Here is a 60,948-nt window from a genome sequence, read left to right on the forward strand (position 1 = left end):
CCAGGCCTGTAAGTGGCGCTGTAGTCTGCCACAAAAGCAGCGAAGATTTCCCTTGCATGGTTGCCATGGTTGCCCTTCTGTTTATTCTGCGCTGTGGCTCTTTTTCTCCCTCCCAGAGGCATGCTTTTGCGCCTCCTGTATGAATAATGACTCTATATAATCATATGTAATGTGCAGCGACGCGGTCATTATGGGGAAAAGAACACCGACAGGCTGATCAGGAGCCCGACGTGAAGCGAAGGGATCTAGATCGGCATGATCTGAATGTGCAATGTGCACATTATCCCGCTTATTACATGGTCACGACATGACTCCCAATATTAATTGAACTGCTTTTATGGATTTAGAAAATGATTTTATTGATTAAAAAAATTGTTGTATGTATTGATTTAAATGTACATGCATCCGCTAAGAAAAATAGTCCGTTGTTACTGTTTGAACCATGGTTTGAACTAACGTAGCAACGGCAGGAACTGCTTCGATAGTGTTTTTGAGGAGCTTTTTTGATTACAGATTTGAAAACATCGTTGCTTGCTTTAAAAGTAGCACAATTCATTATGTCAAACCTTGGAAAGTATCTAGATATCCCTGCCCTAATGCTTTTCTAGAACAGATTACAAATCGCCTGAAAATGGTACAAACAGGTGGCAACATGTGTGAAACTTAAGCTCGCGTCATTGCGGACATATTCCTGCGAGAGTGCGGAAAACTTAAATGTATTTATTTATTTCAAATGTGAAATGTTACCAATATACTCATGGACCACTAGGGGGCGCTCAAGGGCCAACAGTGGTCCGCGGACCACACTTTGAGAAGCACTGCTTTAGGATAACTGTGGCTCAGCTATATGTAGACTCAGTTAATCCTTAAAGACGTCAATGCTGCTCTTCAGTGAAAGTCCTGCTCTGAGACACAGAGGAGACATGCAGATTAACCTGAACAGACATCAACACAGGACACCTCCACTGTGTGAGTAAAACAAATAATTCACAATATATTTATGATACAGTAATGTTTTTGTGTCATTATTAGTATTATTAGATTAGATTCAGGTGAGTTTAAGGCTGTCGTTGACTAGAGTAGCTCTTGTATTTTCATATTTAATTAAATGTTTTGTAGCTTAACATGTTGCAAAGGCATATATTTCTTCAAAGAATATATGTTTGGATGTTACAACAGTTTTGTTTATTGTGCAAGTATCATAAATTGTACTTCCCTGTTAAAGCTTCCTTGTTACATAAGAAGCTTTTCAGTACTCCATGCTGTATTTTAGGCCACCGTGAGCTGTGCTGTGTGAGTCTCCTACACTGGTGTCACAGCATGATATTTCTTATTTTCTCTCTTCATATTATGAATGTTACCTTAATTCTTATCTGAGGTTTTCATCTTTTATACACAATTCATGACAAGAATACAACCGAGCTTTAAAGCTTTGAGCTGTCCTTTGGAGCTAAGAGGCTCAAACACTGAAGGAATACACTGAATAACGCATTTTATTATTATGAATATTAATCATGGTAATACAATATAGCCAAACCTACATTATACAGCAAATATTGTTATTTGGCAAAGCAACAAAAACACAGGCTTTATAATACATCCATTATATAGGTTTCTACCACGTGTTGTTGGTATATACTGTAAGACAAGAGTATATATGTAGTTTGCTGACCATTTCTGAGGTTAGTTTGGTATTTCTCCTTTTTTGGCGAAAGATTTATGCCCTTAAATACACGTGTCTCCACTTATGTTGCCTGATTACACCTGTTAACAGTAAGGTGTGTGTGCATTTGAGTCCTAATTACAGTCATTAAAAGCACCTGTTTCGTTATAAAGAAATTGATGTAATTCTTGTGTAAGACAAATATGAATGGACTTTAGAACATCTGATTGATCCATTTAAATGTTGTGACCCATTAACTAAAGAAGTTTAACCTTTTTGTTTCTGCCAAGCTACTTTCTTAAAAGAGTACTCCATCCGTTTAGCGTTGTACTGTTCTAACTAAAGATTATATCTCATTTATCCGCAGAGTAAAGTGGTTGGTTCTTCTGTTTTCAATTGAACAAAGTCTGTTTTTGTGCTAGCAACTTCACAAAACGTATAATAGTATATGGGTTATTTGAAATATCTAACATAGCCACTTTCATTTGAAATCTTAGGAAGAGTAAGGAATATTTTAGTCCAATAGTTAGCACTATTTTGGCAGTTCCAAAATCTGTGACACATTATGAGATTGTTGGGTGCTTTAAATGGGAGAGATGTTGATAACTTTCAGGTTCATACTTGTAGTATGTGTTTCTTTTTGGACTAGTTTACATGCTTTAATGTTCAAAATGCCTGTCTCTTTAAGACTCCAAAAGGCCCAATCTGCTGTGATTGACTTGCTTGGGAAAGGTGGTGCACCTTGGCAAAGGTTGTTTAAAGCTGTTGGTAGATAGATCAAATGGAAAGTGGTATAGTGAGCCTTAATGTGACATAGTTACAGGTTTTTTAATCGTATTTGACCCTAGGCAGCCAACACAAAATGTACTGTGTTATTTGTGTTGTTTGATGGTAGATAACCAATGAATATTATTTTTGAGTGCAATGAATGCACTCAAAAATCAACATTGATGCAGCAGAACGGGAGATATCTTCTTTTTATACAACATTTTTTTCTTCCTTGCCAAAACCTGACGCCTCATGTGCCTCCATTTTTGTTTCCACCAATTTCAGTGCAGAGATGCTCTCTCTGGTGATTTCAACACGCCGGCTCTGGGTGGTTCATCTGTGAGGGAACAAGGCCATAGCCACCATGAGTACTGAAATTGAGGGCAGGGCAGAGCACGACTCGGAGCACAATGGTGAGTTGGCTGACATGGTGGCAGACATGAACGTGGCCGGCCAGCGCATAACCCTGCCCAGTGGCTGCAGGCCCGGGCCCCCGAGGACCACCAGGGTCTCAGACAGGAAGATGTCCCTGCAGGAGAGAGGGAGCCGCATGCCCAGACAGCCCACCATCGAGACCAAACGTGTGTCCATCACAGATGCTGAAGTGAGGAAACTTGGACTACAGAAATGAACTATATGAACTATTGGATTTCTTTTAAGAGAATTTAAAATGTTGGATCATTTATTGATCGTTTATCTTTTTTATTTCCTGTAGGATTGTGTCCAGCTGAATCAGTATAAGTTGAAGAAAGAGATTGGGAAGGTGATTATCATATTCATCCAATGAGCAAACAAAAGTGATGACAATTATTTACAAATCTGCTTTCCTTTGTTTATTTTCACACCATATAGGGTTCATATGGAGTGGTCAAATTGGCTTATAATGAGGATTGTGAGAAGTACTATGTAAGTTGAACCTTATGAATTGAGCACTCATGGTCCCTGTGTTTACATGTCCGTTTTACAATAACGTCACTTGCTTTGTGTTCTTTATTCAGGCAATGAAAGTTGTTTCAAAGAAGAGGCTGATGAAGCAGTGTGGATTTTTTCGTGAGTGTCTAAAAATAACAATTAAATGCATTTAGTTTGTTCCTGATGAGTGGGTGTTGATGGTTTTTGTGTATAATTTCAGGCCGAATGCCTTCTAAAGGACCAAAGCCTGCGTTTCCTCTGGAGAAAATCTACAAGGAGATCGCCATCCTGAAAAAACTGGACCATCATAATGTTGTTAAGCTAGTGGAGGTGACGCTATACTGGGAATGACTTGATGTCACCAGACTATGTTAACTAATAAGAATTAAACACATATTGGTGTATCAAGATGTAGGGCATTTAAAACACATAAAGTACTATAATGAATTATGCCTTTAGTAGAAATTACTAACTAGACTTCATATATCTGTGTAAACCAGTGCAGAGAGACTTCAGAATTGACTGTGTCTTGCAGGTGCTTGATGATCCTGATGAAGATGGACTTCACATGGGTAGGGCACATTCATCTGTTTTACAGTAGCTGGGTTTAGTATAGGTGTCAACATAAAGTGGGGGACTCATTCAATTCTGATTATTTGTATTCAAGCCTTCGATTTGATGACAAAAGGGTATGTTTGTGCATTTCTTTTACTAAGATAGTTTGGGAATTGAAGTTGAACAATTATGATGTATAATATACATTGACTTCTTCCTTCTCCACCTCTTATGTTGGTCAGCCAGGTGATGGAGGTGCCCACAGACAACCCTTTCGCAGAGGAGCAGGCTCACTTTTATTTCAGAGACATCGTCCTGGGAATTGAGTACTGTAAGTTAACAGGATTTCATTATTAAGTAAACAGAGAGTAATCTTTGCTTTAAGAAACATTGCGTTGTATTTAAAAACAATGACACTTTCTAGGCCTACTTGTATTCTCTATGTCTTTGGATTCAAGACTAATTGTTCAAAGAAAGATAATTTCATTATGGCCGGCATAATGATCTATGACTACACTTACATTAAGTAAGATTCCCCACAGTTTTATGTACCTGTCCTAAAATGATGGCAGAGCTGAAATTTCTCCTCAGCAGATAATCAACATGTTCACTTATTTGCCTGCTTTACATACTGTCTATCACAGTGCACTACAACAAGATCATCCACCGGGACATCAAACCTTCCAACCTGCTGCTGGGGGACGACGGTCACGTCAAGATCGCAGACTTTGGTGTGAGCAACGAGTTCGAGGGGACGGACGCCAACCTGTCATGCACAGCGGGGACGCCGGCCTTCATGGCCCCTGAGATGGTGACTGAACACGAGCTGAGCTACAGGGGGAAGGTGAGACAAAACTTCTTCTGTTGGCCAACTGGAAAGACGCAATGGCAATTACTGAAAAATATTATGTTTTTGAGGTTACTCATTATATCAGACTGTGTTTCATTGTGAGAAAATATAAAGAAATTACGTCCAAACGCCTACGGAGAGCTTTCCAGTAATGACACAGCCCTGATAAATACTGTGTCTGTTTAACAGGCATTAGACGTGTGGGCGATGGGAGTCACACTCTACTGTTTTGTCTTTGGAAAGGTAAGAAAAATCACAGCATGTAGAATAAAGAGCACGTTGATGATTTCAATTTTACATTTTAAGAATGTCCTTTTGTGTGTCCCGTTCCAGTGCCCTTTTTATGATGTAAACATCATCTCTCTGCACAACAAGATCAAGCACAAAGCTGTGGCGTTTCCAGATACGTAAGACAACTTTCAACACATTAAGATAGCACTATGGCTATATGGCTTGTTATCTAATATTATTCATGAGCCAAAATATTATATCAGAATATGTTCAAAACTTATAGTGTAAGTATGTTGTCAGGTCTGGCAACAACTGCCTCTTCTTTTGATACAAAACTGTCATCAGATATTATATTGTACTGACAAGCAGCATTTGATATTCTCTTTCGTCCGTTCACCGATTTTCTGTCTCTGCTCGATGTCTTATGATAATAGAAACTGTAATATATTATGTGGTTTAATGTCACACCTATTGAAGTTAGCATCGGAGCAGTTATTTTCCTTTATTATTCCCAACTGATGATATTTTGGCTTGTTAAGCACAGGTGGAATTAATACAATTTACAATAGCTCTATTTCAGAAATGAAACACCGGTGTTTGACAAGAAAGATGTCCGCTGTGACAAAGGTCCATTCATATTCACTTCATTCCACTTTGTACATCTTGGTTATTGTTAGGAGGTAAAGTGTGCCCAGTTTGGGAATGTTATGACCTTTGTACAGTTCCTGGCCTCCCCTTCTTGATCAGGAAGCTCCCAATTAACTCTCCCTATCCAATCAGTGGCACCTGATCCATGTACAGAAGGCCCTCCTTCACCCGCTCAAACAGCGTAATCTCTCTACGACACATTGTTATTTTACTTTCATTTAAAATAAAAATGTGGTTTATCCAGCCTATTTTCTCCCTTCTTATTGTTTCCCCTTTAGCTGGGGTTGTAACAGGAACCTTCTAAAATAGTTTTATTTGCTAAAGCATCAAATCATGTTGATCTTGTTTTATTTTTTACAGGCCATCGATAAGTGATGCTTTAAAAGAGCTCATTGAAAGGATGCTGGACAAAAACCCTGAATCAAGAATTACCATCCCTGAAATTAAAGTGACTGGAAAAGAACATCTGAATAATATTGTTTAATAATATAAGACCAACAATTCTCTAACAATTTCACATTTTCATAACGATGCTATTAAAGCTGGATGCGTGGGTGACGGAGAACGGCTCTGATCCTCTCCCTCTGGAGGAGGAGCACTGCACGGCGGTGGAGGTCACTGAGGAGGAGGTGGAGCAAGGCGTCACACTCATCCCCAAACTCTCCACGGTGGTGAGTCGCACAGGGATCCTTCTCTGGTCAATATTCAAAACTTTAATGAACAAACATTGCTGCTAGTTTGAGTATTTTAATTAGAAGACTTGCAGTTGCAATATTTGCATTTATTTGAGCTTGTTGCTTGAAAGCCTTTCCTCAAAAATATATTCTGTGGTTTGAAAAAACATAAAGGAAAAGGCATTTAAATGATACAAAGTCTGAACCACATTAAGGGACAAATTGCCTTTTAAGTTGTAGAATTTAAATATGTATATGAAACAATAGTTGAAAGGTAGAAATTAAACAATTTGGGATGGTATTTAAGTAGAACCCTATGAAAAGTAACCCCATGACGGTTAGCTAGAAAGTGAAATTAGGATTTCATGTTAAAATCATACAGATTTGACCTTAAAATATCTGTATGTATTTTGGTGTGGAGACTTTACTGGCACACCCAGTGTGTTTTCTTTCCATTGACTCTCTCTCTGATGTCCACTGTAGATTCTGATTAAGACTATGCTGAGAAAGCGCTCTTTCAGTAATCCCTTTGAGTGTCTGGGCGTTCGGACACAGAGGTCCATGTCTCTCCCTGGAGGTCTTCTTACGTAAGTGGCCTACTCTGCAAATCCTTCCTGCTCCACTCTGCCAAACTATGATTAGGTCTCTTACAATACAAAGCAGCCGGCAGATGCTTGGATGAAATCAGAACCATCAGTAACCTTCTTTGTGTGTGAGGTATTTGTCTCACATATTATATTAATATTATATTCACCATTATATCTAGGATATTCGTCCTTGAACACTGACTACCGTGTTCACTGTTTTGTGCTGGTCCTGAAATGAGCAGCACATTGAGGGAGATAAAAGCATTTATTTCCCATTAACGAGGCAGTCTGTGGGGGGGCCGCTGGCATAGTTAATTAAACCTCCACGTGAAGAGATGTGCAGCTGCATCCTCCTCCACACTCACCCAGCCCCCAGCAGCACTGCTGCACTGCAGTCTCCCACGTATAATATGTGGAAATCATGTATTATATATATTTTTTTAATTTCTTAGACAACAGCAAGAAACTTGAAACTATATTTGAAAAGCTGAACAAATGCGTAGTTTTGCTTAAAGATGGAGATTAACGTGTTTTATTTTGATCTTCTTGGATGTATTGTATTACACTTTTCTGCATTTCGTCACACTTTGGGTCCACCTCTGTTTAACAATTGATTTAGTTATCATCTGTACAAATATTTTTGTCATAAAAACTACTGATGGATGCAACATTATTTAAGTCACTTTCATACTGAGGGTTTAATGAACAGAATGATACAAGTCATTTAAACAATGAGCTTTGAAGTAGGTGGCCTTGGAGTGAAGCTAGCGATCTTGATGCTAAGCTAACAGCCTGTAGCTTCATACTTCACACTTACTAGAGACACGAGTGATATCAATCTTCTTATCTAACTCTTGGCTAAAAAGATTATTTATTTATTCTTCAAAAGTTCTGATTATGCCTTCAAACAGCATAGACCTCATTAACAGAACTAACACTAACAAATAACTGTCGGCCTCTTGCATTACATCTCCTTCTTGCAGTGGCTCTTGGAGTTTACCGAAGGCCTCGCCTCAGCTTCCTCCAACCTTGAGGTAACATTTGAAAAAGGTTTAGCCTCATACACACCTCAGTCTATCAGTTGTTTGTTCAACCTTTAAGAGGATTAAAAGGCAAACAAAGCTCTCAACAACAAGCAGTATTTAAAGTAAATGGAGAAACAGGGCTGTTGTCAGCGGCTTTGTGTTGGCTTTGCTGTCTATCTTGTTTTATCTTGGTGTGGATAAGCATGATGAGCTGAGTTTTGAAGAATATGTACTCCATGACTTTTGTAGTCAAGTGTTACCTCCCCCCCCCCCCCCCCCCCCACTAATATATAGTATCATCTGCTATCTCACTTAGCGCCTTCAAAAACATGACAGTGTTTTTTATGCCCCACAGGAAAGTCTCCAGGGAGGCGAGCAGAGAAGGCGAGTTAGAGAACTTGCATGAAGATGATCCATTAAAAGAGGGTGAAGATGAAAAAGAAACATTAACACAGATTAAAAAAGAAGAGAGCTTCAATGGTTAATGCATAATACTGATGACATACTCTATGTTATAATATGCATAGTTAAATACATACAAACCGTTCAAAAATCTGATTTGATTGTATTTTTACATTTTCTACAGTTATTGAGAATATTATTTGTCTCAATCAAGATAAATAAAGTTCTCATTATAAACTATGACTGAACAATTACAGATTTTTTTTGTTTAAATGCACCATGACAGTATTGAATGAGAGACACTAGAGGGCAACATTGTGACAACTCACATTATTATGTCTTTGTGGTGTTACTGCTGCCTCTTTGTTAGTTCTCTGTGTCAAGGAGGACATTAAAGGTCCCATGTCATGGCCATTTCTTCTGATCATAATTCCATTGAATAGATAAATATATTTATATTGTGCAATTTTCCAAACTCACATTGGTTTCTCATACAGCATCTCTTTATAGTATGCGTATTCACTCTCTGTCCTACATGGCTTGTTGGAGCTCCTGCCTCCCCCTCCCTGTGAGCCCACTGTGCTCTGATTGGTCAGCTCGCCCACTCTGTTCTGATGAGTCCACCACCGTTACAGCGGAACATCAGTGATTATGTGTGACAATGGCGTTAGCAACCAGAAAATGACACCAGTAATGACAAACAGATGAGAATGCTGCGTGGGGTCTGGGTGCCGTGTTGGCGTAACGTTGCGCGGCTCGCTGCTGTGAGGAGGGGACAGTGTGAGCTAGCTTACTGGTGTCGTTTCCTGGTTGCTGCGTGGGGTCTGCGAGACAGCGAGACATCGCAAAACTCAGCCTGAACTCAGCCTGAGCACTATGGACGCGGGAAGGGTGGGTGCTGAGGGGGCTGCAGCACCCCCATCTGCGAGGCTCCACTAGCACCCACATCCCCAAACGTGGCGCACCTACAGTGTAAGCGCGTCACAGTTTCGCCGCTGAGAGAGTGTGTGTGTGTGTGTGTGTGTGTGTGTGTGTGTGTGTGTGTGTGTGTGTGTGTGTGTGTGTGTGTGTGTGTGTGTGTGTGTGTGTGTGTGTGTGTGTGTGTGTGTGTGTGTGTGTGTGTGTGTGTGTGTGTGTGTGTGTGTGTGTGTGTGTGTGTGTGTGTGTGTGTGTGTGTGTGTGTGTGTGTGTGTGTGTGTGTGTGTGTGTGTGTGAGTAGCTCCATGGATTGGTCCATTTGGACCAATGGGTCCATTCGGGTATGGTCACGTCACTGTACCCAGGAAGAAAAAGAGAAATCTCTTGCATTCTGGGGCAGCATAGACAGGTGTTTTCTGTGTTAGAGTTGTACTCGCTGCAGGGTGTACTTTGAGGGTTTGTGACTTTGCAGACCGTTGACATGCATAAAACGCTACATAACACACAAGGGGACGGGTAATAACCAGAAAAGCATGTCATGGGACCTTTAACATGTTGGCCATAATAACCATTACATTTCTTAAATAAATGTTGATTGTTGCATGAATAGAGACGAATACTAACATGTATTCTAGTCAATGATTTAAAGATGCTCTGCAGCGACACAAAGGAACACTTTTATACCAGAAAACGGTAGCAAGGTTTGATTTTTACAGTCTTAACTCACTCAAATGCACGTCAGACTCCAGACCAGTAGAGGGCGGCATTGTGTTAAAGATATTCACTACAAACTACAGTAGGAGGGCCTTAGTATTATTCCCCCATAAAACAAAAAACCACCCTGACACTGGGGAACTTCCAACTTCAGCTACACTGCTCAAATGTTGATCTTACAACACAAAAAAGCATAACAAATATAGTTTTTGGTATATTTTAAGCTTTCAAATAATTGTCCGAGATTCATAACTGATTAACCAATATAAATAAATATATTGATATGATGACCAATATAAATGGAACTTGAAAATACTTCAACATAAAGATTTTCAAATGTGGATAAGTTAGAGGTATGATGATGCAAAATATAAAAGTGCCACGGACAGTCCACATCACAAAGTCCATGATGTGGCCTTATGATGAAGGTTTGACGAGGCAGGTTTTAATATGCTGGAGAAAAGAGTGGGTTTCTCTGGAGGTGTGCAGCTGTAGGTGGAGCATCTCTGACAGGACAATGTGGAAAAGAGACAATGTGGAAAAGAGACAATGGCAAAAAGCACTGAGCAGAGATTAGAGGAGTATATTCTGTGTGACTATGCTGCTGCTGGGACATTTCGCCAATACCTTTATATTGTCTACTCTTCACTTACTTACTAAGCATAGGTCGGCATTGATGTACAGAGCCGACAGAAAACCTTGTTTATATCGGCATCATATTGAGAGGTGCAGCCAGTGACACGTCCTAAAACCAGGAAGTAAGCTGCTGGTTCCCTCGACAAAAAGCAATGGGATTTCTCCACAGGGTTTTGGAAAATAGCTGGAAATAAGGTATGTGGAAAACAAACCTGTTTGATAAATGCACGTTTTGTTCAGCCGGATAATCTCCACATGTCTACCCTACTTTTATAATTTTCGAATAATAAATCTAATCGATAGATTATACAAGGGTTTTAGGACCCGTCACTGCACCACTAGAAGCCACCATTCTTTTTACAGCAATATTTTTAGTGGCCCGAGCGGGCAAGTGGAAAGTACGTTATGCTGTCCCGGGGTGTCTATAGTGCTTCCGGGCCAGCGGGCCATTTAATGTCGAGCCCTGCCGGTTACCGGCTGGCCCACATCGTCCGACCGGCCCACTTCAGTACCGGCCCATCGGGATTCGTCCCAAACGTCCCGATGGCCAGTCCGCCCCTGGCTTCCACAGATGACGTTTTTGTATGTATTTATTGTCAAAGCATTTAATGTATTCATTGCTATCGGGATGTTAAGAGCATTCCATGGAATATAACAAAAAGCGTTTCTTAAGTGAATTACCATACCCCACCTTTAAAGTACACAAAATCATGTTGCATTTTCTGCTCTGGAAATCTGTAATATATAACTCTTTAGCTTGTACAAGTTGAATTGCTTTATTAGATCATTTGTATTCCTGCAGTCAGCCCATTTTTCTCTCGTTGCAGTTATGTGAAGACCAACGAGGAGTGTTTCTGAGCAAAGATTTCTGTGGAGACTGTTGCCATGCAACAGCACAATACTGCTCTCATACTCATACAAAGTAGTAACTTCCCTGTATGACTGCTCTTTTTCTTGAGCTCACCGCCTGAGTGGTAAAGCAACATCATATTCTATTCTATACAACATACGTCATGTCCTTTTAAATACAAATTAAGGCTTTTATATTCTGGTATACTCCTATGCTGTAACTGGTGGGATTTTTTTCGTGGATGGGTATAGGGGAAACTTTGATTCCGCCTCTTGTTCGGCACATACACTGTCATCAGGGTGTAGTTCAGCCTCAGATTAGTTAACATTGACCCTTGGCTCCCACTGTTAACCCTGTATTCCTGTCACCACACCACGCATCATGCCTTCTGATTCACCCCACCCTGCTCTCTACTTCGCTCACTGCCTGTTACTCACCTCGGCCAACCCTACTGGCCCGCTGTCAACTGAGCTGTACGTCCCCTCCAGGCTGCAGAGTGGAAGGCTTTTCATCATTCTCCTTGCACTGTTGGGAATCCCTTGAGCTAGTATTCATAATGAGTCACCAGCTCACACATCAGGCAGACCTGCAAACACTGGAAGGTATAATTTGTCAACGCGTTGGCACCTGAGGAGCTGATTGCAAAGCATGACTGTCTAGATCCCGGTAAGGTAAAATAACACACAGAGGCAAGACATTCAAAACTGCCACATGTAATAATAATCATTATTATATAATATAATAATTATGTGTTGCAAACGAGTGCATGTCTTTTGTCAAACCTGCACTATCAGCAGATGTGTCATTATTTAATCATTAACAGTTGAATGTATCCCATTGTGATCCTGTCTGTAGTGAAGAGGATTTAGACTTCACACCACAGCCTGCCAGACAACTAATGTCATTTTTTTCACACTTTCAAGAATATGAACAAAAGAAAAACATGTCAGCCACAACAATTTAAATCCCTGTCTACATATGCAGCTAAAATTAGCCTGACGTCAGGCGTTAACTGTTTCACTATGTGTGGCCTCCTCGCTGCAGACGCCCCCTGGTCAGTGTCTGTCAGAGGAGGTCACACTGATAGGTCACCTCCTCTGAGAGTGACTGCAGAGGATCCTCCTGCTGTACGACTGTGAGGGAGGCTTTGAATGCGCTCCAAGAAAAAACACAGGACCCTTAAATACTCAATTGTTGTTAATAAGCTTGACGCATCTCCACAACAATAAAAGCAGTTTTAGGACACATCAGAATGACACTTTTTGGAATGTTTGTTCTTTAGGAGAAAAGTTGTGATCTTATCTCGGTATGTCAAACTTCACAGACTTTAAGAAAGTACAGGAAAAAAGGGGGAATTACTTATAATACACTTTCTTAAAGGAACTTCATGACACGTCGAGATGTGTTTCACACATACAGCATACTTTAAGGTCACAGAACTATCTTTATCCTATGATAAAATATTTTCCACACTTTAACGTATACTTATATACTTTACACAGGGGAAAGTATTGCTATACATGTGCAGGATATTATTTTGTATATTGTAAAGAAGTATTGTTGGAGAAAAGTAATGATCTGAAGCTGCATTTCAGAAGAAATTGATAAAACGTAAGTAAATAATCCTCATATTTCTAAGATATTCAATCAACACATCAAATGAGAGTCTTAATAAATAATTATCTGCATACTTTTGTTATATTGATGGTAATGATGATTGTGTTTCACAGAACATGGTGTGACTGTGATTCTCCTGCAATGGAAGGCCTTGAAAGAAGAACATGCAGAATTACGTAACTGTGAGACAGGGGTGGGGATGGGAGGACTTAAATTTAGACTCACCTTTCAACAAACTTCTGTTCATCAAACAAGCCACTGTAGTTATGAATAATCCCCTCCAGTATTATTAGATGATTTGATCATCACATTTGGCAAACCATCTAAGTGACAGCAGCGTGGTTATATGCTGCAACCAGATGGAGTGCTTTTATTTGGGGGATGGGGGGTAAAGCTCTCTCAGAAATCATGTGATGAAATTTTTTCACTGCCTATCAGATACAATGTATATTGCAATGTTTTGGGACATGTGCCCCCTTAAAATAGTCTCTAAAACCTCCAGCTAAAGCACTTTTGATAAATAATAGAAAGTCTAAATGTTGGCTTGAATAATTCATTTTGCAGCAGTCATGCATAACAGCTGTCTTTGTGCCTGAAGAGTCAGCAGCAGTGCTCTTTGTCCCATCAAAACTTAAAAAATATATATATAACACAGTGTAATGAACTTTTCACAAACACAGTAGATATTGGAACTGATTATTTGTGTTTTTGTATTATTTGATGTCATGTTGTGTATTTGCTCAGCTGGAGATAAAACTGATAGATCAGCCTCCCTTAAGTGAAGATATCAACTCTCACCATCCACGCACAGGCGGATAGTCTCTTTAGTGCAGTTGCTGTCACATTGATGTCTCTGGTCTACTCACTGTCTACACACAGGCTGCAGGGAGGCCTATTTATAGATCTGTCTCTGTTCTCTGCTTCTACATCGGTCCCCTCTTCCTCCTCCATCTCTCTCTTCTCCCCTTCTAATGGGTTGGTATTTCTGTAGCTGTACAACGATCTTCTTCTTTGCATCTTTGAGGTGCAGATCACGTTGAGGCAGATCATAAACTTTTTTAAATGCACCGTGCCTGTCTGTTTTATCAGTATCTGTGTGACTCAGAAAAGTATAATCTCCTCGTGTTCTCAGTGCTGAAGAATAGGCCTAGTGATTTAATTAATTGTTGGACCAATATAATGTTTCTATTGCATGGTCACAAGCTGTCATGTGTCATCTCCATGAATCCAAACTAACGAAGCCATCCATTTTTGTTCATCCTGTTCTGAAATTAGACAAAATATTTTAATGATTTGTGAGTCAAACTTCGTGTTCCTGTTTGTTGTGGAAGCAGTCCTCAGAGCTGCCACTTCAGCCCAGAAAGTACCCATGACAGCCATGCGGTTTGCTCGGTGATTAATGGCTGAACAACGGCAGTGAGACGCCCAAGCCACAGGAGGTTAAATGCCTTTCAGTGCAGGAATTTGTAGATAGCAAGAAAAGCTGCATTCAGCATGGAGGCAAAGGAAATCAATACACAACAACAAAGTGCAGACCTTGTAATGACCTCTTGACAGAAATTACTGACCTCTCTGCCTAATGAAGAAAAGCAAACAAGCACTTTAAAAAACAGGTAATCTGTATTTACAAGTAAAATGTGTTTTGTTAAGGCCTGTATTGGATTGACTTGTAGTTTACAGCCTTGTAGTTTACAGACTTGTAGTTTACAGACTTGTAGTTTACAGACTTGTAGTTTACAGCCTTGCTAGCAGCTGCTAGTAGTGGTGCTTTGAGCTTAATGCTAACGTAAGCATGCTACATGCTTACAGTGACAATGTTAACATGCTGATCTTTAGCGGGTAGGCTATAATGTTATCAGCATCTTATGGCGCATTTCCACTGCAGCGGGGTAGCCCCGTTTAAGCGTCCCTAAGCGTCCTCGCTCAGGCCTCGTGCTGCCTCGCTGGCCGTGGCGCATTTTCCATTACAGTTTAGGACCTGGGGTAGCAACGCAGTGTAGGCGGGGCGATCGGCTTTTTGGGCAGAGCGACGCTGGGTAAAACTGCAGTGGCGTCATCTTCAATGTGACACAACTCACAAAACACACACAACAATGGAGGATGTGGAAGCGATCGTTTACTTGTTTCTTGTGAAATCCATGGTGCTGACATGCTGTGCTCTGCATAACCTCTGCGAGAGTCATGGAGAGGACTATGATGATGGGTGGAATGCACCAGCAGCAGCAGAGCCTGGGGTAGCAGTGGCTCAAGGTGCAGAGGAGGAGGGCACTGACATCAGAGAGGGTTTGATGCGCTACGTGAATACCTAAATATGCATTGTATTGCATTCATTGTATTGAACATAAATAAATCCTTTTTTTTCATATACATGTGTTTATCAAATGTTTTAAACAAATGTTATCTGAATTGAATATTTAGTAAATATTTGAATTTCAAGCACCAGTAAGTACTGCCCCATAATTAGTTAAATAGTTATATCTTCTCTAAATCAAGATTATGTGAATCTGATTTTTTTTCTGTTGGGTGCAATTCATTATCAACAAGAGATAAGATAAGTCAAAGAAGTACTTTATTGATGGTAGTAATATAATACAATTTGTATCAAAATGGCATGCCATTAAACAATACAAATAAAAAATGTAAAACTGTATTGCAGCCAGCATAAATATACATGGCATTGTAAAAATAAATATAAAATGAACATTTTAAAGAAAATAAATAAACAAGGAAGTACAAATGTTGCATTTAAAAATGAACTAGATAAAAAATATATAATATGTACAATAACTATTAAGGTTATTTTAAGTATCACGGAGGAGACGGGCCACGTCGGCTGCCCAGTCATGGTGCCGTTCCTGCTGGGCCCGATCCTCACCTCCTCGTTTCCTCTTGCCTGGGTGACAATAAGATAATAATTAGCAATAAGGAAAAAACACTGGACAGGTACAGGTCACACAAGGATATAAGAATAACATGTATAAACAGAACAACAGTAAGGTGAACTAAAGAAAGTTCTGGCCCTAGATGTTTACAATGATTGTGAAAGTGAATTACATTATGTCCAGCCTGTTGATAATGAATATAAATATATGTATATGATAGGATGTCACACACAACTGTACTAGCTGCTTACTAGCTAAGACTTTACTTGTAACAGAGCATTTCCACACAGTGGCATAGCTTATTTTAATTACTGACGATGGATGATCCAAGGTTTAAAAAAACAATGACGATGTGGACGGAACACTGCCATCAACCGTTGTTCGGGAATGTTCCTCCTCACGAGTCCCAATGTAATCATCTAGAACAGCAAAATGACTAGCTATGTAGCTCTTCGGGGCTCCATAAAAGCATGGGTTGTCGAACATTAATGTAAGGATAAAATAGACTTCTTTGTTAGAAGTGAGCGTACCTTGCAGGGACTCCAGTAAAGCCGTTGCAGGGTCCAGGCCTCCCTCCCTCCCTCCCTCCCAACGTTGGCCGGTCTATGGCCGTAAATCTGGTCCAACAAGTCGAACCACTTCCATTGTTTGCGACCCGCACCACTCGTGTTGTTGTTATCCTTTATTATGCGATATTCACTCTTCATCTTTTTCCCTACACTGCTGGAAAGTCCTCGAAAATCCGCGTTCGGACATCTGTGCAGAGACATCCTGGAACACTTTTACATTTCGCGTTGTTCCGTCGAGCTCCCGCTGGATTTTATCATCCCCAATGAGATGAAGGAACGTCGTCACCTCCTCGGTCGACCACGGTGTGCTTTTCTTAAAAAACGTAGCCATTTTTGTAGCTCCTCCGTTTACAAAATGCTGTTTATAAAAATGCTGCAAGCTTGCTTCTAAATATATATGCGACGCTAGGGATGAACTCGCGCGCGATCTTGTGACGATTCTCTCTGACCAATCAGCAGTCGAGAGTGTTGACGTTACAGCCCTGGCCTGGTCTGATAAATAGAACCACGATTTTATGGGGAGGGAAAAAATACACGCTAGCCGGTACTAGGCTATATGGAAAGGCCACCAAAAACTGGCCTGGCCGCTTGAGGACGGTTAAGGATGCTTAAACGGGGCTACCCGCTGCAGTTAAGGGTGCTGGCATGCTAACAGTATGATGATTAGCATTAGCAAAGTGCATCCAATAATTTCTATGATATGTGTAAGAAATTAAAATCAATGTTGATATGACGTAATTTAAATTAAATACAGGGTTTTAATTTAAAGCAGTTTTATTCTGAAAAAACCGGAAGTTCACACTAACTATTAATTTAACACTTTTATTCTGAAAATTCTTCATTTCCGGTTAGCATTAGCATGTGGCTAACGTTTTGAAACCATGAATTGAAGGTGAAATGACATGTGATGTTGTACACTAAACACACTGGGATTAACACTCATTTATTTACGCTGAAATAATCACAGACATCAAAATGATGTAATTTAGCAACAGAAAAAGGCAGGAATTGCATTGGACCCGCCCCTGTCGACGCCGGCCAATAGGAGAAGACCACAGATGACAACAGGAAGAGCAAGCCAAGAATCTATCTCTTTTTCCTGACCTCGGCTGACCGAACACATGGGGAGAGCGCCTCCAGCTTGCAATTTCATTGTACATCACCGCATCTTTTGTGTAATTAAATGCTGTTAACTTTTATAAGCTTCCCTTGACTCTTTTCAGTCTGTCCTGCTCTCAGGGTTCAAGAATTACAAACATATGTCACTCAAAACCAAAAATGTCTGGAACAGGAAAAGATAAGGTTTAATAGTCATGACTATGGTTACTTCTAACATTGCCAACCCTAGCTCCACATTGTTAGCATGACTAAAAACATGGTTTTGCCATTTAATAAAGTCTAAAATAACCAAGAAAAAAAGCCTGTCTCACCCGAGGCAATTATGCAAGTTGGAAAGTTAGGTATCTGCAGTCTGGATTTTAAGCTATACCAAACTTATTTTGGACTGATAGTTTTGACTCCTCATCAGACCGATGGCAAAGTTGAATCATTTCCTTTTTTCAGTCCAATATATATTTGGGAAGCCTCAAGGAATAGCTTGGAGTTTTCAGGAATATTGAATTTATTAATCTCTGCATAGAGTGGTAGTCTATCGATTATATCCTCTTAGTATAACTAATCGTTTCCCAAAAGGTCTAGCTATTTCTTTAAATCTAGCTCATTTTAAGCCCACTCCCCATTTTTCCTTCATTTAATCCATCATCCTCCACCTGAGCCAAAAAGAGAAGGACGTGTACACTATACCTTTCTAGAAGCTTGAAAGAGCTCATGTAATTCAGGGAGGATGAAAATAACCTACCAGTTTCATCTATACACATGGCTTCCTCATTTTATTTTGAATCATCAAGGATTCTTTCATATCAAGACATTTTTTTATTAAACACTGCTGATAGTGGCGTCATAGTGGCCGTATCAAATGCTGACAATAAATTCGGTGTAGTGATTTAAGGCATTCGCCTTTGTGTGACATAATGTATGAGCTCTATGATCTCGCTGTCATCCAGGCCTCCCCTCAGGGAAAGAGTGCTTCAAGTGATCAGGCAGAGCAAGTGGAAGTGAAGCATGCTTGAACCATTTTCTGTTGTCTGCATCCTGTAGATGTAACCTTTAAAGCGCTATCTTCTCCAGGGATGTAATTCAACCAATGAAAATTAATGTAACATTCTGTGTGGTCTGTTTTATGCAAAGAGTCGTATTTATACTATGTCTTTAGTTTGCTCTAATTTGACATGATGTGTCATTAAGCATGCTCAATGTATTTGAGATTCCATCACATGTCTATCAGTAGGAAACCATTTGTTTTATTATGTATGAAGTGATCAACATTTGACACCAGTAATGACACCTATGTCCCTGATAGTGTAGCAGTGCATTAAAACACAGGCTGGATCTAGGTTGGTGCGGAATCCTAATGCCTCCTGTGTGCTTTGAGCTTTCTTCTTTTTTTTTCTTACAGGATGCAATAGGTGTCTGAGCAGTGCAGCAAGGAGCTGGGCTAATAGTGGGATACTTATTATAGCCCTAGCAACAGAGAGAGGATTGGAGGATGCAGAGAGAGAGCCTGTCAGCGATTGGCTGGCGAGGAGGACCTTTCAAAGCACAGAATTTCATCTCATGAAAGGTTCAGTGCAGCAAGCTGCAGCAGGAGGCTGCAGTTTGAGGGTGGGCGATCCAGCAGCTTGCCATACAGCTTCAGTTGGAAACACAGATATGTATATTTACGCAGTTTAAACTATCGTTCATGTGTAAAAATGCCACTTGCATGTTATTCAAAAATCCTAAGAAATGCAAATTCTGCTATTGTCCATTATGAGATGCGGGATTTAGTTTTATTGTAGCACCTGCTGTCTTTTTAAAGCAACGTTCTTTGATCCATGTCTAATTGAGTTAATGATCAGTAAGACAGACTTAAAAAAGAGCCTCATTTAAGTGTTGTTCTTGTGTGTGCTGGTGTGTCTGCATTGCAGCTAATACAGACTCCATCTCATAAATGCACCCACTCACACTCATCACATGCAATGGTGCAGGCTTAAGCTGAACACACACACACATCCAGATAAGGATGCACACACACCTGGTATGTGGGGTTACATGAGGTCATGTTGACCTTGGACAGTAAAACTCAACGGAAATCTGTTGAAGGAATCTCAGAGTGAAAATAAATGAATGTATGACTGCAAATGGCTATGTGACAGGGAGAAATGGAAATAAAGAATAATACCGATAAACAAATAACTTTAATGGGCAACAGATGGCAACCAACAATTCTTCAGAGCATACAGTTTGTATCCCTAAACACCCCTCGCTAGTATTCAGCAGACCGGATACTCTAAAATCAAATTTGTGATTCAATTTGAATTATTTTCTTCTGATTCCTTTGTATGCTTTCATGTCACAGCAGAAAGAAAAGGAACCAACATTAAAAATAATAACAACTTTAAAATAAAACGCAAACCACAGGGGAAAGAAAACAAACTAATTCAAAAGGAACACAATGCATGTATTATTGGCAATGGGTGATAGTTTAAAAAATATTCTAACAAAGAAATGAGAAAGATTAATTTTAAACATATTAATGAATGAATTGACTCCATTACAATAATCATAGGCTGTGTGTTGCATCAGGTTTTCATGCTATCTGTGTGGGGAGCCTTGGAGAACATCAACTTTATACTATGTTAAAAATAAATCAAAGCAGCTGTGACATACAGTTTGAGCTCATGGAGGCTGACTCATGATAGTGACATAATTGGCATACATGAACGAGATTGTGTGACGGACCTTAAGGCTTTTGGTTTCTCTCTTAAGACAACACACCTCAGATTAAAAATATAAATCTGATAAAACTGCTATCTATTCGCAAAAATAAAGTCCCACAAACTGCCATCTGTATGAATATATTAATGTAATAATCTATAGAAGTAGCAGCATTATGAAGATAAATCTGTTCAGCAGCTTTCTGTGCTCTTGAGCAGCTTCTTCATACATTAATTATAACATTTGCTAATCAACAACCAATTCTATCGAATTGCCTATGCTTTCCCTGTGACTGTTTTAGTGCATTTGTGTTTTAATATTCATATATCTATGTGCTGTACACAGAGCAGTACCGTCAGACACATGTATTAGTGAGAAAAATACTACATCTTGCAGACATGCTTGCAGGAACTTACTGGCATAAATATTTTTTTTCTTTTCCTGAACTTGCTAATGAGGCATATTAAATAATGAAACAGGCACAAAAAGAAAGCACATACTGTACTCAGGGAACAAAATAAATAGTTAAAACATTCTCCTCTATGAAACAGATGTTTTCTCATGGGTGACAATACAACAATACACTAGACCACCACGGACATGGTGCAGGTATAATTTAGTCATATTATTTTTTATTATCATAGCTATTATTTCGGTTCTTGTGCAACTGCTACATAATGACTCACATTCAAGATATTGTGTCACTCAGGAACAGCTAAAAGGTATAAAAACAAACTGACAAACAAAAACCTAAACTGGCAGAACTCAAATATGGTCCATGTTTGTGAATTCAAAACAGAAACATTGAGCCTGAATACTTCAACATCATAAAACTGGATAGCATGACAGAGAAAATTACTTAATTACTGTTCAAAGAACAAAATATATCATAATCATACTTCAATGTGACAAACACCAGTTGGTAAGATTAAGTGATCACTGGTGAGATTTTATCTTCCTATTTTTTTTCTTTCAGTAACAAATTAAATACACATATTGCATGTCACTATAGCAACACCCATTACAGGTACATTTTTACGATCACCATTTTGGTATAGCAAATAAAAAAACCATAACAAAACGATATAAATTAAAAATCAACATCAGACAAAGCCTGTTTTTCTTAATCATATGAATACTTAACACCCACAGTATAAGTTAATAAAGTCAAGCTACTGTATATAAATACATCACCAGCATGCACAATATTGAATAATCGATATTATTGTCATCATCATGTTACACTGAAGAAACAGTATAGTAGGCAAGTGCATTTAATAAAACAAACACAGAAGTAAACCACAAACTCTGAAGCTGCTTTTAATTGTATTTTTTCTTCATTTTTTTATATTGTTAAGTCTCTGCCCTTTGTAATCTTCACCTCCAAAATATTCTATGGTTCCAGTGACATAACAGACTGATCTGCACTCAAAATAATGGAATGAATGTTTACTATTAAATCTTAATTTTCACTCCCATCTTATTAAATAATTCAAATCTAGGGGGATTTATTTGGTTTAAAACGTTCTGTTTTCCTGTAGTGTGTGTGAGTGTGAACATCAATAGCTTTTAGGGCCCTTTCTGAAATTAGACTTACTACTGGAACCATTGCAAACTAGTTTTGTGAGACATTCCCATTCAAGCATTTTCTCTCTCAAGTGACTCATCTCTATCACGCAAAAACCTAAGCAGCTTGTCTCGACAGAACAAGATCAGTTCTTATGCCAGTGTGAGGCTGCCATTTCAATCCAACAACAACCACTTCAGGCTGATTGACTGACATATCAGTGGTTTTGGCAAATGTCAAAGAGAAAACCAAGAAGAAGGAGGCCCCTTTCAACTGTATATATATTTCTATATATATTTAAACTAAGATTTAACCTACACTCTCACCTCTCTTTTGATTCTTTTCTTTTAACACATGGAAAAATAAAGAACTGCTGCTGCGGTAGTATCATCGGCAAAAGCGGCTGCCAAAGTCCACCGGCCCTTCATATATATTTTTTGTCGAAGTGTGGTTTCTCTTTAATTGTTGCCCTCACCGCCCTCGTCATCCTGCTGGTCACTTGTCCACAGTGTCAAGTTGTCTCGGAGCAGCTGCATGATGAGAGTGGAGTCTTTGTAGGAGTCCTCGTTGAGGGTGTCCAGCTCGGCGATGGCGTCATCGAAGGCGGTCTTGGCCAGGTGGCAGGCCTGCTCGGGGGCGTTCTGGATCTCGTAGTAAAACACTGAGTAGTTGAGAGCTAAGCCCAGGCGGATGGGGTGGGTGGGCTGCATGTGCTCCTTGCTGATCTCATGAGCCTCGTTGTAGGCCTTCTCCGACGACTCGACCACGGTGGCCCTCTTCTCTCCCGTGGCCACCTCGGCCAGGTACCGGTAGTAGTCGCCCTTCATCTTCAGGTAGAACACCTTGCTCTCATGCTGAGTCTCGTTGCAGTTCTTGATCAGGAAGTTGCCCAGAAGGTTGAGCACGTCTTGGCACACGGCCTCCAGCTCTTTCTCGATCTTCTCCCTGTAGGCCCTCACCATCTCAATCTTCTTCTCATTGCCGTCTGCCGAGGTCTTCTGCTCGATGCTGGAGATCACCCTCCAGGAGGAGCGCCGGGCCCCGACCACATTCTTGTAGGCCACAGACAAGAGGTTCCTCTCCTCGTTGGACAGGGCCTCGTTCAGCTCTGTCACCTGGAAGAAGGAGCAAATAAAGCATTAAACCAGCTGCAGGGCACAAGCCTTTATTAGCACCCCGCTGCATGAACATTGTACAAAAAGGACGTGAGAACATATAATCCATGAAAATCTATGGTTATTACTTGAGTTTACAGCATTTCTATTTTAAAAAGTGCTTTCTTTTCATAGTAATAGTTTCTTTAAAATCATTGTAAAACGAATTACTTTTGGTTTCAGATTGTAGATCGGGAAAGAATTGGGCAATTTTATTATGCCACATTGAGGGTTGCCTCTGTATTGTGGTTTGGGTTGAACATGCGGACCATGAACTACAATGTCTCCTGATCAAGCCTGGACATTTGTTACATTTCCTTTCATTCATGTATGTTTGTCAGAATCAAAGGCATACAAATGGAGAGAAAGTATACTCTCTAAAAAAAAACCTTTTAGGTGAATGACTGGACTAACAGAGCAGTTCACAGCACATAAGGTGAACAATATTATGATGTGCAACTTCCAATCTCCATACTAATCCACTCATTCAGTGCAGCAGTAGCTCCAGTTGCCTCATGCACAGCTACTGCTTCTTAGGGAGAAACAATATTCAAGATAGTCGACGGCAGTGGGGGGTTGGGAAAGGAAAGGGGAGGAAGGAGTTTTGGAGATGGCCAAAATGTTCCCACGAGCACTCCGGGCAGCTGCACTGTAAGTGAAAACCATCACTGCACAGGCGGTTCACGTATCCCAGTGACCTTATCTCCGACTCAAACTGACCTTTTTACCTGTCTCAAGCACAACACTGTGACATCACTCTGAGTTTGACTGTCAAATTTAGATTTTGAGAGATGGTTCTGATAGTTAGGTGGTTCTAAAGAGATGATGCTTTAAAGAGGCCACATGACTCAGGGTTATTTAATTGGAGAAGAAACCTTTGAATGGCCTAAATCAGATTAATAATTAAAATCCAGCATACGGAGAGAGACATTTGTAGTTTAGGTTGAACAAAAGACTACATTTTCTTTTCCCTGAAAAACTCTTCCTTGACATATTCATATAATTTTTTTATTTTTTATTTAAAGGAAACAATACTGAGAAAATAAATCTGAAAACTGCATAAAAGGCTGTTATGGTGAGAACAATGCATGTATATGTCAAATTGTATTTTCTGGCTGTTAACAAGGGATTCCCTTTGATTAGAGAAGGAGAGTACACACCCAAACGGGCCTAGTTTGGACCGCACTGACATGGCAGATTGTTTAAAGGGAAAGGAATCCCTTCCTGCACACACACTTATTCCCACCTCCCGAAACCAGAAACCCCTGATGATAAATGATCCGTAGGGGCTCACTCCATCCCGCCCGAGAGACAGGAAAATGTTTCCTCCTTTAAATCCCCTATGATAATTTGAATCGGCATGTGAGCTCATAAGGGCTCCCGGCTAAGACTCCCGGGATGCTAGGTTTGATTATGAGCTGGTGTGACACAGCAGTTTTTTTTTTTTAACCCACTGGGAAATCTGTTTCTTTCAGAAAAAAAGAAGAGCGGACCAAAGGTTCTGTCCTCAACACTGGCCAAAAAGAGCTGAGCAAGATCTTGTCAGGATCCTCTTTTCATCAAATATTACACCTGAGCAGTTATTTACCCCAAATTCCTTCAAACTGCTGCTCAAGAGTAGGCGGACACAGAGAGAGAGAATGCACATTAATGGGAAATAAAGTGAGAGGAGAAAACAAAGCCCACAATCAAATCTGACGAGAGAGATTCTGCTGCCTCCTACGTTTGTGTAGAGGAAAGAGCAGTTCAAACGCTCTTTCTGCCTCTAAACCTTGGATGCTGGTATGACAGATGAGCAGATTTTGATAATACATATTATTTTTAATGAATGTGTCAAAGAGAGGAGGAAAATTAGGAGGAGGAGGAGGAGGAGGAGGAGGAGGAGGAGGAGGAGGAGGAGGCAGTAAAAAAAAATTCCGAGCAACCTCACATGGCTCCCAGCAGCAGAAGCTTTTATAAATTAGGCATAATGGAGGAAGGGGAGGTGGGGTGGTAAAAGCAAGAGGGGAAGCAGAAAATGCAATAGAGCACAGCCATTATATGATACGAGGCTCGAATAAACCGAGAGATCAAACTCAGGCCTGTGTGCATGTCATTGGAGCCCTATAGCCCTTCATTGAACGGCCCGACAGACAGGCACCGCCCAAGGAGCAGACGATTTGGACTAGACTCAGGAAAAAAAGGCTGATCTGTCAATCAATTAACAAGACAATAAAACAATAAGATATTTATTTTTCCTCTGAATTGGAGCGCAGGTAATATCAAGGAAGCAGTGCAATCCCCCAGACAGTCAATATTGCGGGATCACAGAAATAAAGCAACACACTATTCGCACAAATAATAATCATTATGTTTTAATTTTTGAATTAACTTACCGATTTCATTGCAGCTGCCATATCATCATATCTCTCAGCCTGTTCAGCCAGCCTGGCTTTCTGCACCAGCTGCTCGCGATCAACCATGTTTAAATGATGTTTGGTTGCTTAGTCGAGCTGCTCTACTTGAGTTTTGGGTATGAAATGATTGATATTTGAAATCGCAATGCAGTGAAATCCTACGCTAACCTAATGCTGCAGCTGTTCCCTGCTGTCTGTCTGTGCTCCGTGCAGACGGGACACCCTCTCCTCTCTCCCTCCCTCACCCCTCCTCACTCTCCCTCGGCTGCGTCATCAGTCAGGAAGGTGGGTGTCTGTGCCAATGATGTAACACTCCATACAAGGGAAGTACAGGCATATAGGGATGGATGGGAGCAGCTGGGGTAAAGGCCTTGTGGGAAATGAAGTCCTCTTGTGCCTGTGAAAACTGATTGACTAAGGTGTGGTCTGGGTATAATACAGGGTCTCACTGTGGGGGTCCGCTGATTGGGCAGCATGAGCCGTTGGGCCCATGTTGAGCTACATGAGCGTGCTGCATGTGAAAACTGGTAAAAACACATTTGTCTGAATCCTCGACTGGACATCCATCCGACCTTATCCTGCCAGCTATACCAAGTCCATGTAATATCCAATTGTGATAAAAGAGCGGTCCATTGTCCAGAGCATTCATAGAGATGAGTTTGAGATGTCATGATGTTGATGACTTTATTATCGCAATAGAAAGCGGACGACAACAAACTTCTGAGGGTAAAGAAGGTTCTGTTACACAAAGACACCCCACAAAGATTTAACTAAAGGGACCAAGATAGGGGAAACTAAAGACCTGATAATACAGATATTGTTTGAGTTCATATGAGATAATGGCTCAAACGCCTCTTTCTGCTTTTGTGTGTGTGTGTGTGTGTGTGTGTGTGTGTGTGTGTGTGTGTGTGTGTGTGTGTGTGTGTGTGTGTGTGTGTGTGTGTGTGTGTGTGTGTGTGTGTGTGTGTGTGTGTGTGTGTGTGTGTGTGTGTGTGTGTGTGTGTGTGTGTGTGTGTGTGTGTGTGTGTGTGTGTGATGAAGGGCAGTTCAGGGGCTATAATATTACTTGTTTAATACCTTCCAGGACCCATGACAAAGGGCAAGATTCATACAATGGATTATTGTATAGTCTATTATGTAGAAACAAGTTATACACCCTTTCAAGTCATTCTGTATGTTCCTTTAGTGGACTTCTCAGATCTGCTCTTATCATGAGAGTGGCAGCTGGACAGTAAGAGGCTGATATTGTATGAAAATAGGACATTCTACATTTCAATAACCATCTAGTCCCAAGTGGTAATGAAACTCGTACACAAGGAGTTATTGACTACGTTTGTGTAGTCAATAACTCCTAAAAGATCGTAATTTTATAGGAAATAACTGTACATTTGTATAGTAATTATCATGTTTTTTTAAATAACTTGCAAAATCCTGTAAAATGACAGATATTAACTATAAATTAACAACCCAAAACATTATTTTAAGTATTTTGACAATAACAACAAATAATGTTTATTTCCTTTTTTTTTACTGTAAATTTACTATATAATATTTACAGTATTTTTGCACTTTCAGAAAATACATGCAGATGTATGTAAAATAAAATGTTTTTATCTGTAATTAAATATGTAACTCGTAATATAAAGATGTATTACTATTAAGACTTTAAGATTTTCTTTGTAATTTTAAGGTAAACATAAAACTGTAAAAAAAAAGCGTAAAAATAAAAAAACGTAAAATGTAAGTAAAACATTTTTACATAAATCATTTTCTCAATATTCGATTGAATCCACCACAAACACAAAATATCCAATGTTGAAACAAAAGTAAATAAATATGTTTTCATGAAATTCCTAACTTACTATATTGTAAACATCTACAGTTGACAATATCATTAAAAAAAATAAAATCATAGAAAGTGGAGAAATCTCTGCAGGGAGGACCAAGGTTTAAAACACACACTGTTATTTACTCAACAATAAGTCACAGTTATCCTTGTTTTATTTATGTTGCTGTGTTTTTTGTCCATTGGTTAATTTACAGTAATAAACCTTAGTTTTACAGTATAATGTATGGTTTTCGGATTCTGGCCGACAGCCAGAGCTACGGCACTTGAAATAGAATTCAGCCAAAACACTGCAGACCAGTCAGGCATGTTTGGAATGAGTCCACAACACTCCTGATTGGTTAATATAAACGTCATCGAAGAAACCTGCCAATGAGAACTGTCCGCGCCTGTCGTTCACATTTGAAACATCCAAGTCAGTTTGAGCGGGTCTCCTCCTGCTGGAGCTACAGCTGTCTGTATGTCTGCTACAGGAGTTTATGGATTAATATCGGGATCATTTTACATCTACACGTTAAATATGAGCATCGGGACGTCAACAAAGAACAGAAGACTTGAGATCTGGTGAGTCCTGCAACTGTAATGGAGTTAAACATGTATTTAGATAATCCTTACTTAGTTTGTGAATGTTTTATTTTGTATTTAAGGTTACGTTTCTTCTTCAAGTTAGCTGAGTTTCTTCCCGTTAAGTTGGTATGCATCATTAATAGGTTGTTAAATCATAATGTTAAGAAGCCCTGAGATGCTGTTTCTTGCAAGATGTTGCGCCCGGGAAACCCGGTTTAACATGCGGCTGCTAACGTTAGCTTACAGCTTATTGCAGTGCTGCCCCCCCACCCTCTCGTCTCCAACACGGGAGAATTACACATACACATGCAGCGGGGTATCACAGTGTTGTCGCCAAGTTTAATGTAAAGTTTCACAGCTTTCTTACAGCGGAATCTAGTTTGTTAATGTTCAGTAGCCAACAGCTAGCATAGCATAAACAGCTAACCGCTAACGTTCTGCTAACTTGCTAGTTAGCTCTGCTCTATATATTACACGCTAACATGACTAGCTAATGTCACACAGTGAACTAAAATACTTTTTGTATTACTACATCATACATGCTTGGTCCAAATCACTGCTAAAATTAATTATTTTTGAAAATGTATAGTAAAGAAACACACAGCCATGCATGAAATAACATAGCAAAAGAATACGGGTAATGTTTGACCCATATAGAGAACCGCAGTGACGCGTCCTAAAACCCGGATGTAAACTTCTTCCGGTTCCTTCGTCAAAAACGCAATGCAATTTCTCCATAGGATTTTGGAAAATAGCTCGAAATAAGGTCTGTGGTTGACACACATTTAAGAGAGGGATCACGTTTTGTTCAGCCGGATAATCTCCACATTTCTCCCCTACTTTTATAATTTTTGAATCATAAATCTAGTCACCAAAAGCGAAATGCTAACGTTATGCTATAAACAAACTACAAGCCAGTACAGCAGCAGGGTCGCACGACTTCAACGTCACGCCAACTTAAGATCGTTTCAACTGACTTGCACTGAAACTGCACTTTGAACACTTTAAATATATTAACATTTTAAACTGTATAGCCTATCCCGTTTATCTAGGCCCTTTTTGTTTTGTTTTATGTATACCACGTTTATCTAGGCCAGGGGTGCCCGACCGGTCGATCGCAGGGAGATTCCCAGTCGATCGCGAGATGTGTCTAAAAATAGAACAACAATATTCTGTTTTATCGTTAATGTCCTGTAACATAACTTTCCTGTGCCAGAATAATGCACTTGAACGCATCAAAGCTTTGTGATTGGCCGGCGTGACCCCATGTGTCGGGGCGTGGCTGGTGAGCAGTGGGCAGTGCACTAGTTCGCTAACGTTGTCCGTGTCAACAGGAGTGACAGTCCGCACAGACACACAAGACCGCAATTATGGCAGAAGCAAAACATATATAATTTTCACTCCGAGTGGGAGGATGATTATTTTTGTATCTATTCCAATTCAAAGTCCATCTGTCTCATCTGCAATGCGAGCGTGGCTTTATCGAAGAAGGGTAATTTAGGAGCGGCATTTCAAAACAGTGCACAAACGCTACGAGACGGAATTCCCTCCTGATTCTGCCCTACGCTCCAAAAGGGGAGGGGCCTGAAAGGACAGCTAAATGCACAGCAGTCCATTTTCACCAGGCCCAACAACAAGAGCAAGGCTGCTACCATAGCATCTTAACGTGTCAGTCACGTTCTTGCGAAACACATGAAGTCTTTCAAAGACGGTGAAGTTGTGAAAGAAGCATTCCTGGAGGCTGTCGATGCGTAATAAAAATAACAGTAGCATTTCAACAGGTTTTTGATATGATAAAAACTCAAGTTAGATACCGTTATTAATCAGCTTTGAGTTTGTTTGAACTCATTCATTATAATTATTGTACAAAATGGTATAAGAATGCAAACTTAAATTGATTATAGTCTATTATCAATTCAGGTTAAGAAACTAGTGTTGCTTGCATCCTATTTTAAAGGCATTTCTTTTTATAATCTACTAAAATGCAACAAAAAAAGGGTTTGATTCTATTAATTTTGTCTTTTTTATTTCACTGTTGCAGCAGATTCCTGTGTAGCTTCAGATCTGAGTTGTCTTATTAGTAAGCCTAATTTATACTTTTGTAGCAACACTATTTGTATATAATGGCAAAGAAAGGGTTCACAGTCTTTTCTTTTTCCCTGTGTCATATGTGGCAGCACTGTTCAATGTTTCTTGAAGACATTACCCACTGTAGTTTGTGACGTGTGAATAAACTCCAACTCTGTATCAACAACACTGTTGTGTAACTTCAGTTAAATACTTGTATGTGTGTAGATTAGAAAGAGGTAAGATAAAGGATCTGCAGCATTTTATGAAGTATTAATCGTACAAAGGTCAGTTTTATACAAGTAGAAGTGTGCATTTACCTGGTAATAGGCTGTCAGTAATGGCTACGCCTCTCTATTTGGACTAGTAGATCTCGGCAGACTGGCAACTTCAAAAGTAGCTCTCGGTTCAAAAAAGGTTGGGCACCCCTGATCTAGGCCAAGGGTGGCCAACCAGTCAGAGGTTAAGAGCCACATTTTTTCTATGTTACTGCAAAGAGCCACATCAAAGACACAGTCACTGATACCGCTTGTTTCAGTTTTTTGTTTTCTGGAGACAAGATTTCAACCACATTTTTGTGGCATTGGGATATATATTTTTTAAATCCTCTGGAGCAGAGAGAGGAGCTGTGGATTATTGTTGTTGATTAATGCATCAGTGTTTCTTAGGGTCAAAAACACTAAACTCACAACTTAAAATGAAAGGGTTTAGTTTATTTAATCAAAGAGCACATGTTCAATGTGAAAAGTGACAGTAGTTATAGATTATTTGCAATTTGGTGCTATATAAACATTAAAAAAAAAAAATTATATATATTTTTTAAACACCTTGAATTTCAGGGGGGGGCGCAGGGCTCCGTTAGCGGGGCGCAGCGCCCCTCCAAGATAATGGTAGGGGAAACACTGGATAGTGTTTAATCAACGATAGGTTTCCCCCCCCCTTCAAAGGTTCACTGCATCGCAGGTATTATTGTGATTGGCTCTTGGGCCACATCAAAATTAGACGCGCTGTCATCCTGAACGTAGGGAGAGCCGGGACGAAAGTAACACGGGACGAAAGTAACGGAGCGATTTTATCCGAGCCCAAACAACTTTGACCGGCCAAATTACGTCAAAAATTATCAGCATTCAATACTTAACAGACCTACTAAATATCAGGTTTAACTGTCAGGAGTAGCTAGTGTTGTCACGATACCAACATTTTGGTTTCGATACCAAGTCAAGAATTGCGATTCCGATTACTTTTCGATACTTTTCTTAAAAAAAGGGAAACAGTCTTAAATGTAATTATTGTGCTTCATTTCACACCAGAACCATAACACAAACTTTTAAACAATGAGAACAATAAATAAAATAAATGACAAGAATTCGTATTAAATAAAATTAATACATTTCTTACAGACAGGCCTCGTGGTGTCCGTAGGCTTGCCCTCACTGTCAGAGATATAGCTAAAATACTTCAAAATTCTTCTGACGTCTTTTTTGTCAACAAGCCGAGGCGCAGCGGCAGTTGCACTCCCACTTGCAGCCATGCTTCTCTTTTTCTTACATGCTCTGGCAGCTAGCGCGTGCACGAGAGAGGGGAGGCACTTGAGCGTGCTTGAGAGGGGCGGGACTGCAGGCACGGCTGCAGTGCAGGGAGTGGAAGCAGAGCGCTGAACACACACGAAATAGAACGCACACGCTATTTGTTGTTTGTTTATATCACGGTCTGTTCTTCTTCTCTGTCTTCCGGTTGTTGCCTCTTTTGAATGACGAATACACACTACCGCCGCCTGCTGGTAAGGGGAGTTATTGCCACTCACGCACTGAAGTCTTTGCGGTGTGTTCCCGTGCGACACATGGCCAAGGCGCAGGAGAACACGGCGACGCAACAGTCGGCGTCGGCGAGTCCTCTGGTGACTGCTTGGTGTGTCAGGGCCTTTAGGCAAACCGGCACAAATACAGCTTTATGAGTTGGGCTTTGGTGGGCTAATCCTCCTGGTGACAGGTGGAGGTCCTGAAAGCAAGCCTGGAAGAAATGTTGATGATTTGAGAAATTGTGTTATTAGCTTTTCTGTGTATTATTTCATTATTTCTTAAATCTTGCCATACTTGGCAAGGATTTTCCTCATAGCATGGTTGCTAATGTCTACATTTGTTTTTTTTTCAGTGGCCAGCAAAGAGCTCTGCTAAACAAATTGTTATTGGAATGTGATTCTAACATAAAAACATTGTGGTCATCAAATTCAGTGGCCATTATTCAGAGTAGTCAAATTAGATTTAGTAGAGGAAAAAGTCCTTTTGGCTCCCAGTTTGATAAAAAAAATACTTCTTATTTTATCCCCTTCCTTTCCCAGAAATATTTTTAATGTAAAGATTTGAATCGAATGAAATGGCTAATGACACACCTCTTCACCCATTGTATTAGCCTATTTAAAATTGTATAGGTTACATTTCACATATTCTGGCTAGATACCCCATGTTTTCTGATTTTTTAAATGTATATATTTTTTTTTAAATCATGACATCATCATGTTTGCAGGACAGCTCACAGGGCGTACCTGAGCTGTAATCTGAGACAGTACTTCCTGTCCTCCATGCCATATGAGCGATGCAAAGGGAAAACTCTGCTGAAGAGGCTGGATTTGTGCAGCTATTTTCCAAGCATGCATACTGAGAGCAGACAGTGCTTATCAAAGGCAGAGGCTTCATATAACTGCATCTTGAACGTCAGTCATTGCAGTGTGAAACAGTACTTTCAATTATTTCACCCTGGTTTATGCGAGGAGTCTTAAGCTATGTGTTAAAGGGATAGACATTAGCATTAGCAAAGGGATAAACATTAGTTCACAGCCGTTCACAGCCCCATCTTCTGGTTAAACATTGAAGGGAAAGTGTGTGAGAGTGTGATATCATGTCTGTTGTATTTCATAACAGACATAATATAAAATAAGGCCATTCCTGACACAAACCTGAGTGGCCAGCCTTTGTCTGGTGTTTGATTTGGAAGACTACTTTCTAAAATGTGTTCAAAGCCTGATTTTAAAAGTGGAACTGTAGAAGTATGAAATATTTATTTTAGCTCATAATTGTAAAAGATGTGTTATTTGTATTTTTGGTGAGGCAGTAAAACTTGGATTGATGGCTTAGCGACACTAGCAAGGAAACAAGCCATGTTCAAGCGGAACAGAAACGTCTTCTTTACGTTTGCCGTTAGCCTTGTTTCATGGGGCTTTCTGCTTTAGGAAAGGGGGTTGTGGTGGTGTGTAGCCATATGGCACGTCTTTAAATGTGTTAATGTAGCGACATTTTAATTATTTTGGCAAAAATAATTTTAAAACATCGCACATCACTATTCGTTTCGCCCTGGTAAAATGTTAAAATATTAGGGCTGAGGGTGTGTGTAATTTTGTTAAAATATGAATGAAACCGACATCCTTTTTAAGGGTGTCTAATCACAAAACTCTGGTGACAAAATAGAGCATGTTCTTGTTGTCAGTGTTCTCCCTCTATTTCCATTACCATCCACTGGCCTGCAGGATAAGATTATCACCTACTGACCTGACCAGAGGTCAAGGGAGCAAGCGTGACTAGTGAAGTGTAAACTGGGTCAAGTAGGAGGAGTTAGATACTGACTCTGTACACTTTATCATTTCATTTGGTTTAAAGTAATATGGATAATATACTGACATGGCTACAACCAGAGCAATTGTTTATTGATTTATTGTATTGAGTGGTATTCTGTTTTGACCACTACAGAGATGCAAAAGTCAGGTCTGTAAGACCAGTTTTTTTAAGCAAAAAACAGTCCAACATACCTGAGCCTAATAACATAATAGTTTATTTTGCAAACAATTACTTCCATTATGTATGTTGTACAGTCTTATAATGCAACAAACAGCGCTAAGCTAAGGGATCTCTCCACTTCTCCAAAGAGGATTACTGTTCGTCCTAATTAGCTTAGTTACATTAAATTAGCATAAGTGAAGGAGAGGTCTGCTGTCCACAGCGGTCACCTGCCTGCCAAGTGGACAGTCGAGTGCTCTCGCTGCTGTCAATGGAGACCAGGCGAGAGTTGGATGTTTTGATATTCCCAGATAAAGTGAGGATTCTTACTCCGGAAGAAGTCACACAATGGGAGCTTGCGACTGCGAGCCAGGTGCCAATGTCCTCCGTCAGACTCTTTGTGGCACTTTACCCATACAACCCTGCTGCAATGTCCCCCAACTATGAGATGGCTGCAGAGGAGCTGCCTTTTGTGCCAGGCCAGTTAATCAAGGTAAGAACCAAGTGATCTCTTTACTTTTGGAACTGGATGTTGATCTTGAGAAGAAGAGCAGGTGAAAAGGTGTATAAATATTATTTGCTGCTCAGCAAGTGTGCTGGTATGTTTAGCTTGTATGTATTTCCTCATTAGTTGAAAGGCTGTGTGATGGTGTTTCCTGTTTGTGCTACATTCAGCTGAGGCTGCACAGAGATCTCAGCATTTTTCTAATATCCTGTCACCTTTTGATTTAATTCGCTGATTGATTAGAATTTTCACTCAATCCACTGACTGCTGCAACATGCAGATATCCCTTAAATCCCCCATATAACTAAAATAAAGTAATACATCTCTTGCATGTATTAGGTGTTTGGAGACATAGACTCTGATGGTTTCTATCGGGGTGAGTCCGGGGGTCTCTCCGGTTATGTGCCAAGCAACATGGTGGCTGAAGTCCCAGTGGATGATGAGTACCTGAAGCATCTACTCATGCAGCAGGGATTCCTCCCCATGGACCACTCAGGTATAAACCCTCTGTTCCTGCAGAACACTATCACAGAGGTAGTATAACAAAACATAGTTGTGTTTACACTGAGCTGTATGTGTGTACCTGGAGGAAGTTACAAAAAATACAAACATACTGCAACAGACAAGATATCATCGGTGTATATTATAACATTATGAATGAAACACCGCACTAATCATTTCTTCTGCCCTTACTTCAAAGAGTGTCAGCTTTTTAGCTGTTATTTTTTGGAGATTTGATGATCTCTAGAAACGTGCAATTTAAAAAAAAAAGCGCATTAAAGTTGTGTAATTTCATACGAGTTTTTTGTGTATTTTGCCTCTCAGGTATGTGTTTTAACCCGGATATGAGCGAAGTAGCCACTATCTCTGATGATGTGGTCGTTCGACGAATGCTGGCCCTGTTTGACTACGATCCGTGGGAAAGTTCCCCTAACATAGACAGTGAAGTAAGCGTTACAATGACACATGAGCTACGTTGTGTTTCTGCTAATTCTGGTCATCTGTTGTTTCAAGTAACAGCGTGGTTTGTGGTGATGTTTCAAAACTATTTTTGTCCCTCAAAGGATGAGCTTGGCTTTCGTTCTGGAGACATCATATACGTGTTAGGTGACATGGACCAAGATGGATTTTACTCTGTGAGTGTCAACTCTACCATTTAAATAAAATGATGTATCTGATTGATTAGTTATTGCACTGACTTGTGGACACAACTTCAACTTTAATCTCAATTGTAGGGGGACCTGCACGGCCGACGAGGTTTGGTTCCTTCAAACTACTTGCAGCCACTACCATGGAATTAATAGTAAAGGTCACACCAAGATCTTACAAATGCCAAGTGTCAAACACATTCAGAATTTAGCAGTTTTGTTATAGTATACCAATGCAACTGCTTCTATGATTTGCTTTATTAGGTTAATATTTAAATGATTGATCAAGATGTTACATGAACAAGGGAAAAGTTCCTGTCTTAACAATTTTCAGATAATTGATTTATTGGCAAACAAAAATGACAAATAATTTGCTGAAAAAAGAACAGAAAAATACAAATGACATGCATTTGAAAAAATGAAACAAATCTTTATTCACATTATATTTTGATCTGCCTACACTTTGCTTTAACTTTATGCACTTTCCCAAAATAAGCCAAAAGTATTATAAAAATAAATGTTTATATACATGTATATCTGTAAATGTAATTATAATAACAATATATGGCAATATACATTATATATTATATTAGCCTTAATAATACACATGTATTCTCAGTTGATTTGAAGACAAGAGTGTATTTATATAGTAGCCATGTTTGCCTTATTCCCTGTTTCTATCTTTTCTATTATTGGCTTTTAGTTTTTATCGAAAATATCTATGTTTGTATACAAATATATGTATGTTATCAATGTAAGAACTGTGAAGCAGAAACTGAAAATAAGCTGTCTTGTTTTTGTACAATCCTCATATGCTTTATTTTAAAAATAAATTAAATAAAAAGATCTCAGCTACTTGTTTGTAGTTGTATCTTTTTTTTACTACATTGATTTAGTCATTTCCTATTGTAACAGGTTGTAAACATGCACTATTATCCTACAAATTACTTGACAAAAGCAACAGACACATTTAGCAGGTGGTCATGGTGGCAAGTTTTACAAATCTTTCACGCAGAGTCCGTTGGTTTCTTCTTGTACATTCCTTTGCAGCCAACAGTATACTCATCCATAAAGTAGGAAACACTACACTGTGTAATGACGTTTAGTAGTGCTTTCTACTTTATGGGTGACAATACTGTACATCAGTAGCTTCTGGGCGATCCAAAGCAAACACTCAAGACATGATGGGTTGAGTAAAGGCAAGTTCTCAAACAATATATTCAACACAAGCACATTCTCTAACATCATTTTATAACTGAAAAACAAGAAAACAAATGGACTCAAAGAAACGTTTATATAGGAAAATAATATTAGTATTAAGTCTCAAATATTATGATGCGTTTATATTACAGAATGCATTATTACAGAGATACAAAAAATAAAACCAAGTCAAGTCACACGCGGTCAGGGTCTTACCAGCATTTGGACTCCTCAGAAGAAAGAAAAACAGAAGTGAACTTGATCTTTTTATTAACCCTGTCTGAGCCACGTGGTTACAACAGGAAACAGTGTCTCTCACACACACACACACACACACACACACACACACACACACACACACACACAGATGGTTGTGGGAAAAGTATTTTAAAATGTATATAAGTATGTGAACATGCGTCTTCCGTTGAAATAAGTAATCATTTGTTTAAAAAATCTACAAATGTTTTAATGTTTATGAGAAATAATTATTTATATATTTTGATTATGAGCCTGTAGCTGCTCGGGGTAGGTCCATAACCAATTATATAGTGAATATCAAAATACAATTACATAGTAATACATGTTGGATCTCCCTATAACCTTCTGAAAGTCAGATTTTCTAAAACTAATAGCACCTTGGAAATTGAACAATTGTATTTGATAAAAAGAGTTTATAAGTCTACTTAGTTACTTTCAACATCCGCACACACGCACGCACATACACACATGCAAATTAAAAACCTACGCCTTTAAAGCTGCAGACTTCACCACTGATGCCGAGCGTTAACTCATCCCTTTTAAGGACATGCAGTTAAGAGTTGACACCTGCTTTTAAGAGAGAAGTCAGACACTAAAGCAGACACATGTATCCAAGTAATAATAAATGTGGATGTGTTTGAATAATCTCACGAAATTACACTTTTTAGTGGTGCAGCATTGAGGCATGTTCCCAGACCTAAATCGCAAATATAATTATACAAGTCCAAAGTAAATCAAGATTAATAGCACATTATTCACAAAGTGAGTTTATTTTAGAGATGTATTGCATATGTTTTCAGACCGATTATTGTTCCATTAAATATTCCAAAGATTTAAAATCTTTATTGTCATATGCACTATAGCTACAGTGTAGTTTTGGCAATGCAAATCCTAAATCTACGGTTCCTCCAACAATGCAACAATACAATAAACTTAAAATAAAAGACAGAAACATAAAACCTAAACAATTAAATGCACACTTGGAGAGGGGCTTGAGATGCGGCAGACCATTAGCACTGTTCTTCAATTAGTCTATCTTTTACAGTCATGCAAGGCTAAAAGTCTCTTACTATAGATACAGGAAGAGATTCTTATCTCGATTTTATTTCTGAGAACTCATTCACGCCTGCGTGTTTCTGACAAGGTGTGGGAGGGGGTGGTGGTGGTGAGAGGTTCTTCCCCATCCCAGCAGCAAATGTGCAATACGCTTTGCAACAACAGAAACTTTGCAAATAGAATAGAGACGGGCCTGTGTCCTCTGTTGTCACGACAACCCAAACCTCAGAGTCACACCAAGAGAAATAAGAGGAAGTGGGGGATGGGCGGCACACACAAACCGAGAAAGGAGGTGCTTGTGAGAAAAGTAAAAAAGAAAAGACAAGCAAGGCAGTAATGTATCAGACTTTTAAAAAAAAAAAGAGGTTGCAAGTGCAGGAGTTAACAAAAAGTTTATTTTGCTGCACAAAATCAGATGCTAAATGTTTCACTGTAAAGCAACACATGTACCCTCACAAAGATTACAATATGTGAAAACTAGTCCTCATATGTCGTCCAACAACAGACAGGCTGACCCTCTGCAGCAGCCGAGCATGACTGTGCACCCTGCAGATTATCTCAGCACTGCTGTGCCAGAAGCTGTGTTTGTTTGCATCCGATATCTATTCCTGTAAAACATGGGATTACATCCAAAGTCAGCTCCTTGAGTACTTACGATGGTTTAAATAGTGATGGTGCCAAAAACAAGTGAATGATCTAATGACAGCTGCAGGTATTGGCCTCCCAAGACTCTGCTTAGGACTGATTGAATTATGTTGTATCTACGTTTACACTAATTGCTCCCAGACAGGGGTTGGTGGCTGCAGTTTAAGTTTTGTATGTGTATTACAACAAATGCAATTTAAACCATTCAAATGTAAACATTTTGAACAGTTATGATGAACCAATCAAACGTGTGATTCCAAACAGGTGATTTCTTTAAAATGGCCCAAAACATAAATGTAACTGCATTTTACTTCCCCTGAATAAGATACAATTTATTTGCTGGCTCTGTAAGTCTACCCAAAAGTAAAAATGTATATTTGGAATATATTTCTTGAAGGGGGCATTCAGAATTATTTCTGCATGTACTATTTATTTTATGGTTGTGCAATTACACCTTGCGTTTCTTTTAAAGAAATGATCTGTAGCTGCATTGGACTGATCACTTATTGGCATGGCCTTCCCTGTGTCTACTGCCTTTAGTTATTTTCTTTGTTGCTCCAGCAGGAAGTAAGGGTTTCTCACTCATGGGTGGGGGTCACGGTCACCAGAACTCTGCAGACCACCAGAAACTCTTAGACACTGAAATACACCCATATACAGTACAGTATTTTTAAAAGAGAAGAGATCTGATGCTAAACGTCCAAATAAAAAGCAGATATTGTTTAAGACACAAGAAGAACTGGTCATGTCCAAAAAATACAAGTTTAGCAAGAGTGTGAGAGGGCGCTAATCCTTCTTCAACACACACACAGCTGACAACAAATAACCTGCAGACCATACACAATGCTCAAATACGCAAGAAGCCTACTGATAATAGGTGTAACCTTTAAATTAACATTTGAGTAAAAAAACAACTAAACATTTACATTTCTAGTTCTCTAATGCAATATATTTAAATATCTGCAATATATTTTGTGGCCAGACCACTGAGTGACTTAAAGGTAATATGAAGGGACTTAAAACACATCCTAAAGGTAACTGGAAGCCTGTCTGAAAATCGAAATATTCCGATTAGATTCAAACATCTAACAATTCCTTACATCATGGCTCCAAACTGCATATCAGACTTGTTTGCTGCTGCCACATAGTGGATGATAGTGGAGGTGACTCTGACTAATACCAACTGCAATACAGTGATCTAATGCCCCCCAAATAATTACCATACTTTTCTAATAATGCTCTACGATGCAGGAGTCACACTTATACTTTAATAATACTTGCACAATGTTTCACAAACAGCTGAGATTAAACAGTCTGTATCAGAGTCTGAACCGTTTTACCACACAACATCAATTAGATGACTGATAAGACTCAGAACTGAAATAAATTACAGTTCAGAGTTCAAATGACTGAGGAACGACATGCAGGAAGGAAGCTTTCCAGTATCATAAGACATTTATTGAGATCACAAGAGGCACTATTATAACACCTTCAATTAGTCCCGTAGTCTGTACATTTGTTATGTACATAGCTGCCGTGCAACCGTGCCAAATTAAGAGCTTACATATACAAATGATTTGATAAACAGTATACGACAACAAAAGTAAATACTAATGACACATGTTTTGAAGTAAGAGGTTGTCTTTACACCGAAGAAATCGCACACAGGGCTTAAAGTTGTACATATTCAGTACATTGTATTCCATGTATTAGACAATCATCAGTGGACATATTCATTCATTAAGGATACCAGCACTGACATGATCAATAACACAGTGCTAACCAGAGCAGCATGACCTCCAGAGTAATACACCTGCCGTCCATTCAAAGGCTGCAATGGTCTGAAGGTTTTGACCATCTGCTCTCCATTAGAAAACTGAAGGTGGGAGAATGCAGCAAGCTGTATCGAAAATCACAACAGACAGGTGAAAAAGCAGAAAATGCAGTCCATTTACCATCTTCAAAAACTGCAGATAAAGGTTTTCAATGTATTATTGTGAAACTAATCACCTGCTTTCTGCTGAGAGGAACCGTGTTTTCGAACAAGCTCCAGACGACAGCTTCAGCACAGCCCGGTGTCGTGAGGGAGCCATTATAGCGCAAGTACTTGGTCATGTTCTTCTGAGGAGGTGTGAACATTTCCAGGGATACACTCTCCAGTGTCGTGCTGTTGCCTGTTTTTAATGAAATATTAACAAGGTAAGGCTGTTAGCAAGAGATGAATTGTTATACAACAAAAAGGTTCAAGGTGACAGATTTTTAATCTATTCATTGTTGAGATGATAATAATGTATTTTATGGCATTGTTTTATCACATTACAATTGCCCTTCAGCCCAAAACGGAAGAATCAACGGTGTATTTAGAACCCAATGTTGCTAATGATAAGATATTCAAGAACAATTATCTTATATTTCCACGTCAGCAGGGGACTCACCGGGTTGTGTGATGTTTTTCAGAGCGTTAATAAGGGGATCGAATTTCTTGTTTGCAGACTTCGACTCCTGGAAGGAAAAAACGAAATGTTCTGGGTAACAGTTTTGCAAAAGAAAACAAAATGTAGCTTGTCTGATGAAACAGATGCTGACGGAACATTTGATCCAAAAAAAATGTAATATTGTCTTTTCAAAAAAATAAATTCAAAAATGTTTTACAATGTCTTTTGGGTTAAACTTTTTATCCTCGCTTGATTCTCGGGCCTATTATTTCTCTTTTGTTATTTAATAGAGGTCATTGTAAGGAGCATTTTCACACAAATTGAATTGCAAATCTTTCACATCCATTTAACAAAGCTGAGTTTAAGATTGAAGGACAATATAGTTTGGGATCAACCCTGGAAGGATGCTGGTCCAGATCAACAAATAACTCACAGTATGTTCAACTTCTATTTGAATGAGATCTCTACTTTCTTCTTTTGCACAGTTATCAAAGCAAATTACCTCAAAGATGAATCCAAGAACAGCCACGCCTGTGCTGTCTCTTACAGCCTGGGATAAAGAGTTGTATTCTTCTTTTATGTGCACAATATGCATCTGTTGATGGAATATTATAGTTCAGCATTTCATTTATTTGGATATAGTACACAAAAAGGGCTTTATTACACAATTAAGGGACACTTCCATGCTAGTAGTTCCCACCTCCATTGGAAATTGTTCTCCATCGATTGTGTGTTCAGACCCTGGTCCTCCGTCTACGCCCCAATGCAGGTGAAGTTGAATTGCCTTGTATTGTGTGGCCAGATTTCCTCCTTTGATCTTTATACTGGAGGGTAAATCCAGTTGAACTGAACATACACATTTGACAATGAAAATCACAGAATTATGAATCACAATATTATGAATTAATTATGGTTATAGGCAAACATAGTTATATTGTTTTTTTTGTTTTGCACTATAAACAATTGGGGAAGTTGTTTTCTTTTATACCAGATGACACACAGCTTCAGATATTTTTTTATTGAATGTTATTATCCTTTACCTCTTTATCCATAAAAGATCATTGTAAAAGAGATTTACAACTGTGTTAGTTGCCTTGTGATAACGTACAGCCAGTTAAGTTTTGTTGAGCTGATTTCAAATCATTCACTGACTTCTTACTAATACTCTTTTTTAACTTCATCTGTAATTATCAGAAAGACTTACCAGTGTGACCATTGTTTAAGAGGCGACCATGAAAAGCTTCTTGGTATCGAGTGAAGTGAAAAGAGGTGAGCCTTTCATCTAGAAGCATTCTCCTTGTAACAATGTTCACCGGAGACTGATGTCTGCCGTTGCAATGCTGTGAAACTATTCCCCATAGCTCTGGACCTGTGAGGGCAGATAGGTGAAACAAATAACTCCACTACTGCATGTTTTCCTATTTTTTTAAACTGTGAATTGCTCGTCTTGAGGTTTACCTGTACAGTTGTGACTGCATGTAACTTGTGACTGATAACACCAATCTACAAGAACAAGTTTGAAATAAGAAATCAAATACAAGTCTCAAGCCGAGGAAAATGTGATCTTCTCTTTCACAAACAAAACACCAACACTATGTTTACTTTATAAATGTCAAATTAATTCAATTATTTTTCGGTGAACATTCATTTCATTTCATTTCAAACCTTTATTTATACAGATAAAATCCCATTGAGATCATTGATCTCTTTTCCAAGGGAGACCTGCTCAAGTAGTTCCACATGAAACATAAAAACATACCATCCCCAGAGGCAATCCTGATAGAAGATGCAAACAAAAACAAAACAGGTGCAAGCAGCATTGTGACTTTACTGTATTTGTCCGAGTCTGCCTGCTTTGAGTATTGATCTTTTGCAAGATGATCCCAGAAACAGAGTTCAACCAGCCTGTTAAACGACAGGTTGACCCACCTATCAATCCCGCCCACAGCGTGCCTTAGTTTTATGACTCCTGATTCCCGTGAACACTGATACACAGCAAACAGTGATATCTGAATGCTGACATTCACAAGATATAAACCCTTACTCGCAGGGTTTGGCCTTAAACTCATATCTTCAATGATACAGTTTAGACATAACCCCACCTAATCAGATATGGTGATGTGATTCATATTATAAAGGGTTTATTTTCTTAGAGTAAAGAATTCTGTTATCAGTAATTCAGGCTGAATGTTATTTATCGCCATTTACTGTTACTGATGCGTTTTTTATGATTAATGCTCCGCTCGCCGAGTGTAATACTATTTCCAGTATTGCTCATTTTACTTTTCAGTCCGTATGTCTGATGTAATAACATTTCAACTAGTCTTTTCACTTGCAATGTGTTCCCTGTCTTTACCCGTATCTAGCTTTATATTAACTGATTGTGACACAGTATGTGGTTTAAAAACCAGGTTTATTGGGTTTGAAAGTCAATGGCAGGTGCAATTTATGCAATAATCGAATCATGCTGAGTCGATGACAGTTGATCATTTGTCCCATGTTGCTCATCAAAGCCAAAAACAAACAGTGCATTAAGTATAAAATAATGAATAACAATGTTTAGGACTTTTTACATGCATTTATCGGCCTGCATAATTGCATTTCAAGGCATCTGTCAGCATCTATTGATATTGAGATTATTCAGATTATTTTCTCTTTTGTGCATCATATTTTGTGTATGTTTGGATATTATATTAAATGTTAAAACTTTAAATGTTTTGAACGGTATAGACAGATTTGAAGGATTTCATGTGCCACAAATGTACACGAAAGAGAAAGGTCAGAAAAGTTGCATACATGTACTGTATACAGTACAGTACATGGACAAAGAGGGTTGCAGTCTAAAATGAAAACAAATGTATGAAAGTGCAGATTACCACCATATTTTGTACAAGCAATACAACTGCAGGTCCCGAACAGGTGGATCTGTGCCACTTTATGTCAAATATCAATATTAGCTGTTTCAGTATGAGTTGAGGTTAAACCAACTGTATCTTTAATAATGATTTTCCTTGTGGGCAAAGTAACAACCGTTTCAGTCGAAACATTGTTTATTTCCAACTCAGAGATTGTTATTTCCATCAATTGCAACAATTTGCTTATTGTAAATCCTCGAAACCACGTTGTGCTTCGAAATCCTTCATTTAGCAGTTCACCTGAGCGCATCAGTGACGTAATGACGCAGGCGGAGCTGAAGTACGTCCACTGTGCTGCGTTCACAAGCACCTGGCGGTAGGAGTTCTTGACCGCCTCTATCTCTGCAGCCAAAGCGCGGTGATCCTCTCCTGTCTTTAGTAAGGGGTTTGTGTTTACAGCAGCTTACATCATGCTACATGGTATTTACAAACAAACGCAAGATTGATGGCCAACAGCTAACACTATATAATCGTCTGTGATGCCCCTGTGGGTCCATCAGTAGAGAGGGTGTGGCTGTTCTATTTCGTCCCTACTGACCGCCAGAGGCGGTGCTTTAGCACTGGATATGTCCATCGCGCGCATGCGCAGCTCGAGTACCAATAACAACAAAGTCACCTGTGACCCACGTGACACCGGCTATATCAGCCGGTATTGTCAGAGGATCTGTTCCTTTCATCTTCTCGCTGCGCGAGGGTACCGTGGCTACGTTTTTGTAGCCTACAGCGTTCAGGTTTGAACGTTTGATCTGAGGGATTTCTCTGCAAACAGCTGGCCGCGGGGAGCTTCGCGACTGACAGTCGGAGCTACGGGTCGTTAGACGCGTCCTCCAGGAGCTGCGGCCGGCTGTGCAGAGCCTCGACAGACAGGTTGGTGTCAGCTTGTTGCTGGTGATGGCTGTGTTTCCACACCCTCTCCCAGCCAAGTTGTCCTGATTACCGTCTTATTGTTTGTGGCTTAGACTTTCTGGTGACGACAGTGTTCCCGCTTCCTCTCCCATAAAGTTGCCCTTATGCCCTTTTGAAAGTTCTGCTTGTGGCGTTGTGCCCGAGCTATCATTAGCATTTGAGTCCCAGCTTTGGCTGCGTCCCTCATTCAATTTAGTATGGAAGCCCAGAGGCTCATACTTTAAACCCGTTTTTCGTTTAGATGCAGAAAGTAAGGTAAGTACTTTCTATTTCTTATAAGCTATTATCTGGTCTTAACATTTGTGTTCTGACTTGGTCGCTTGATTGTTAGCAGCAGCCGCTTGGCTAACACCTTGCTGTTGAGCTTAACTATTAACTCAGGGCAGTGCTCCCGCTCCCTGTAGCATAGGGTTTGATTGCAGTAGCACTAGATCGTTGTATTACTGCTCCTAGTACTAGACTCCTAGCACTAGGATGATATGCAGAGAACATCTTCACGGCGGGTGTTGTGTGCTCGGCATGTGCGGTTACTACTGTAACCAGGCACGGTTCTATGTGGGCTGTTCTCTTTCTTAGAAGCTAATTATCTGGTCTTAACATTGTGTTCTGACTTGGTTGCTTGATTGTTAGCAGCAGCCGCTTGGCTAACACCTTGCATGTACGGTTAAGCTTCATTATTTAACTCAGCCGGTGAGGGCAGTGCTCTCGCTGCTGCTCCCGGTAAACGCATGGTATGGTTGCAGTAGCGCTATATCGTGGTATTTACTGCTCCTAGTACTAGACTCCTAGCACTAGGACGATATGCAGAGAACAATCTTCACTGTGTGTGCCGTGTGCTCTGCATGTATGGCCATTAAGGAGGATTTCATCCTCCCAATATTATATTGTCTAGTGGGCAGCCGTTGGCTGACACTTTTAGGCACCGGCCACAGTTACTATTGTAACTAATGTACTAGGCCGTAAGTACTGGCCATACTTACTACTGTAACTACGGTTCCAAGCCGTGCACGTACTGGCCATAGGCAATACCGTAACTACGGCTCTATGCTGTGTAAGTACTGGCCATAGTTACTACTGTAACTACGGTCCTAAACCATGTAAGTACTGGCCATAGTTACTACTGTAACTACGGTTCCAAACCGTGCAAGTACTGGCCAGAGTTACTACTGTAACTATGGCTCTATGCTGTGTAAGTACTGGCCAGAGTTACTACTGTAACTACGGTTAGATGCCGTGTGAGCCCTGGCCATGGTTACTGCTGTAACTACGGCTCTATGCTGTGTAAGTACTGGCCATAGTTACTACTGTAACTACGGTTCTAAACCATGTAAGTACTGGCCATAGTTACTACTGTAACTACGGTCCAAGCCGTGCAAGTACTGGCCAGAGTTACTACTGTAACTACGGCTCTCTGCTGTGTAAGTACTGGCCATAGTTACTACTGTAACTACGGTTCCAAGCCGTGCAAGTACTGGCCAAAGTTACGACTGTAACTACGGTTCTAAGCCGTGTAAGTACTGGCCATAGTTACTACTGTAACTACGGTTAGATGCAGTGTGAGCCCTGGCCATGGTTATTGCTGTAACTACAGCTCTGTGCTATTCTATTCTTTAGAAGCTAGTTATCTGGTCTTAAACATGTGTGTTATTTGACTTGATCTCGCTTGAACGTTAGCAGCAGCCGCTCGGCTAACGTCTTGCGTATACTGTTAAGCTTCTTTATTTTACCCAGCTAGGTGAAGGCAGTGCTCTCGCTCCCGCTCCCTCTACCGGTAATGCGGATGTAGCTACATCCCTTTTTCTGTTCGGCGAGTAGTAGCACCGCTCTACTCTTCCCGTTCAGCAGGTAGCTGGTGAAGGCTGTGTTCCCGCACCCGCTCCCGGTTACACTGCATCTGGCGTTCGACTCTAACTTAACCAGTGAAGGCAGTTCTCGCCCCCACTCCTGGTAGACGCCAAACGGCTTAGTTTTTCTGTTAAGCAGGTAGCCGGTGAAGGCTGTGTTCCCGCACCCGCTGCCGGTTACACTGCATCTGGCATTCGTCTCTAACTCAACCAGTGAAGGCAGTTCTCGCCCCCGCTCCTGGTAGACGCCAAACTGCCTTGTTTTTCTGTTAAGCAGGTAGCTGGTGAAGGCTGTGTTCCCGCACCTGGTTACGCTGCATCTGGCATTCGTCTCTAACTCGACCAGTGAAAGCAGTGTTCTCGCCCCCGCTCTTGGTAAACTGCCTTATTTACTAATCCAGCTAGGTGAAGGCAGTGATCTCGCTCCCGCTCCCTCTGCCGGTAACGTGGGTGTAATTACATCCCTATTTCTGTTGGGCGAGTAGCGGCGCGGCTCTACTCTTTCTGTTAAGCAGGTAGCTGGTGAAGGCTGTGTTCCCGCACCCGCTCCCGGTTATGCTGCATCTGGCATTCGTCTCTAACTCAACCAGTGAAGGTAGTGTTCTCGCCCCCGCTCCTGGTAGACGCGGAACTGCCCTGTTTTTCCGTTAAGCAGGTAGCGGGTGAAGGCTGTGTTCCCGCACCCGCTCCCGGTTATGCTGCATCTGGCATTCGTCTCTAACTCAGCCGGCAGTGTTCTCGCCCCCGCTCCTGGTAGACGCTGAACTGCCGTGTTTATTAATCCAGCCAGGTGAAGGCAGTGCTCTCGCTCCCGCTCCCTCTGCCGGTAACGTGGGTGTAATTACATCCCTCTTTCTGTTCGGCGAGTAGCAGCAACGCTCTACTCTTTCCATTAAGCAGGTAGCTGGTGAAGGCTGGGTTCCCGCACCCGCTCCCGGCTACGCTGCATCTGGCTACCTACAGAATGGTTCATTCATGTAGCGCCTGTATGGCTTCTCTTGAGCCCGAGGACGGCCACGACCGCTGCCCCTCCTGCCTCGGCCGCTTCTGGCGGTCAGTGGGGACGAAATTCGAGCATCTGAGGGAGGTTCTCACGGTAAACGCCTGCATTAGCTGTAGCTGCATGCCTCGGGTGCTCAGAGTGGCTCGAATCACTGAGGTGGAACGTCTGGCAGCAGCCAACAGACACCTCTCCTTGTCACGTCCTCCTCCAGATCAATTCGGCCGTTCCCGGCGACTTGAGGGAGCGATGGCTATGTGTGCTCCCCCCAATAGAAGGACTAGAAACAGGCTGTCCTCTAAAGTGGATCGGCTAGCTGCCGATAGGGGCATGATGAAGTCGCCTCTTCAGCCTGGGCCCGGTGTAGGGGCTGCTAGCCCCCCCCCCCCCCTCCTTCGGTTGGGGGGAGAGCTGTTTAGATCAGCTGCCCTGGAGGCACTGGAGCGTGCCGCCCAAGCTAGGCAGACCAGGCAGCAGCACTCGGGTCCTCGCAGACCTGTGCCCACTCCCAGCAGGCCCAGGGGCCGCTCTAGCAGCCGCACTCAGCCGCCGGATTACAGGGGTGGTCTGCAGAGGTCTTAGCGGCCCACTCAACCGCCTCCCAATGACTTTCGTGCCCCATGTCGCCCGCCTTCCAGGTGGCCTCGTGCCCCAGAGCCTTACCGGAACCCCCCAAGAGGCTCCAGGGTCCGGGGGGCTGGGCTCTGAAATCCCGGGGGTGGTCGGCGGCTGCTTTCCCAGCAGCAGCTCCGTTTCTGGGCAGTCTGTACTTCCGTCCCTTGGGCGGTTTTCACCTTAACCCAGGGGTACAGACCGCAGCTCCGGCCCCTAGCCTTCGGCTGGGTCTAATTGACAGTCGTCAGCAATCCGGCAGGGGCCCTACCTCTAGGCCAAGAGTTGTCCGTCCTTTTGTCCAAGGACGCAATCAACCCAGTAAGACCCTCTGCTTAGCCAGGGGGTTCTACTCGGCATACTTTCTCGTGAGCAAGAAAGTCGGCGGATTTCGCCCGATCTTGGACCTCAGAGGAATCAACAGATTCCTGAAGGTGCTGCCATTCTATATGCTGACTACTGCATACGCACAGGTGGAGTGGTTCCCAACCGAGGGATGCCTACTTCCACGTGGGCCGGGCAAGAGGGTGCCTTATATTCAGTTCATCCGGCCCTTGGGCAGACTGGCAGCTGCCTCGGCCGCTGGGCCCTTAGGCCCGCTGTCGTTGCGCCCCATGCAGATGTGGCTGAACAGCCTTCACTTGGATGCCAAGTGGCACAGGCACAGTGAAGTCAGGGTGTCGCAGCATTGCTCCACTCTCCGTCACGCTGGAGGGGCAGGGCCTATCTCCTGGTAGGCGTGCCCATGGGCGCCATCCCATCCCGCCAGGAGACCATCACAATAGGTGCATGTCTCTCAGGGTGGGGTGCAGTGCGGCAGGGCAGGACCGTTCAGGGTCAGTGGTCTGCCCAGCAGAGTGCGCGCCGGGTCAACGTGCTAGAGCTTCGGGCCGTGCAGCTTGCACTCACGCACTGGGGGGCAAGAATGTGCGTGTTCCTTGGGGACAGCATGTACATTGTTGCTTAGACAACAGTCCCTTCTAGATAGTGGACGTTCTCACTCCACTCTGAATTTATGTGGCTGCGATTCTGCCCGACATGTTCGGGTCGACGGCGCCACGGCGGGGTGCCACAGGTCGGTGTCCCTCTTTATGAGAGGGGCTTTACGGCAGCGTCCCCCTTGCACCCTGAGGGCTCCGGCTTGGGACCTGCCCTTGCTGCCGGATGCCCTATCATCTCCTCCCTTCGAGCCCCTGGCCCAGGTGGGGCTTAGGTGGCTGCCCACGAAGGCAGCATTTCTGCTTGCCATAGCCTCAGGGAAGTGAGTCGGGGAGTTGCATGTCCTCTCCATAAACAATACATGCCCGAGGTGAGACTCTCAGGCGTTGCCCTTTGGGCAAATGTGGCATTCCCGCCGGGGTCCTTCCACAAACTCACTTCAATCAGCCTGCCCAGCTGGCACGCTTTGACGTTCAGGAGTACGGCACATCGAAGTTGCTGTGCCCTGGGGGTGCCCAAAGGGCGTATATCAAGGCTACTGCCTGTATACGGCAGGAGGAGCAACTCTTGAGTTTGCCCTGGCGGCACTAAAGGAGGTTAGGCCCTCTAACCAGTGGCTGCCCCACTGGGTTGTCGATACCATCTCACAGGCTTACGGGGCCAGTGGCCGCCCCCTGCCATCAGGCTGAGATGCCACTCTACAAGGAGCATCTCAACATATTGGGCTGCCCTGAGAGGGGTGCCCCTGGAGACCATCTGCGTCGTGGGCGTCTTCTGGCACATTCTCCAGTTGTCATCAGGTCAATGTCGCCACTCCCCATTCTTTGGGCGTGGTCCTTTTGCCGAGCTCCGCTGCTTCCAGTGGTGAGCAAGGGCTTGGATTCTTCATGACATTGTTGGTATAAGTCATCCAGTGCTAAAGCACCGCCTCTGGCGGTCAGTAGGGACGAAATAGAACGATAGTTACGGCTGTAACTACGGTTCTATGAGTCCCGGATGACCGCCAGAGTTCCCTGTCACTCAGAATTCTTGTGTGCTCGCGAGAAGATTCGGGGAACAGATCCTCTGACAATACCGGCTGATATAGCCGGTGTCACGAACCGTAGTTACAGCCGTAACTATCGTTCTGGCTGTGCTGCATTGGATCAGTGATTGCACTGATTGCAGTAACTCAGGGCACCTGGGTCTGGTGTCCTGCAGCTATTTGAAGCCTCTCTGCTCCTCTCTGTTCTCTCTCTGCTTCTCCCTGCAGGCAGTGTGCGAACTATACCACGGTCTCCGGGGGAGCTGGGATTTTTTTGTGGGGGGGGGGGGTAAATGTTGATCCGTGCATTAATAGCAACAGCACAGACATAGGCCTATTATAAAGAGAAAACCTGTTGCACACGGGGTGGTGCCATAGGTCTACATTTACATGAAACGTCCCGATGGATCATGTTCATGTCAACAGATTTTCCGAGCATGTATGGGCTACGCAAACTTCGATCAACTTGATTATAAATAATCCACGGACCACCAATGACTGTTTAATGAAATCAACTTAAAATGACTCAAAAACAGGCTACATTGTTTCACATAGGCTATAGCCTATTATGGCTGTAGCCTACACAGAGCCGAACACATGCGATAAGAGCAGCCAGCGGCACCAACCATGAACAATATTAATATTAATAATACAGCTATAGCACAACACAACCCTCTCACTGCCTGGAGAGACGCGACGCCACACACACACAACACAACGATGCACATAGCTCTTCAGCCCCCAAGTTAACGTTAGCTGTCAAGTTAGCACTGACCTTAGCTCCCTCCTCTCTCGGTTCTGTTGTAGCAGCAGTCACAACGTACGATGTGCTACCACCAGCTACATTCGGTTGGTCTTCTTGATCAGGTTGTTTGGCCGTCTTTTTAAAGAAATTGCCCAAAGTAAGTTGTTTTTTTCAGCAGCAGCAACAATGCCTGGTAAACATGCAGTGCCAACTAAACGAGCTTGTGAGTGAGTGGGTAGTGGGTGGAGCTGCGGGCAGCGTGCAAGCAGGCGAAACTTTTTTCATGAATCATAAACTCTAAATATAATTTTATTTCACTTATTTTACACCTTTGAAAAAAGAAAAACATGCCCAAAATGGAATTTATTTGGTCATCATATCAGTATTTTAGAGAGCTCCCCCCAAATTTCACAAACCATGTTCCCAGGGGAGCTCATGTCACCACTAGGGGAGCTATAGCTCCCCCTGCTCCCCTCCAGTTCGCACCCTGCCTGCAGGCACCTGGTTTTGTTGAGTATAGCTACTATGAGTTTCTTCAGTTGCTTTACTTTGTGCACTTCAACACTCTCACACACATACATGTCCATACAATCCTCACCCTGCATTTACATTACTGATACCACTGACATCCACACCTCATACTTTACTGGTTTTGACTTGATTTGATTTGTTTGTCCTAAATAAACATATTTTGTTAACCGTCAACATGGTGTGTCTCCTTTTTGTTGTGGCCTTTTGAGCCAGGTCATAACATCGTCCAATGACAAAGGTGAATGAGTTCAAATACCTGGAAGACTGTGGTTTGATAGCAAATGGCTACATGGAAAATGCATATTAATCAAGTGGAAACAAAATGCAACAAAGTATTACATTTATTGCGAGCTGTAGCTGGATGCAACTGGGGCGCAGATAAACAAGCATTAATAGACATTTACAGATCAATTATGAGGTCCACAATAGACTATGGTTGTATGGAGCAGCAGCAAAAACATAGCTTTTAAAAATAGATTGAATACAATATAAAGCATTGCGGCTGTGTATTGGAGCGATAAAGTCATCCCCTATCAATGCAGTTCTGATAGAAGCAAGAGAGACACCGCTGGAGATCAGAAGAGAGAAACTTGCTCTGTCATACTGGGTCAGACAAGGAAGTGGAGAAGAAAATATTTCAAACAGAATATTACAGGATTGCTGGGAATATGCAAAATTCCAGGGACGTGGGTTTGGCTGGACAAGTAAGGAGAGAACGAGGGCAAGTGGAGAATATCACGTTTGCCAAAGCAATCCCATTTAGCAGTGTTCCCCCATGGCTGTTCCCAGAAGCTAAAATAGATATGAGTATTATAGAAAGGAAAAAAGAGTGGCAAATAAATGAAGTGGGAATTAAAACAAGTATGTATCTGAACGAAAAGTACTACAAATGTATACAGATGGTTCTAAGAACAAGGAAGAGTGTGTTGGAGTTGGCATATACATCCCAGACTTTAAAATACCTATTTTAAAAAGAGCATCTGATCAATTATCAGTGTATACAGCAGAAATGCTTGCTGTAATAATAGGATTGCAGTGGGTTGAAGAGGTCAGACCAGATAGGGTGGTTATATGTACAGATTCATTGTCCATATTACAAAGCATACAATCAACAACAGCTAGACATTCTCTAGAACTGAATCATAGCCTTTAAGACTGCACAGATCTACTGTTCTGCTGGGTGCCTGCACATGAGGGGTGAAAGGGAACGAGCAAAAGGGAATTTGCTGATAAATTAGCAAAAAGTGCACTACAAAAGCAAATAACATTACCAGTTCAACTTGGTAAAGGAGAAGGGAAAGCAGTCATTAAGAAAAAAGGGATGGAGATCTGACAGAAGAGGTGGGAGGAAGACCAGAAAAGCAAGAACTATCACAAAGTACAAAAGACATTTACAATTAATATTCATAAAGAAAGAAACAGAAGGGAGGAAATCATGATGGCTAGACTCAGAATAAATCACACAGCTTTGAATAGTACGCTGTATATCATGGGGAAAAGTGACAGTAACAAGTGTGCGAACTGCAGTAAAAGAAGATGTAGAACCATAGACTGTATATGTGTACAACATATTGTTACATTGTGACATCTATAAAGCGGAAAGAGAACAATTAAAGGCTAAGGTCTTAGAGGCAGAGAGGGAATGGATTGTGGTTGGTGTTTTGGGAACAAAAGGAGAGGGAGTAAGAGCTACCAGAAAGGCACTGTTTAAATTCTTGAGTGAAACTGGGGTAGGAAAAATAATTTAACATTAGGTCAGGAAAACACATAGATTTGTTTTTTGTTTTATTTATTTCATGGTTTTATTGATTTTAATTTAATTTTGATTAGAGCATAAGTTAAAGAGTTGGAATGATGTGATGATTCATACTCTTGTACAGTAGGTGGCGGTATGCACCTTTTAAGTTGTTTGCAATCCGCCAAAAGCAAGAGAAGAAGAAGAAGAAGAAGAACAGCAGTTTACCGAGAGAGATGGACCGCTGGAGGGGCAGAGTGGCCCTGGTGACCGGGGCCTCGTTGGGGATCGGGGCGGCCATAACCAAGGAGCTGGTCCGGTGCGGAATGAAAGTGGTGGGCTGTGCCAGGGACGTAGAAAAAATACAGGTGCGTTTGCTCTGAACTTAAAAGTGAATTACCGCACTCGCACTGTCTCGGGGTAGGTAATGAGTTACAGCCCACCTGAGTAGTACACAACACCGCCACACTACAAGCGAAGCTCAAGTTAGCTGTGAGTTAGTTAGCCACACTTCCAAACACTGTGTTGATATAATGTGCTAAAGTGGAAGTATAACTTTAGAGAGACCTGGAAGTGAATTTAGTAGAAAATGCATTTTATTTTTGAACCTCTTTCCACAAGTTGTTTTGCTCCAGCCATTAGATAATAACATAATATAAAAGTTGTTGTTAGTATTTTAGCATAGACTAGGGAGTATGGGGGCGTACACATTTGATGTTTTTAAAGAAAGGTTTCTCGTGATCAAGTGATACGTAAACATACAAGGAACTGGCCTCTTATTTTCCTGTAGGTCTAAAAAATAAATAAACATTATCATCTGTTTCTAATCTTGCTGCCAACTTGGTGTGTTGGCAGCAATAGTTTATTTAATTGAAAACCTCCTGTGGCTCAATCAAAATGGACAAGTTTAATAGGCTACATTATAGCTGACTTCATAAAAGTTTTATGAAATAAAACATTGACCTCCATAAACAGAGGTTCTAACTTTTTAAATGAGGTGTGGTAGGTGGGTATAGTGTGGCTTTTGTTTGGGATGTATTATTCCACTTATATGATTAGAGATGAGATGCATCAAAACCTGGATGACTTTGCACCTGAACAACTTCCTGGTAAACAATCTGTAAAACATGTTCCAAGCTTGGCTCAAGTTTTCCTGAGGCAATTATGTTTTCTCACAAAAAACTGCTCTAAAGAGCACATAAAAGTGTATCAATAAGTATCATGAAGAAGACATATTCAAATGACCATCACATGTAAATACAAAGTACATCTTTTTATTTTTTGTATTTTAGAACCTGGCAGCTGAGTGTCAAAGCGCAGGCCACAGTGGTGTTTTGGTACCTTTCAAGTGTGACTTGAACAACGAGGAGGAGATTCTGTCCATGTTCGCTGCCATTAAAGATCAGCACAAAGGGGTGGATGTGTGCATCAACAACGCTGGCCTGGCTCACCCAGAGTCGCTGTTACACGGCCAAACCAGCGGCTGGAAGAACATGCTGGATGTAAGTATTTTTATTGTTTAAAAGAAATGCGGTACATATAATAAAACATGTGTTTCACCTTAACATTGAGTAGTGAATACTAAAAACATATAGAAATGTCTCCGGCAACTCTGAGTTCACTGATTTATAGTTTTTACATTGGCTTAAAACAGGTACATTCTGTTGGCATCTTGTTTTCCGCTTCTTAACACTAGAGGCCATTATCCGGAAGCTGCTAATGTCTTTACTTGTTAGTTTTCTGCTTGGTGTCTTGCAGGTGAACGTTCTTGCCTTGTGTATCTGCTCCCGTGAAGCGTATCAGTCAATGAAAGAAAGAAATGTTGACGATGGGCACATCATTAACTTAAACAGGTAAACATTTATTTATTTCCTTTGATATTTGCAGCAGTGGAATTCCCCTTCAAATGTTAACTAACATTACTCAATAGAGTTATTACCACGAATACATCACCCATTTTTTTAACTGACTACGGCTGCAACCAACAATTATTTTCAATACCGATTTAATTCGCCAATTATTTCATATAATTTGGTTTGTAAAATATAATAAAATAGTGAGTCATAATATCCATAAGCCTAAGGTGACACTTAATATATTTTTCTGTGGTCAACCAGTAGTCGTTGCAACACCTAACGTTATTCAGTTCACTATCAAATAAGACAAAGACCATTTTCAAACACAGATACATTTGGTGTTTTTGCTTGAAAAAGGACTTTAACAATGAAGATTTAATCATTTTTTTAAATAGTTGCAGCCCTAAACCTAATAGAGTTTTGTGTCTCACACATTGTCTGGCAATTCTTAGTCAAATGTGGCTTTTTATAGAACGACTAACAAATACATTTTTGGGGATTTTGGAACATTCCCATGTACAAGACTTATATCAGTAAATGTTGCTGTCCTGGTTAACCCTTTGTATAACTCGTATATCCTCTTCTGTTGCAGCATGAGCGGACATCGTGTAGTCCACAATACTGATGTACACTTCTACAGCTCCACCAAGTTCGCTGTGACAGCTCTGACCGAGGGCCTGAGGCAGGAGCTGCGTGAGGCCAACACCCACATCAGAGCCACAGTAAGAGATACTCTAAAGTACTTTTTAGTCAGATTTACACATCCAGCCAGTGTTGGGAACGTTCAGAAATGTAATAAGTAATGTCACTATTTTAATGACTTGTTAGAGATTGTTTTACTTCTCCAACACATGTTTCAAACTAAGCAAAGCTGAAAAGTCCTTCTACCATAAACCTCACTTTTATTAAATGTTCCCCATTTAAGTTGAATTAAGATTGGAACAGAGTTCCCTAATGATTGTAATATTTTGAACTAAACATTTCTTACCAAAAATAATATATATGGATGTAACTTATTTTGAATCACCAACAATTTAATTTACTGTTGATTCCAATAACATTATTTTTGTAATTTAATAACATAACTACATGTTCGTAGCTGTACAGTATTTATGTTAAATGTGTTTAAAAAGTGAAAATACACCATCATTATCAAGAACACTTGAGTCAATTAAGTAAATGTGCCGGATTTAACATCATTTTATATCATTTCAGGATTTTCTTTAGTAGCTGATGATTTCCTCTTGTTTTTAGTGTATTTCTCCTGGGGTGGTGGAGACAGAATTTGCTTCGAGGCTCTACAGCCAAAATGCTGATAAAGCTGCTGCTTCTTACACAAAATTTAAGGTAGAAATATATTATTCCTACTTTCCCAAAGTATTGTTGTTATATCTTTTTAGCATATTTATAAATGTTGGACTTCTCTTACAGGCTTTGGAAGCAATAGATGTTGCTAACTCGGTTATATACGTCCTGAGCGCCCCTCCCCATGTGCAGGTACAGTATGCCTCTCTAATGTTATCACTCATGTTTTTACCTTTGCTCTTCGTCATGTTTTGTTACTTTACCCATAATGGGACTACCTTTATGTCTTTTCTTTCAGATTGGAGACATTCAGATGCGACCTGTGGAGCAGGTGTTGTAGTGCTGTGACAGCTGAGACACATTCATCTCACTGGTTTACTACCATCATTTTATTTGATCATGGAACAGATTGGGTTTGGAATTTTGCACACTAATTTTGCCCTTAATTAAATGTCTGATTTGAAGAATAATGTTGCACTCCAAATTTATTGGCACAGATTTGGATTTTTTGTTTGACAGTAAACCCATATCACAAAGATACAAGAATAGCAACACGCAGCATAAAACTGTAAAGATAAAATGTCACAAGCATGTGTAACAGTAAAAAACACAGTTTACTGACTTCGATGATCCTCTTACTTTACCTTAAGAACATTTTTTTTGTACAGTACTATTTTGTTTTTAAGCATAAACCTACAAAACAGAATTACCCTTCTTTCAATCTTAGCTGTACTTTCTGTTAAGTGCTAATTTACAAATATTGGAAACGCTATACAATGATGTGACCAGAGTCAACTACACTTGCTCAGCATTGTATCATTGTGATTAGTTTAAGAGAACCTTTGTGCCAAGTACAGCACTGTAAAGTTTCTCAATAAATGAATGATTCAATAACAAAGTCTGCCTGAATCATATATTAGATCTATTTTCTGCATTTATTCACAATCATATTACACTTAGCACAGCCATATATTATACAAACAGACAGCTATGGGCTGGGGTCTGGACATTATCTCTGCTGTAGATAAGGAATTTCCTCCCTAATAGGTGTTGATGTTACAACATTTTTTGGTATCAATATTAATCATTTACTAAATATTTTTCAACTTCTGGTGATTAAAAGCTGTTTCTATAGGACTTTGTACATTAACCTCGATTACAGAATTTATGCGAACAGGGTTGCATCACATGTCAACATTCAGTAAGTACTTGGTTGTCTGATAAGGTGCGGTCCCTTTAACACAATTTATCTTTTTCTCATAGACAGACTTTTTACAATTCTTATCAGCATGGTTATAATTGTCATAAAAAGAAACATAAGTTCCCAGGGCTCAACATTAATGACTGCCCGATGGCCCAGGGCCATCTAGTATTTAGCTCGGGCAATGAAGCCTCAACTGCTGGTTGCCCGATCGGGCAATCTATTATGCCAGTATCATGCAGCTCGCGGATCCAGTAATGAGTGACCCGACAGTAAAACTAAACATATCTATAGCTAGTTCAGGTAGTTTGAGAGGTAATTAACCCTCCTGTTATATTCGTTTTTTGTAACAGCAATAATATTCGTGGGTCAATTTGACCCAGTGCATTTTACATAGTTTGTACCTTTTATTACTATCAATGAAATCAATATTTAGTGCAATTGTGTTATTCACCCCTCACAGATAATAATAATAATTCCTTACATTTATTATAACGCTTTTTCCAGTGCTCAAAGCGCTTTACAAATACATATCACACACATTTGACATACATGCAGTGGTCACTGTGGACAATACCCACAGGAGCAAGTTCAGGTGAAGTGTCTTGCCCAAGGACACAACGGCTTTACAGAGGCAGCAGCGGCGGGTTTCACCCCTTGATCTGATGATCATTGCACAGCACACTGCGCCACACCGTCCATCTTCACGCCTCAAAGTCATCGAGGCGCTTTTACAAGTACACATTAGTATCATACATGTACTGTGGACAATACCCACAGGAGCAACTCCGGGTGAAGTGTCTTGCCCAAGGACACAACGGCCTGACGCAGTGGCGGCAGGAGCGGGTTTCGAACTGGAGTTCCCCAGCACTCCCCCTTGATCTGATGATCGGATGCACAGACCACTGCGCCACCCGTCCCAGATCATGATTCCATTAGAATAAGTCACTCTCAACTTTCTCAAAACATATACATTCAAACACATTTTTCTATTTTCTTTTTTACATTGGAATAACACAACATGTTTTAAATTCATTTTAAAATGTTCCAACTTGTTTTACAATTGGTTGATGTTGATAAATAGAGACGAGACATCTCTTCTGTTCAGGGTCAAATTGACCCGTTCACTTAGAATCGAGCCAAATGAGTCATAAGGGTGTGTGTGTGTGTGTGTGTGTGTGGGGCTCCTCCAACTGGCTTTCCAGTGTAAACCTGCAGGTTAATGCATAGCTGGAGTTTGCATCACATGCTGCCCATATTTTCAAGCCATATTTTGCCGGTTTCGAAGGCATGTATTGCTTGAACGGGCAACGACCTCTGAATGCCACCAGCCTTTCATCCACTGTGACATTGGGTCCTAGGTTGTAGAGAAGTGGAAGCCGCTCTACCCACTTGTCCCACGCTGCCATCTTGTCTCTCTCACGTCTGCCAGCTCTTGTGTCACGATTATCAAATCGGATCACTCTTGAGAACATGTGGAAAGTCCCAAGAGACATTGTGGCTTGAAATATATTCCTGCCTGTGTCTGCGTCCCACAGGCTGGCTGTCGATTCATCCTTGGATTTGTAGACCCCAGCCAGGATGAGGAGACCCAAATACGTATGTAAATGCATTTCATCCAGCTCCTTCCACTCCTCCCCATTAAAGCAAACAGATATTGTTCTAAACTGTATTAAAGTAAACAGGTATTATCTTGAACTGTATTGAAGTGAACATGTATTATTTGGGACTGTTTTAAAGTAATCCTATATATATATATAAACCTTCTTACATACACTTTCCCAGACACCCTGACACACACACAATACACTCCCTGACCAAGATATCCACACACACACACACACACACATACACTTTCCCAGACGCCCTGACACACACAACACACTCTGACCAAGATACACACACACACACACACACACACACACACACACACACACTTCCTCTTACCAAACGCACACACATGTCCTTTTCAAGGTTCTTTTTGGGGCCAATATAATCTCAAGCACCAATATATCTGTGTACAATGTTTGATACTAATATATCTGTGTACAATGTTTGATACTAATATATCTGTGTACAATGTTTGATTGTTTGAGAAAGAATAGTTTGTGTGAAACCTTCCCTGGGAAATTAAAGGAGTAGAGTCCGGTGGAAGATAAGCAGTGACTCTCCGCCCCAAATATGTCCATATATACTGTTGTTTATTCATGCCAAATGCCCCCTGTTGCTGACTGGCTGGTCCCGATATCTGTATCGCACGGCAGTGGAGCGGGGAGCCCGGAGTGTTCTGTTACAGGGCACTCTGTATTTTCGTATTGTGTATTTTTACCATTAAAATCAGATTATTGTTATAACTTTAATGCCGGTGTTTTGAACTCCTTTTCTTATTAATCTGACCAGGCTCATATCTAACGGACGGCGCGGAGCAGAGCTGGGCTTTAAGCCACCACTACTGTGTTTGCTCCTACACCATATACACGTCTCCCTTCCAGATTGGTCATATCCAGAACGATCTTCAGCACTGTGTTCGAAATTACCAGCTCAAAAGCAGACTTGATGTCTGTGACATGAGAGACTGCCATCCTGGTGGGCCCTGGCACTGCCTTCATTATGTTTGCTGCCGATAGTGTTGCCTGGCGTCCATTAGGGGATGAGGACCACTGAATGTCACCATTTTTGGACATGAATGTCTCATCTGGGCGAATATCAGTTTCCTCATCTGATTGATCAGAATCTTCATCTTCATCGTTTACCTCAAGGTAGTCTTCATCCTCGGAAACGTTCTCCTCTATCTCGCTGTCGTGATCCTCCTCAAGGATGTATTCCATATAGCCCAGGGCTGTCCTCTCTTCACTTGCGTTGTTCATTTTGTCTGATAGTATTGTGAGTATACTGTACGTTAGGTGCAGAGTATAATGTATCCCAGTGTGGGAGGAGCTTACACATTTGAGACTTGAACACTCTGACCCCCACTTTCACTAACAGGTGCGGTGTGTATTTGTGTAAATCTGTCTGTATCTGTCTTTTTGTGTGTGGAAAATTACGATATATATATACTGTATATCACATTTGAACCCTCTGACCCCTTCTAGCCTCCACTTTCACTGGTGTGTGTGTGTGTGTGTGTGTGTGTGTGTGTGTGTGTGTGTGTGTGTGTGTGTGTGTGTGTGTGTGTATTTCTGACCCCTTTTAGCCTCCACTTTCACTGCCGGGTCAGATTGACCCGAATACCATCTCTGTGATATAGACATGTAGGGGGGGGGTTCCAAATGCATGACATGAACCATTTTCATTTTACTTGTTTATTCTTTCACACACGCATACGGGTATTGGGCCGAGGGCGACACCGTACTGCTGGTATTTCACGCGAGGTGCAAGCAGAATATCATAGTCTATTGCCTTAATCA

General features: G+C 40.9%; 5 protein-coding genes across 6 annotated transcripts; 3 read left to right on the top strand and 2 right to left on the bottom strand.

Annotated features, from left to right (window-relative positions):
* The first annotated feature begins 881 nt into the window (after positions 1-881).
* camkk1b (calcium/calmodulin-dependent protein kinase kinase 1, alpha b) lies at positions 882-8,455 on the top strand. Its single transcript, XM_034097953.1, has 17 exons — positions 882-969; positions 2,717-3,035; positions 3,147-3,194; positions 3,284-3,337; positions 3,430-3,481; positions 3,564-3,673; positions 3,879-3,915; positions 4,011-4,032; positions 4,141-4,229; positions 4,543-4,742; positions 4,938-4,991; positions 5,082-5,155; positions 5,988-6,075; positions 6,170-6,298; positions 6,785-6,888; positions 7,872-7,922; positions 8,269-8,455. The coding sequence occupies exons 2-17, from the start codon at positions 2,796-2,798 to the stop codon at positions 8,396-8,398; spliced, it is 1,482 nt and encodes a 493-aa protein (XP_033953844.1). The 5' UTR covers positions 882-969; positions 2,717-2,795; the 3' UTR covers positions 8,399-8,455.
* An 11,323-nt stretch (positions 8,456-19,778) lies between these two features.
* ywhag2 (3-monooxygenase/tryptophan 5-monooxygenase activation protein, gamma polypeptide 2) lies at positions 19,779-25,675 on the bottom strand. The gene is made up of 2 exons (XM_034097462.1): positions 25,414-25,675; positions 19,779-22,999 (listed from the first exon to the last, which is right to left on the bottom strand). Exons 1-2 carry the CDS (start codon positions 25,498-25,500, stop codon positions 22,343-22,345), a joined length of 744 nt encoding a protein of 247 aa, XP_033953353.1. The 5' UTR covers positions 25,501-25,675; the 3' UTR covers positions 19,779-22,342.
* Positions 25,676-27,785: 2,110 nt separating this feature from the next.
* On the top strand, positions 27,786-57,238 carry LOC117457343 (dehydrogenase/reductase SDR family member 11-like). The gene is made up of 8 exons (XM_034097369.2): positions 27,786-27,844; positions 53,325-53,547; positions 54,472-54,681; positions 54,938-55,032; positions 55,628-55,757; positions 56,290-56,382; positions 56,467-56,532; positions 56,639-57,238. The coding sequence occupies exons 1-8, from the start codon at positions 27,801-27,803 to the stop codon at positions 56,678-56,680; spliced, it is 903 nt and encodes a 300-aa protein (XP_033953260.2). The 5' UTR covers positions 27,786-27,800; the 3' UTR covers positions 56,681-57,238.
* On the top strand, positions 33,658-36,755 carry LOC117457396 (RIMS-binding protein 2). Of its 2 annotated transcripts, XM_034097465.1 has the most exons (5): positions 33,658-34,174; positions 34,526-34,682; positions 35,012-35,133; positions 35,251-35,322; positions 35,422-36,755. In XM_034097465.1, exons 1-5 carry the CDS (start codon positions 33,953-33,955, stop codon positions 35,485-35,487), a joined length of 639 nt encoding a protein of 212 aa, XP_033953356.1. In that variant the 5' UTR covers positions 33,658-33,952; the 3' UTR covers positions 35,488-36,755. The 2 variants fall into 2 exon arrangements, with proteins under 2 accessions (XP_033953356.1, XP_071061228.1); XM_071205127.1 differs by having other exon boundaries at positions 35,012-35,322.
* On the bottom strand, positions 39,511-42,781 carry ca4b (carbonic anhydrase IV b). The gene is made up of 8 exons (XM_034098015.2): positions 42,688-42,781; positions 42,387-42,431; positions 42,133-42,297; positions 41,629-41,774; positions 41,431-41,523; positions 40,929-40,995; positions 40,504-40,667; positions 39,511-40,393 (listed from the first exon to the last, which is right to left on the bottom strand). Exons 1-8 carry the CDS (start codon positions 42,746-42,748, stop codon positions 40,214-40,216), a joined length of 921 nt encoding a protein of 306 aa, XP_033953906.1. The 5' UTR covers positions 42,749-42,781; the 3' UTR covers positions 39,511-40,213.
* Positions 57,239-60,948: the final 3,710 nt, after the last annotated feature.

This window comes from Pseudochaenichthys georgianus, chromosome 13, assembly GCF_902827115.2.
Source record: "Pseudochaenichthys georgianus chromosome 13, fPseGeo1.2, whole genome shotgun sequence".
Taxonomy (NCBI): domain Eukaryota; kingdom Metazoa; phylum Chordata; class Actinopteri; order Perciformes; family Channichthyidae; genus Pseudochaenichthys; species Pseudochaenichthys georgianus.

Bases quoted from the DNA above. Each gene is read 5' to 3' on its own strand.
- LOC117457396 (XM_071205127.1), top strand. From the start codon at position 33,953: ATGGAGACCAGGCGAGAGTTGGATGTTTTGATATTCCCAGATAAAGTG. The intron at 34,175-34,525 runs GTAAGAACCAAG...TGCATGTATTAG, and splicing joins TGCCAGGCCAGTTAATCAAG to GTGTTTGGAGACATAGACTC. The intron at 35,323-35,421 runs GTGAGTGTCAAC...TCTCAATTGTAG, and splicing joins ACCAAGATGGATTTTACTCT to GGGGACCTGCACGGCCGACG.
- ywhag2 (XM_034097462.1), bottom strand. From the start codon at position 25,500: ATGGTTGATCGCGAGCAGCTGGTGCAGAAAGCCAGGCTGGCTGAACAG. The intron at 23,000-25,413 runs GTAAGTTAATTC...TCCTTCTTCCAG, and splicing joins TGGCAGCTGCAATGAAATCG to GTGACAGAGCTGAACGAGGC.
- LOC117457343 (XM_034097369.2), top strand. From the start codon at position 27,801: ATGAGCATCGGGACGTCAACAAAGAACAGAAGACTTGAGATCTG. The intron at 53,548-54,471 runs GTGCGTTTGCTC...TTTGTATTTTAG, and splicing joins GGGACGTAGAAAAAATACAG to AACCTGGCAGCTGAGTGTCA. The intron at 54,682-54,937 runs GTAAGTATTTTT...GGTGTCTTGCAG, and splicing joins GCTGGAAGAACATGCTGGAT to GTGAACGTTCTTGCCTTGTG.
- camkk1b (XM_034097953.1), top strand. From the start codon at position 2,796: ATGAGTACTGAAATTGAGGGCAGGGCAGAGCACGACTCGGAGCACAAT. The intron at 3,195-3,283 runs GTGATTATCATA...CACACCATATAG, and splicing joins TGAAGAAAGAGATTGGGAAG to GGTTCATATGGAGTGGTCAA. The intron at 3,916-4,010 runs GTAGGGCACATT...TTTGTATTCAAG, and splicing joins TGAAGATGGACTTCACATGG to CCTTCGATTTGATGACAAAA.
- ca4b (XM_034098015.2), bottom strand. From the start codon at position 42,748: ATGCTGCTTGCACCTGTTTTGTTTTTGTTTGCATCTTCTATCAGGATT. The intron at 41,524-41,628 runs GTGGGAACTACT...TTCCATCAACAG, and splicing joins GAGAACAATTTCCAATGGAG to ATGCATATTGTGCACATAAA. The intron at 40,668-40,928 runs GTGAGTCCCCTG...CATTAAAAACAG, and splicing joins GAAAAACATCACACAACCCG to GCAACAGCACGACACTGGAG.